The 72,089-nt window shown below is 34.8% G+C and overlaps 4 protein-coding genes, 3 long non-coding RNA genes and 1 pseudogene across 7 annotated transcripts in view; 2 read left to right on the forward strand and 6 right to left on the reverse strand.

Annotated features, from left to right (window-relative positions):
- The window catches only part of LOC140818512 (pyrroline-5-carboxylate reductase), a 2,608-nt gene extending 2,021 nt beyond the window's left edge, over nt 1–587 (forward strand). The window contains exons 6-7 of the mRNA XM_073178499.1: nt 1–48; nt 259–587. The exon at nt 1–48 is cut by the window's left edge and continues 58 nt beyond it. Of these exons, the coding sequence (XP_073034600.1) occupies nt 1–48; nt 259–447 (237 nt within the window). The 3' untranslated portion in view covers nt 448–587. The remainder of the gene's footprint in view (nt 49–258) is intronic.
- A 141-nt stretch (nt 588–728) lies between these two features.
- LOC140818763 (uncharacterized) lies at nt 729–4,831 on the reverse strand (annotated as a pseudogene).
- A 575-nt stretch (nt 4,832–5,406) lies between these two features.
- Nucleotides 5,407–7,948, reverse strand: LOC140818447 (protein OXIDATIVE STRESS 3 LIKE 1-like). The gene is made up of 2 exons (XM_073178401.1): nt 7,569–7,948; nt 5,407–6,060 (listed from the first exon to the last, which is right to left on the reverse strand). Exons 1-2 carry the CDS (start codon nt 7,877–7,879, stop codon nt 5,589–5,591), a joined length of 783 nt encoding a protein of 260 aa, XP_073034502.1. The 5' UTR covers nt 7,880–7,948; the 3' UTR covers nt 5,407–5,588.
- On the forward strand, nt 6,067–7,503 carry LOC140818448 (uncharacterized). The gene is made up of 2 exons (XR_012114984.1): nt 6,067–6,827; nt 6,958–7,503. It is a non-coding gene; the product is annotated as an uncharacterized lncRNA (long non-coding RNA).
- Nucleotides 7,949–36,760: 28,812 nt separating the features above from the next.
- LOC140818831 (uncharacterized) lies at nt 36,761–51,925 on the reverse strand. Its single transcript, XR_012115073.1, has 3 exons — nt 51,822–51,925; nt 51,255–51,483; nt 36,761–36,842 (listed from the first exon to the last, which is right to left on the reverse strand). It is a non-coding gene; the product is annotated as an uncharacterized lncRNA (long non-coding RNA).
- Nucleotides 42,945–44,793, reverse strand: LOC140818497 (uncharacterized). Its single transcript, XM_073178468.1, has 5 exons — nt 44,495–44,793; nt 44,258–44,387; nt 43,875–44,168; nt 43,643–43,744; nt 42,945–43,571 (listed from the first exon to the last, which is right to left on the reverse strand). Exons 1-5 carry the CDS (start codon nt 44,557–44,559, stop codon nt 42,963–42,965), a joined length of 1,200 nt encoding a protein of 399 aa, XP_073034569.1. The 5' UTR covers nt 44,560–44,793; the 3' UTR covers nt 42,945–42,962.
- An 11,663-nt stretch (nt 51,926–63,588) lies between the features above and the next one.
- Nucleotides 63,589–65,757, reverse strand: LOC140818833 (uncharacterized). Its single transcript, XR_012115074.1, has 3 exons — nt 65,587–65,757; nt 63,930–64,075; nt 63,589–63,835 (listed from the first exon to the last, which is right to left on the reverse strand). It is a non-coding gene; the product is annotated as an uncharacterized lncRNA (long non-coding RNA).
- A 6,182-nt stretch (nt 65,758–71,939) lies between these two features.
- Nucleotides 71,940–72,089, reverse strand: part of LOC140818296 (major pollen allergen Ole e 10-like) — a 624-nt gene continuing 474 nt past the window's right edge. Inside the window, exon 3 of the mRNA XM_073178220.1 lies at nt 71,940–72,053. Within this exon, the coding sequence (XP_073034321.1) occupies nt 72,028–72,053 (26 nt within the window). The 3' untranslated portion in view covers nt 71,940–72,027. The remainder of the gene's footprint in view (nt 72,054–72,089) is intronic.

Consider the following 72,089-nt stretch of genomic DNA (forward strand, 5'->3'; position numbering starts at 1 on the left):
GCTGCTGGCCTGCCTCGAGAACTGGCTCTTGGTCTAGCTTCACAAACTGTAAGCCATTGCATGCATAAAGTTTTTCCTAAACAATTCCACTCACTTACCATTTTAGTAACTAGAGATGCTTAGTTTTACACCTCTGCTTAAGAATGAATTAGCTATATATGAATTTAATTTTATTCACTTACTTTGAACTTTTGGTTTCCGTTTCTGTACTAGCAGTAAATATGTAGAATATGGTAAAGAACTATGTGCCTGTTGCAGGTTTTAGGAGCAGCGTCAATGGTAGCCAACGTGGGGAAGCATCCTGGTCAGTTGAAAGATGATGTTGCATCGCCTGGTGGCACAACCATAGCTGGTATTCACGAGTTGGAGAAGGCTGGTTTTCGTGGGATCCTGATGAATGCTGTTGTTGCTGCATCAAAGCGAAGCCGAGAACTTTCTCAGAGCTAGGCTTCTTGTTGACCTCTTCGCATATCAAAAAAGCTTTAGTTTGCATCATCTATCTCCCTCTCTCTTCATTAAGCAGATGGCAGTTCTGATTTCTGATATTTTCAAAAATACTAGTTCTATTAAGAAATATGAGTGTTGTTCGTCTTGGTCTCCTTTCGAATGTTGCTACATTTGTTATTTTTGAAACTCCAATTTAAAAAAAGATATCGATAATAATACAATTTTTCGGGACAAACCAAAACATGACTACTAAATGAGAGAACTATAGTCTAGTTGATAGGATATTCATCATGTGCAACGTTGTTGGATCCTCGAGGACATTTAGTAATTGTAGTAGATGATTTATAGGAAAACTAAGTTGACCATGCCAGCCGATGTAGTAAGTTTGGATGAAAGTTCAGACAAGGATAAAAATGGCAACGAGCAAAGCAACAACAATCCATGGAATCAGCTCCGCCATCCATGTTTATGCCTTGCTGTTCCAGTGTTTATCAATTTTCATCGTAACATCGTCGAAAAGATACACTGTCGGCTCCAAACGTGTCAATTTCTTGAAACACTTTAACACTTCCTCGTCATTGCCAAGGTTACCGAATAATATTCCCTTTTCTTTAAGCTCCTTCACATCTTTGGAGCTCTCTATCAATGTTTTCATGAAATTAATGTAGGATGTGATGGTGAAGTTGGCTCTGGTTCCTGGGGATGTTTCGAATGCTAATGCTACCATGTTCGCGAAGAATACTTTGTCATCAGAGCTGACAGACCAAATGTGTAGCTTAAGCTGTCCTTAGAAGGCATGAGATTCAAACCGGACATCTGCCAAACAGTTTGAACTTGGTTTGAAGTTTTTCCCTTTTCTTTCAGATCGTTCACACAACGAAACCCACTGTTAAGATTTCTGAAATTGTAGGAATCTTGGTTGTTTTTTTTTTGCTTTTCTTCCTTGACGAGTCTCCGGAGAATATCTTTTGGAAGGCTTCTAAAGGTGAAGAGGCTCTTCCTCTTTATCATCTTCCCGAGGAATTTTTTCAAGAATCTGGTCTTCCCCAAAGCTCACACTGCTAAAGTACTTGCAGACAAAGATTTCCCTTCATTTCCACCGAATATTGACTCGATCAAGAGCTTGATGACTGAATATGGGATTTGATCGTCGAGCATTTACATATCAGGATCCATTAAGGCACTTGCAGAAGCTCCAAGATGGCTCGTATGAAAGTTCATTTCCCTGTCCCCCGTGACTACCTTCATGTAACATATGAGTAAGCAAGAATCGCGAAGCATCATTATACAGAGCACCTCATCATCGTACAAATCTGTCGACACCACAATGTAGCAACTCCTGATTTCATGGATTTGCTCGAAAATCTAGCTGTAAAAGAATCCCTCATCTCTGCCACTGCCGGAAACAAACATATCAAGGGATTTCTGCTTGTCTTCCTCCACTTGTTGGAGAAGAGGTTTCCCATGGTGGCAAGGACCAAGTGAAATCACCATTGATTCGTACACAATGCTCCCTATGCTGCTGGTGGTGCTGCTGCAGCTTCAGTCGCAGTGATGGTGGTACTCTCTGAGTTGAATCAAATTGCTATTTGCATGATGATATATTTATATTTTTCGTGCGGCTCATTGTCATAATTTCACTCTTGGTTTATTATTATCCCTTTTAATTTGACTGTAAACCATGTATCTTCTAATTCTTTAATTATTGTTCGAACATGGAAGAACAGTTGTTTCTTTATTTGATATTCACTTTTTCATACATGAAACATTCCAAAAGCAAAAAAGGACCAATATTAATCAATAAACTAAGGCAATGTTTGAAATTAAAGATAAGATAACAATGTAGAGATAAATAATCTAATATAATTAAAAAGAAATATCAAATGATAATATACATATATTATTTGGTTTATTGATAAATAATAGTTTTTTTTTTTGTTTGGTTGATTAAATTTGAGATAAGATGATAAAATATCATTTTGTTTTTTTAATAATTAATAAAAATATCAATAACAATATTTAATAAGGGTAATATTATAATTTAAATTCAATAATTTGATTGATGTAAAATAAATAATTAGTAGATATATAAATGATATGACCAAGTAAACACGCTATTAGATAAGATAAATTATCGTTCGATTAATAATGTACAACTTCAAACGATGTCAAAATAAACCACATGTACTTTAGCTCTTCCTATTCACATATAATTTATTTTCTAGGGGGTGTAGGGGATGTGCATGATGAACAAGACAATTGTTACAATTAGATCTCGGGTTTTAAATCTTGATGTCGGATGAACTAAAAAGCTTCAGAACCTACTACACATTTTTCAAATATAGGTTTTATAGAATTTAGTATCAACTAGAAATGGTGTAAGGAGATGTGCATGGACAAGAAAATTGTTAAAATTATGTTTCGAACTCAAGACCTTATCCTATAATTAGAACATTGGTATCAGATAAGCTACTAATTATCGACACTTACTACACATTTTTCATATATAGTTTTGGCAAAAACTTGTGTGAAACGGTCTCGCAGATCGTATTTTGTGAGACGGATCTTTATTTGGGTCATCCATGAAAAAATATTACTTTTATGCTAAGAGTATTACTTTTTATAGTGTATATTGGTAGGGTTGACCCGTCTCACCGATTAGGATCCGTGAGACGGTCTCACATGAAACACACTCTATAGTTTTCATAGATTTTAGTACCAATGACTTTTATTACTAATTCACTAGAATAGAATGACAATTTTTAGTATTAAATTTTATCTATTTTCAACAAATTTGTTTTACAACATTTATGAATAATAAAAACATGGTTTTTCTCTTTCTAGTTTATCATACATAACATTCTAATATGTAAGTATATGTTGAGTTGAAAAACATAGGTGGGCTAGCTCTTTTAATGAATGTGGCAGAGGATTTATTATTTAAAAAAAAAAAACCATGGTTTGGGCCTAATCTTAATGGGCCCGGCCCCCTCATTTTTTCATTTTTCAATTGCAATGGTTGCCATCATCCTTGGACTCGAGTTGCTAGGAATTAATTTCATTTTATATCATCTTATTTCCTACTTAATTTTAGGCAAAATAATAATAATAATTGATTATACAATTTATAATCATATGGTTACCATCAAATTAATGTCAAATCTGAGCAATGAACCACGTATCCAACAGCCAGAATTAACGAGTTCAAAGAAGAAACATAAAATGAAATTGTGGGGGAAAAACATTTATCCTTATCTTTTTTAAGGTCATTGTTGGGTTGCAATAATTGTCTCTTCTTATATAGCAATCGAAACATGGTGTTTGAGCTGATATAAGGTTTAAAATATTTGAGTTGCATTTTTATAATCAGCTATAACTTTTGATAAAGCGACAAACGCCCAGTCTTATAATTGATATCATAGTCAATTTCATATGTCCGATTCGGATTGATTGCAAGAAGTGCAATTATTGGGTGAGAGATTATTGGGGAGCAATCATTATCCCGGCTGGTAAAGCAATCGAAAGTAGTGCTTGAACGACGATACAATTTAAAATATATGAGTTGCACAGTTATGACCAGTTATAACTATTGATAAAGCAGCAAGCGCTTATTACTACAATCATCACCGCACATTATACTAAATTTTAAAATTCATCATTGCTCGTTAAGTCTTCCAATGATAGTTCTCCTTTAAAAATGGTCTCCATTATATGAGTCGATCTTGTCCATACTTGCAATAAAAATTAATAATTATGACATAAAAATTAATATTTTTTAAGGGTTATATCGAAAATATATCTCACAAAATTGACATACGTAACGATCTCATAATAGTTTTTGTGATATATTTTCCAAAAGGTTGGCCAAAGATCAACCATTTTTTCACGATCGAGAATTTCAAAATATTAGCTAAATGATTTCATTTAGGTTTCTCATAAGTCGAAAAATCATGAGACGCACTAAAATCAATTTTCATTGGAGTTTCTCGGTAATGGAGTCGACGGTGTATATATATATATATATATATATTGGGGCGAACGACGGGAATTGAACCCGCGCATGGTGGATTCACAATCCACCGAAAATATTGTTAAAATACTTTTCCGCGAAGGTCTATATAACGTGATTTTACCCTTGTCCTTCAAAGATTTGGTTCGATCTATTTCTTTATTTCCCCATGAATCATATGTTTGTAACAATAGGGGCAGAATTTTATCAATTCTAATCGATTAGGGGTATTGTGCCGGTTCTTTTGAGTGTGCAATCTGATCCATTATCAGAGAGCAATCCTGAGCCTGCTAAATCATTCCTATATGCCATCTTTGACGATTAATCAAACAAAAAAGGCATGGTTACAGGAGATGGTTACAGGAGTTTATCCATCGCGTATATATATATATATATATATATATATATATATATATATATATATATATATATATATATATCAAATTAAACATGATAAATAGAATAATAAAATGTGAACTTAAATTAACTGTTAATGCTAATATTAGATACAATTAATTTTTCAATAATTATATCTATCGATGGAATTGCTTAAACATATTTTTTTTCATTAATTATGGAATTTGCATCAACAATTTTTTGAAAATTCTAAGTCATAAAACTCCTTTATATGCTAATACATTATTCATTTTTTTTTAAAATAAAGTACATTGCATCTTTATATTATAAAAATTCAAGCATATTTATCTCATCTGATAGAAGACTTTATGTCTGATTTTTTAAAGACTCGAGAACTAACGTGATGTTTTTTTCCTTTTTTAATAGACATGTCACGTGACTCGCACGTGATTCTGTCGAGTAGATATAGAAATGGTAATATTGACCAAGGAAAGGAAGAAAAAAATCACTTCATTCACATCCTTAAAAAAAAATAAAAAAATAAACTACTTTCACATGACTTCAGTCGGAATTCCAGTCAAACTAGGTACGTATAAAGAAAGAAATATGATAATATTATACGTGATTGAGATCCACGAGTTTAGCCCAATAAAAAAAGTTAAAGGTCTCCACCTCCGTGACCATCCATGATCATCATAATTTAGACCCATAGGGTGACACTGGAAATTAAGGAAAAGGGATTTACAGACTTGATTCATGTGCCATTAATATCGACTCATATTCCAGGGATGCTGATATTTTCTGAATCTTCAGCAGCAGCGCCACCTCGAAGATCAGCTAAGGACATGGACCGCCATGAACAAAACTTATCAGTAGGAGGTGTGGATGATAGTTCGTTAAATATAGCAATTCTTGAATGGGGTGGCAGAGGAGGAAGGCAGCAACCAGATGATGGTGAGTTAGAGTTAGACGTTTCGCCAGAACAACTCTCGGGGCAATTAGACGGTGCAGCAAGAGCTAACATACTCATAGAGTTGTTCGGTCTTTTCGATAGTCCTCCACGTCTGCTGCTCGAGAAGTTGCCGTGTTTCTTATCCCAGTAGTTATTATATGCCATCATGTTCTTGCGTTTCCTAGTGTATGCATCATCTGGTTTAGCAATATCATTAATAGAGGAGCAGGATGCGGCGTCGGAAAGAGAGGCAAAAGATATGGATTTACCACAATAGAACTTGGATATACCTCTCCTGAAATGGGTGACAAACCATAAGAAATTAATCTCACTAGAAAAAGGAAATGCAGAGATGGTGCACATCAACTAACATGCCAGTAAGATAACTTAGAGCATAGTTTATGCGGTTCATTTCAAGAGAACACAAAGGAAAAAATGCCATAGAAGCTAAACAAACAGTGACATTATGCAACCAAAAAGTAATAATCAGATTAACTGATTAAGGTCAAAAACAAACATAGCCAAACCAAAAAAGACAAGCAAAACTTAAGACATTTTGGAGAACAAAAAAACAGGTAGAGAGGTAGTTAAGCAGTTAATGCTGGTTGGACGGATTCAAAATTCAGACACCAGAGTTATTCTTTTAATCAACAAATTTCTGACATATACTTGGTATGAGAAACAAAAATTCCCATTCTCGCATTATTGACGCTACACATACATAGCAACTTGACAAGTTAGGAACGACTGGTCCTGGAATTGATAATTCCCAACAATCATTCTAGCACGCAGCCAAAATCATTATTCCCAATTAAGTGGCAATAATAATAACACCAATAATAACGATAAGATTACTTCAAGGGACAGAACCAGTGGGTGACAAAAGAGGCGGTTGCCTCCCCTCAACCGAAAAAAGAATCGAAACTTCAAGTGTAATTTTACTAAGAAAAAGTTTGCTCCCTTGTCTATTGTCTTTGCTCACTCCGAAAAGAGTTATGCGCCAAAGATTATTGCTAACAGCATAAATATATTATCTCAAGATATAATTTTTATGCATTCTCTGTAACTTTAAAGAAACTACAGAAATGAGTTTTTAATAAACCATAACTTCTGTATTGTATTTACATGGTTCGTAGAAAGTACTTATTAATTATTATTAATACTGCACCAGATCATTAGGATGTAGTATTAGTATATTAAGTATAACAATTAACAGATAATGATGTCCTGATCCCCAAATATAAATTAATCCACACATGAGAAGTGATATGAAACAGAGTAATTTACACTAGCAAATCAGCCATGTAATTCCATGATCTAAAGCAGCATGAAACACACAAATATGCCTCCAGCAGTTTCGTCATGAGAAGTAGAGAAAAAATCAGTCTATTCAAGTTCTCAATATTCATTGTAGTTCCAACACCATAAATTCATGAAAGAAAACTAAGATACTGGATCAAGTTGGAAAAAAAAAACTCAAATCAAACAACTTTGCAACTCCCACGAGATCTTTCAACGGAAATTTCAAGCCAATTTGTGGAACAAAGACAACGTTACGGTTCAGATTGATATGCCAGAATTCAATTTCAGTTACAAAGACAGCATAAGAGCAATTACCCACCACCATCTCTGATTCAATTCAACCTTACCGTAATTACCAATGATCAAAGCCCAAACCCACAAAAAATTCACCTCAAAGTAGAAAAAACACAATAATTCACCAAAAAAAAAGAGTAAACCACCACCAAAAAATTGAAAGAATTCACCAAATTCACCAGATAGGGGAAAACAAAAACAACTTACTTCACGGGCAAAACTTCTTCCAAAGCATCCAAACTAGCAAATGCCCCGACGTTGTACTCACTCTGCACCTCCTCCCCGTCCCCTCCGCCACCGGAAGACTCTTCGCTGTTCTTTCCTATTGATGAGATGGAGGAAGACGACTGAGAACCGTTCCGATCCTCCACCGCCACAAGCGCCTCCTTCCGATCGACGGCGGAGTATTCCAAGGCATCGTAAATCGAAGAAACGCAAGGCACATCGCCGTTAACAACCCCCGATCGCTCAAACCGATCGTTATCGCCCAGATTTTTCATCTCCGATGTTGTGGACATCGCTGTTTTGGATAAATTTGTGAACTTATAGAGAAATTGATTTCGGAAAGGCCTTATCTTTATCCAATGTTGACTAAAAAAAGGCAAAAATATATTTGGTATAAAACATAATTAGGGTAGGATTATGAATCAAATCTCAAACTTATCCTAATCTCCCTTTATTTTCTTTCCTTTTATTATTTTATTTTTGGATTTTTCTTCAACTACTAGATCCTCTAATTTTGTAATATAAAATGGAATTTATATTTAATAATTCGATTATACAACCGATCTTAAAACCCCTATTTGGCCAGTTTTATTATCGTAAATACATTGCTCACTTATGTTCGCAATGAATTCCAAAAAACTCATGTGAGACAGTCTCACGAGTCAATTTTGTGAAATATTATTATTTTTATGTCAAATATATTAATTTTTATAGTAAATATGAACATGATTGATCTGTCTCACGAATAAAGATCCGTGAGACCGTCTTTCACTGTAAATTTTATTATAGGGAAATTGATTATTCTAATATATTTCAAAGTCATAATTTTAAAAATAACCTTCTTTATTACACATTTTGCATTATGTCTTATTTAATTAAAAACAATCCTAAAATACCCTTTTCTATGAACACACATGTTCCATTTTCGTGATTCATTTGTTTAATTATCTATTATTTCTCTTTAGGGGTTGATTTAACATTTGTTCTGTTTTATTTATTTTATAATATATTAATTTTTTAATACTACTTACTTATATCAATAAACATATTTTAATAAAATTATGAATTGTTAGTGTGAATTAGTGCATACGAAACCACCAAGGTTGTAATATTTTAATTATGATTGTTGTTCATCTAAAATAATATAAACAAAATCACCAATCACCATGGTTATGAAACGTAAAATGTGAGTTTACACAAATATATGCAAAAAAATTGATGGTCTCAATTAAGTCTCTACTTTATTCTATGTTAACAGTTTACGAGTATGCACAACAAATCTTCAAAAAAAAAATGCATAAAAACGATACTCGAAAAAAGAATTATCTCAAATTATCAGTATTCCATGTCCAAATGCATGGAATTCATAAGATTATTCGAGAAATTGAGAAAATCAAATAAAGAGTTTGAGATAAAGAAATTGATGGTGAATACATTTTAACTGATGTGAGATATCTATGTAATTTGATATGATAAAAAGACTATTTAGGTAAATAAATTTAACTGAAGACTAAAATTGATTACAGTAACTGTGTGAAGTCTATTTAAGAAAATCTCATTTTTTTTATATGCTCTCCTACTAGTGTTTATGTAACAACCATAAACTATCTCAATCTTAAGCATGGTGCTCTTTCGTTACACGACGTTTTGTTGTTTAAACTCGTGGAAAAATAGCATTTGAAAAAATACAAGAAAATAGAGACGAAAAGTATAATTATTACCGTAAAATAATCATTTAATTTTTTTGGTATGGACGATTATGTATAATTGGACCAAGCGAATACAGAATTCATAAGTTGACCATGTTTTTTGGCATATCGTTAAAGATGAGTGATTAAAATAGTTTTAGCCAACAAACAGTGACCAACCTGATAATTATCCCTACAAATTCGAATCAATAGAAATTAAACTTTTTAAAATAATATTAATTAAAATTTGTGTGCAGGTTATGAAATTTAAGGAAAAGAATTAAGGAATTTAATTAAAACAGTTTATAAATAAATGTGGAAATAATTTATTTTCGTGTCAAATCAAAGACCAAAATGGAATATTGGCCATCCTTTTAAATAATTGGATCATTCAACCTAAATAAGATTATAGTTGTTATGAAAAACTTTGTAATTAAGGATTTAGTTTTTAAATTTCACAAGGTAAAGAATTTGATTGGATGATTAAAAAAATCTTTGATCTTTAAATAAGTTGTGGATTTAGATCGAAATTTAATTAGGCTAGGGAAAAAATATTTTAGAAAATGGCTGATGACAACTGTGTAAGGTTGGTCTCAAAGTTTTATATTCGTGAGACATATTAGTCTAATTTATATCCACAGTGAAAATAATATTTTTGACATAAAAAGAAAATTTTGCATAGATCGAATATAGTTGAATATTCGTCTCACAAAATTAATTATCTCACGTAGATATTCTTATATGAAATTTTATTAATGTGAATAAACTCTTTCTGATCTACGGGGAATCTGAAACTTTTGTCCCCGTTCGAATTTATTTTCGATTATATATTGATTTTAAAAAATTATTTCTAGGTGATTTTCACTATATGCTTATTGTTATTTCAATACCGAAATAAAATGTTAAATTTCGGATCAATTAAAGTTTTGGTGTTAAAAGAAATCTTAGCTGAATTTAGCTAAAATGAATCAACCAACTAAACTGAAATAACTAATTGGGTGTATTCAATGTAGGAGATTTATTGACTTTTGTAGATTTTAAAACTCTAGATGTATTCAATTAAGACTTTTACATATTCTATAGAAGTCTAGTGGTATTCAAAATAGACTTTCATAGAGTTTTAAAAAATCAAGTGGTATTCACATTGACTTTTAAAAACTCTATAAAAGTCTACATGTATTCAAATTTTCAATAGACTTTTAATAATTTCATGGAATTCATTAACATACAAACATTAAAGTCTAATGTACAACTATAAATTGTCAAAAATTGTATTTGTATGTATTTTTAAAACTTCTAACTCATACACAAGCTATTTATTTCTCTCTCTGTCGCTTCACATCACCTCTCTTCTTATCTTCTCTACTTTCATCTATCTCTATCACTCTCTCAAGTTTTTGAAGTGTATCTCTATATATATATTTTCATCTTTCTTTTTCAAATTTTTCATTTTTTGGCTGATTGTTCATTTAATAATTTTTTATTTTAATATTATATGAAATTTTGAATTTTAGAATTGATTTTGTGATTTTTAATTTATGATTTATACAAATTAATGTAATATTCAATAATAATAAAAGATGATCCAAAAAATGTCGTTTAATTCTTAATAATTGAATAGTCTCGCAACAACCATGATTTTTAAAATTCTTTTTAGCATTTATAATTAATATGTAAGCTATGATATTTTTATACAAAATTATATACACACAATGCTAAATAATATTCTTTTCACATGTATATTTTCAATTCAAAAACAATGTTATAGATTAATCAATTGATGTATTTTAAAAAATTTACAAACATGCATATATACATGTAAGGATTAAATGATTTAACTTTTAAATAAGTAAATTTATTTATTAATATAAATATTGAAAAATTATTTCAAACTGAATATGTTATATATGTCAATTAATTATTGGTTCAAAGAGATTAATAAAAAATAATATGTTATAATTAAGTACAAAATTTATAAAGTCCTATAAAAAAAATTTCACAAAAGTCTATAAAAATCTTGCAAAAAAGTCTACACGAATCTACATAAATCTGCTTATAAATCTTTGAGAATTCTGTAAAAATCAATAAAAATCTATCAAATCCATAAAAGTCTATCATTTAAAAAAGTCATCAAAACTCTGGATTGAATACACCCCAATAAGTCTTCAATCTAAATTGAATTAATTAGACTAGACTAAATTGACGCAAACTAAAATTTATCAAGTTTACCAAGTCTATCAGTCGAGAAAATTAATGTACATTCTCCAAGACATAGTTTACGTCTAGAAAAACTAAATTGATTATTGAATAAGTTTTTCCATACAAAACTAAATGAGCAAGTGTAACGATTGTAAAAGAATGTTGAAGTTGAGAAAAGACAAGCCAACAGACACTTTTTTTTTTAAACTTGAGACCCTTAGATACAGAGTCTATAAATAGAGAAGGAGTCGGTTTAGTAAAATTTTATGACCTCTACACAGATTCAAGCATTCAAGTACTTGAGCTAAACTCAAGCATTCGAGCACACTTTGAAAAGAATTGTACCGATCATTGAAAATATTTAAGAGCTAGGATATTGCAGTGTTACAATTTATTATATTTGACCATAATTTGTATACTGTTATTCATGCAATTGAGGTGTAGTAGGAGTTTCCGTTTTGACAGTGTTTAAGCCAAAATTGAACATGATTTTTGCAAATTGCTTGTAAGAATCAAAGCCTTCTAGTGTTTGTCTTCTCAAAGGAAAGGAGTGAAGTATAAGCTTGAGTTTTCCAAACATCCAGAATCAAACTTGTGTCTATTTACTATTGAGTTTATCGTTCAATTTACATAGTCAGTCCATTTTTTAACTGTTCTAATATGTAAGTTTGGTATCTTTTCGCACACATCTTTGTTAGCTGATTGACATCGATACTCGAGAATACATAGTTCAGTTGCTAAGGCACTGACCAATGCATACTATACTCAAAACTGATCAATTTTTAACAAGAAACATTGCCATAAACCATATGAGATCTGGCATGGCAAGCAACCTTGGTATCCTACTTCAAAAATTTTTGTCGCAAATATTTTATCCACAACAATGGTAAAAATCATTTGATTGCATTTGATGCTAAGTCACATGATGATATATTTCTTAGATATTTTTCAGTTAGAAAAGCGTATCGAGTATTTAACAAAAGAACTTTAAATGTTGAAAAAGCTGTGCATATTGTGTTTTATGAAACAATATCGACTGATCAACCTATTAATCTAATTGGAATTGAACAATTGATTTGAAAAAATCAGTCTGAAGGATGGAAGTGAAGATGAAGGTCATATCAACTAAAGAAAGTTTATGTCCTATCCTTCCTCTCTACACTGAGGGGCCGTCAAACGTCTGTTGCGCTACCTTAATGGTCTGCGTACCTATGGTATTTTTCTCTAACAACATCACTGTTAGGATCGAGAAAGAGTTAAGAGGGGGGGGGGAGGGGGTGAATGAACTCTTTCACATTTTCTTATCCAAAATGTATTTTCAACCGGTTTTGGGCGGTTTGAAAGATTCCTTTCTCAAACGGTCGAAAGAGGTGAACCACTAAAGTGTGCGGAAGACGGTTCACTTCATTTTGACAGATATTTCTTAAAGATTTGACAATCTAAACAACGAGAATATGAATAACAGATAACAGTTTGCACAAGATAAGAGACACAGTATTTTTATGGATGTTCGGAGATTGAATACTCCTACGTCACCCCTTCTTCCTTTGGTAGGAAGGATTCCACTAAAAGACTTTGATTTTACAAATCGTTTGTAACAGCCCAATCCAATCAGGACTTATTCAATTGCCTGTTTTGGAACTCCTAGTGATCACTTTTACACTTCTGGATTTTTAAGAACCCTCAGTTCACCAGACTTCCAAACTTTAATCAAATAACCACAGGTTATTGATAGAACAGCAGATTGTTTTGGTAGCACGAAAAGATCCTTAAATGATCAAATATGTGTCTGTGGAGCTGCGTGCAAAAGAGCGATAATGGAAAATGTAGACTGTGAAAGCGCTCAAAGATTTCTATGAAGGCAAGCTGATAAACTTTTTTCAATCGATGTTAGAGTTGTGTAGCTTGCTCTCGTTTAACTTGCATTCCTCCCAGATGATATAGCCGAACGATGTAACGGTCAAAAAGTACAGTTAACGTAAACCTGAGCTTCTGAATCAGATGAGTCACTTTCTCATTTATGAGCAATAAATGCTCGCATTTAATCTTCCTTTTGCTTATCATAACTTTGAAGCTCTTTACTTGAGGTTTACTCCTTTGGGCGACTGTGCATACTACAATAGGTTATGAAAACTGTCTTTGAACGTCTTTTCTAGGAAAGAGATATAAATGCACATCTTCCTTGGAATTGATGTGAGATCGTTGACTTCGAGAATTTGAATGCATACAACCAGTCAGAGAATGTCGTTTAGCAATAAGTAAGTCTCTTAAATGAAGCGGCTGAAATATAAAGAATAAGCGGTTGAAAATTAGCGGTTGAGAATTTCCAGCCGCGGTTGATTTCTAATTTGTCATACACCAAAATTTCATTTCTTAACAATTTCTCCCTTTTTGGTGATGATAAAACTGAGCCAAAATTCTGTTAGCCAAATCAGAGACAATATTGCTATTTCTTAGGTTCCTTTTTCTTTAGAGCGGCCAGTTCCTTTTGAATAAGCTTTTCTTGCTCTCTTTCCCCTTTTTTGACATCACCATTTACCAGAAAGTCCATAATTTCTGTAAGTTGAGCTCCTTGGGCATCCATTCTTTGTTCAATACGAGTGATTTGGGATGAAAGACCAAGGCACATATTAACATTAGTCGTTTGAATTGTGGAAACCTTTGAAGTGATGGCAGCAAAATCCTTAGATATACTGCTTTTGATAGTCTGTAGATCCTCTTTAAGATCAAATTGTTTGCGGTTTAGAGCGAGGATAGACTGATCCATATTGACAAGTCGGGTTAGCAGATCCTGATGGAAGTTTGCTTTGACAACTTCTTCTTCTTCAGTTGCGAAAATTTCTTTGTCTTCAGGTGCTTTGGGATCATCAAGAGGTTTGCCCTTGAAAGCAATTAATTTAGATGAGGTTGCTTTGGCAGATGAAGGCGAGAGGTCAATGGCAAGGGGGTCATCCGCGATACTCTCAATAAATTTATCAATGTCGTCAGTTGATACAAAAGATGCTGACTCAATGAGCTTGGATTCCTCTGGTTTGTCAATTTGATTATTGGCAGAGGAAGGTTTTGAGGAGATGTTTAGCTCTGCTTTCTGAATGTCTGTCGAAGAAGCTGAGGGCTGCTTTTGAAGTTCCATTGGAGCAACAACCTGAAGAGGATCTGGTGAAGATACAATAGAGTCCTGATATGGTTGAGCAGCATCAAAGTCAGATAGAAATTGTTCTGATTCATCGACTGAAAGAGCTGAAACTTTGATTGACTCAACAGAGGGCTGAGAGGCAATTGAAATATCTAGACCGCATTGTTGTTCGGGAAAGGAAGAGTCTTCTTTCAGAAGTGTTTCAGATGGTGTAGGAACCGGGTCTTCATGAGTTGGTTAATTTGTTTCAACAATAGCCTTGGGTGATGCAGATTTATCATGTGTATCAGATAAAACATCTTGACAAGTGGGAGAGGCTAGCTGTTGTTCTGACCGTTGAGTGTCCTGAATAAGATTTAGCTCCAGCTGAGCTGTTGGCAAAATGCCTGGTGAAGTGAGTTTGGAACTAGTGCAAGGTTGTGACGAAGAAGCCTTCTGAGAGGCAATTGGTGGAACTGGTTCTGTGCTGAAGTCATCATGAATATCCATCAAAGAGTCAAACTTATTCTGATTTGCACTAGCTGGAAGATTGAGCGTATTTCGCATGAAAGCGACTGAGGTAGCAAGAGACAGAGCATCCATTTCAAGTTGAGATATGACTGCAGAGTCATCTTGAGCTGTAGGACTAGATGGATCAAAATTTCTCCTTTTTAACTGGATGATGATTCGAAGAGTGCTTTCTTTCATTTGAATTGCTATGAAATCACGTCTTTGAAGAGCGGTTGGAATGTCTGTTGTTTCTGCCCATTCCAAAATGGACCGTTCAAGCTTGGCAGCTGTCTTTATTTTCCCCGTTTCGATGAGTGAATCAAAAGAGACAGCAGTGCGATATTTTACCCATTTATCAAACTTCTTGATTTTGGACTCAACAGCTTCAAAAACACGCTGACTTGTGAGAACGATGGCCGTATGAACTGCATGGTTTTGCGGAGGATTGGTACTCATAACCTGTTTGCCTTTGTCTGATGAAAGAATAATCGGAACTCCTGAATAAGATGATTGGATATCCTTTTCTGTAATCTGAATACCTTTTAACTTTGAAACCGAGACTGATGGGATAGGTGCAGGAATAAGTGGTGCAGAGATATGCTTGATCAGCTTAATCTTCGTTGCTTTGGCAGGAGCGGTTCGTTCCTTTTTGAACACTTGTGAAACCGGAATGTCATCCTTAGTTTCTTCATCAGAACTGGATTTCAGAACCAGCTTTCTTTTTGTTTCCTTGGGAGTGGAGGCAATCGCTTTCTTTTGTTTCACAAATTCAACCCAGTTTCTGTTTTGACTTGGACGAATTCTTCATCCGTCCGTTTGTTTTTCGAAATGAATTTGTCAACCGATACCCATGAGAACAGCTTGGTTTTACCAACTTCAATCATCTCAACTGGTTGAGCACCGGCAAAAATTAGCATGTGGCAAATTGGAACTGCAAATCCTTGAGATTGGTTGTCTTTCTTTATCATGGCCACCAGAATGTTGAAAAGGATATCAGACCAGTTGATTCCTAGTTTAGAGGAGATGGTTGCCATAACAAGAAATTTTTCCAGAGTAATTTTATCATAAGCACCAGCTTTAGCAAGAATTCCTTTAGCCACAATATCAGCTAACAGTCGATATTCAATCTTTAGATCTCGCTTTTGGAAAGTTGGATGAGAGATAGGAGAGGCAGTGAGTGAGAAGGTTTGACGCCAGATATCAATATTACCATCTGGTAGTGTAGAGAAGTCAGTGACTCCTGCCGTAGGTAACTTAAACAATTCAGCAAACACCTTCTGGGTGAAAGTAAAGTGTTTGTCCTGAACAGAACAGAGAATTTCTCCATTTTTCATGTGAGCAGATTCAAAGAACTCTTTCAGTAATATTTCAGAGTATGAGTACCGACAGCCCAGAAAAGTTCGAAGCCCAGATTCTTCAATTGTACGGAACATGGCCTTCATTGGTTTGTTGGGCATAGAGGAGACAGATGGAAAGTTGATAGCCACTGTATTCTGTGAAATGGATGAAGCCATTTGATGATTCTTGAAAGGATTCTGTAAACTGGTTCCTGTATAGTAAGCTGCGATGAAGTGGCAAGAAGAACAATGAGGTGAGTAAGGGTATGTATGTCCGGTTCAAGGACGTACTAACAGGTCCACGTGGAGGACTGTTGGTGGAGAATTTTAAAAGAATATTTGAAATTTTTGGACGGCGGCAAAATGAGTGTTTTTCAAATTTCAAGGAGATAACCGTCACTTCATATAGGGGAAGTCGAAAAAAAAATCTTGGGTGTGGTTTACGAAAATGACGTGGATTAATTATGTCCACATAATATGAACCGGATCATTGATTTTATTAGGTGGAACCGGTTACAGAAAATGATAATCATTCTTAACCATGTTCTCCCTAAACACGTGCATGAATGAGAGTGAGCCGTCGGTTGCATATGATAAAACTCTTCACATTTCCCACCAGAGTCATGATGACATAAGCCCTTGACGCTTGATTTTCATATATAAATATCAGCCAAGATGTTAACACTATACTTCAAGTTAAAAAATATGGATAGAGATAGCAGTCCAGACTTGGCTGAGGAGTTCATGAAGGATGCCGTGGCTTCAAGGAAGAAGATTATTATGGACAGAGTGCATGAGAAGCCGCTGGCCATTTGGGAAAAAGTTCAAAGATTACAGTCCGTTCTTGAGAGCGGAGAGGCTCTTTCCTCCAGAGATAAGGCGGCATTAAAAAGATATAGGCGACGGCTTCGCGTCGCTGATAACGCTGGAGTCTTTTCTGATGACGGTGTTTATCTTCTTATGCTGCTTAAGGAGAAGAGAGCTCTGAGAAAAGTAGCCATCTCAGAGGAGTTCTCACGTATTGCCGTAGGAGGGATGACTGGATGGTTAGCCCTTTGGAGGTTGTACGTAGATAAGGAGATTAGGAGTGTTCGTCTCCGCCTTTGTTGATGTACTAATCTCTCCTTGCTAATGATATACTATTTTATTTTACTTACAGATGCTTGTCTTGTTCTTTTGTTTTCTGCAAACTTAACCTGAACATTCACAATAAATAAACACATCATGATAAATCAATTAAACCAAGCATATTGCGAAAATGGGAGAACTTAGCCTCGGGTAATGGTTTTGTAAAAATATCAGCCGTTTGTTGATCAGTATGAACATATTCAAGCCGTATATCTTTCTTCATCACATGCTCTCGAATGAAGTGGTGTCGGATATCGATATGTTTTGTCCGAGAGTGCATGACAGGGTTGTATGCTTATAGCTATTGCACTTGTGTTGTCGCAAAATATAGGAGATTCAGCCGCTTGGATTCCATAGTCTTTTAACTGTTGCTGAATCCATAACATTTGAGCACAACAGCTTCCAGCTGCTAAATATTCTGCTTCAGCGGTTGATGTAGCGATAGACGTTTGCTTCTTGCTGGCCCATGAAATAAGTCTTTCCCCTAAAAATTGGCATGAACCGCTTGTGCTTTTTCGATCAATTTTGCATCCTGCATAATCCGCATCTGAGTAACCTACAAGGTTAAAACTTGAATCTTTGGGATACCAAAGACCCACATTTGCGGTTCCTTTCAAATATTTGAGTATGCGTTTAAAGGCAATAAAATGAGATTGCATGGGATTAGCTTGAAACCGTGCACATAGGCATACAGCAAACATAATGTCCGGTCGACTTGCGGTTAGATATAGTAGAGACCCGATTAGTCCTCTGTACATTTTTGTATCCACCGAAATTCCCCCTTAGCCTTTATCCAATTTGATTGATGAACTCATTGGAGTGCTGGCCGGAGAGCAATTTTCCATGCCGAATTTCTTTAACATATCTCGAGTATATTTGGCTTGATTAATGAAGATACTATTTTCAGACTGCTTGACTTGCAGTCCTAAAAAATAGTTTAATTCGCCCATCATACTCATTTCAAATTGTTCCTGCATCATCTTTAAAAATCTTTCACACAGCTTAGTATTAGTTGATCCAAAAATAATATCATCTACATATATCTGAACAAAAAGTAAATGATCATTCTTGGAGAATGTAAATAAGGTTTTATCGATTGTACCAATAGAAAATCCATGATCGAGCAGAAATTTGGTTAGTGTATCATACCATGCTCTTGGGGCTTGTTTCAGTCCGTATAAAGCTTTATCCAATTTGTAAACATAATCAGGAAAGATGTGATTAACAAAACCGGGTGGTTGTTCTACATAAACTTCCTCATTTAACATACCATTCAGAAAGGTAGATTTAACATCCATTTGATATACTTTGAAATTTTTAAATGCTGCAAACGCTAGAAATATTCTAATGGCTTCTAATCTAGCAACCGGGGCAAAAGATTCATCAAAGTCTATTCCTTCCTCCTGTCTATATCCTTGAGCCACTAGACGAGCCTTATTTCTTATGATTAAACCACTTTCATTCATTTTGTTTCTATAAACCCATCTAGTTCCAATTATATTAGCATCATTAGGTCGAGATACGAAGTGCCATACTCTGTTTCTTTCAAACTGATTAAGTTCTTCTTGCATGGCCTCTATCCAGTTTGTATCTAGAAAATCATCATCAATTTTCTTGGGTTCAATTTGAGAAACGAAAGCAGCCTGCAAAAATTCACTTATCATTTGATTTCTAGTTCTAAGAGGAGCAGTAGGGTTACCAATGACCAGCTCGAGTGGGTGATCCTTTTTCCACCGGAGACATGGTCCATATTGATCTTCCTCGGTTGGTTGAATGATGTCATTTTCTTGTTCTGTTACCTCTTCTGCCAGTGGTGTGTTTTGCGGTTGATAGTTGTTCTCTGGATCATTCGTTTGTTGACAGTTTTCTTGACCGGTTGGATTTTCTTTAGAAATTGTTTCACCTGTTCTTCGTATGTCTATTTCATCGTCATCATTGCTAGCTTCAAGGTTAGCAGCTTCAAAATTATTTATCAGATCATGCATGTTGCTGTTGCTATTGTCATGACATATAGATGATTCATCGAATACAACATGTATGGATTCTTCGACAGTGAGAGATTTTTGATTATATACTCTATATGCTTTACTTACTGCTGAGTATCCCAGAAAGATGCCGTTTTCAGCCTTTACATCAAATGCAGTGAGATGTATTTTGCCATTTATGTGAATAAAATACTTACAGCCAAAGATGCGAAAATACCCCACTTCTGGCACTTTGCCGGTCCATATTTCATATGGAGTCTTTTCATGATTTTTATTAATCATAGATCGATTCTGAGTAAAACAGGCTGTGTTAATGGCTTCAGCCCAAAATATTTGCGAGATACCGGATTCAGCCAGCATGGTTCTAGCTGCTTCTTTCAGTGTGCGGTTTCTTCTTTCTGCTACTCCATTTTGTTGAGGCGATCTTGCAGCTGATAGCTCGTGTTTAATCCCATGATCTTCAAGGTAGGATGCTAGATATTTGTTCAGAAATTCAGTTCCTCTATCACTTCTGATTCTGTTGATGTTTTCACTTTTTTCATTGTGAAGTCTCTTGAGCAGCTTGATTAGATGATCGGCAGTTTGATCTTTGGAGCCAAGGAATAGTACCCATGTAAATCTAGAATAGTCATCAATAACGACCAGAGTGTATTTCTTTCCCCCTAAGCTCATCACCGGGATTTGTCCAAATAGATCCATGTGAAGAAGGTCTAGACATCTAGTTGAAGAGTTTCTTCCTTTGCTTTTGAAAGTTGATCGAACCTGTTTTCCAAGCTGACAAGCATTGCATACTTTATCTTTGGCAAAATCAACGTTAGGCAGTCCAGATACTAGCTTAAGCTTACTAATGGTAGCAATGGATTTGAAATTTAGATGATTTAGCCTTTTATGCCATAGCCAATTTTTATTTCCATTTAAAGCAACGAAACAGGTAGATGCATTTAAGTTTTGATCATTCCATTATACTCTATATGTATTTTGACTTCGATAACCAGTCAACACAGTAGAACCTGCATTAGTTTTAACCATGCATTTTTCTTTATGAAATTCAACCGTGTACCCATTGTCACAAAGTTGACTTATACTAATCAGATTGTAACATAAGTTTTCTACTAGAAGAATATCTTTGATGATGATTTTGCCATGAGTAATCTTACCCTTACCCATAGCTTTACCTTTAGAGTTGTCACCGAAGGTAATTGTTGGTCCTTTGAGATCTACAATTTCTAACAAGAGATCTTTATTTCCTGTCATATGTCTTGAGCATCCACTGTCTAAGAACCATGATGACTTTTCTATGTTTTTCTTCTTTAGTTCCTGAGAATGAAAGATTGGTACCCCTTTTTATTTGGGTCCAGGGTTAATTAGACCCTTGGGAATCCACACTTGAATTATCCTTGCGGATTTTTTGTGATGTGTTCCAGGGTAATCATGATCGAAAGCATACTCTGGTGATGAATGCAGTATATGTTGTTTGGGCCTTTGATTATCATCATTCAATCTATACCTCTTTTGAACTGGTCGGCAATTGTAGTAATTGTTAGGTCTGATTCTTGAGTGATATCTGGTTGACCCTTCGTATCTGGTTGGATTTGGCCTGGGTTTGCGCCAATATTGTTTGGATTTATTACTCTGAACATAACTGTGGGGACCCGACGCTAATCATCTTTTTAATCATGATTGAGACTAATTAATCAATTATAATAAACAGGGTCTAAATTTTTTTTTTTAAAATGCGGAAGGTAATGGAATCAAACTCCTATACATATCAGTATAAAAGTATAAATCTGATACAATACACAAACATACACACTCAGGTTCAACAACTACTATCAAGTGTTTAAACCCTAGTTCTAGTCCAAGTCCGGTATCACCACTCTAATCTCGATCTGTCTTCACCTCTGTGACCCTGTGCCTGTCCCACATGTTGTCATGCACACATACAAACAAGACAACAGCCGGATAACTCCGGTGAGATATAAATATCCCAGTATAAACAATGTATTAAATGCAATCATATAAAACATATATAAAAGCATAAACAAACATCAAAACATGTATCTAATCTGACTACATGAATCAATGACTCGTGATCTACTCTTATCTTATCTCAAATCTAGGGATCCCAATCTAATTTAGACTTTGGTATATTGTATCGAGTGTCTACATTAAACGTCGATCTACATTTAAGCGCGTCGATACACCATGAGTCTAGAGTCTTATCGGTTCTGAATGAAGACTCGGCTGTTCTGCCCTAGCTAGGCTGTTCTGCCCTAGACACGGACTCTGACTCTGTTCTAAGTCAATACATTAACAAATCAATCTGATAATCTGCAAATATCAATGCAATAAAATAAAGTATGTGATTTAGGAAAACTCAAGTCAAACCTAACTCGAGTTGTGCAATCCCGAATCAACATTTATTTATACCTTTCTTGTTGTCGCTCTGATACAATCGAAGTCTCGATTCAACGTCTGTCAATACTCAATCTGGCAATGACAATACCAATATTCTGTATCAATATTCAAATCAAATCACAACACCTCTGTTTTATCAAATTCTGGCGGTACAACAGTACAATCTGACTACACCGGTACTACTATATCAGTATATACCAATTCCAATAATTTACAATCAACCACCGTACAAATCTGACATCATATCTCAGTCAATTTCATTCTAAAATTCATAACAATTCCAGATGATATCCGTTTCTTAATCTGACTTCGATTCTACGCGGTCTAACATGTCAAGAACAACATATATGACGTGTATTCAGTTCTAACAACATCATAATTTCAAAACATGTCAAAACGTAGTAAAACTTACGTCCAGTAGTAGCCTGCGTTGCTAGGAGCACGGTACCGAAGTTGGATTTAAAATCTAACGGACGGATTGAAATAAAAAGGCGTAAGGATTTTTCACAAAACTTCCTCGACCCTTTTCTTTTCCTCTGAATCATTTCGTTTCTGTATATACATATATATATCCAAACTTTGCATGTCAATGGAACGTGGCACTTTTCTCACAATTTGGTCGGCGCTCGGGCGGTTGGAATCTACCGCTCGGGCGCGGCCCTCACTGCCCGAAAAATTTCGAAATGCACCTTTGGCGCTCGGGCGGTCAAAATCTACCGCCCGGGCGCCAAACTTTCTGCCCGCGACGTGAATTACAGCAACATTGGCGCTCGGGTGGTTGTTTTCTACCGCTCGGGCGCCGCTAGTTCTGTCCCGACATTATGTAATTCATAAGTTTGGCTTAATTCGATCTCGTAATGGCCCGGCTATAACCACATTACGTCATAATTAATAATCTCATATTAATATACTCGAAATCTCGGGCATTACAATAACCCAAACCACATTGCCTCCCATTATTCTCAAGATTTATATTTTGAATGCCTTGAACTTTAGGCTCATCATGTTCATATACCGAGCTAGATCTGACAAATTTAATTGATCTTAAACTGTCTTTTTCTAGCAACGGTTGAGTTGAAGCTTCTGAGGTATTGCAATCATTTATGCCGTAACCTAACCCGGTTCTATCTCTGGCTGGTTTCTGCATTTCATGTATCTTATCAAGAGAAGCAGAGGACTTGTTCCACATGTTGATGGTACTTAATAACCGTTTGTTTTCTTTTAATGTAGCATGGAACACTCTTCGTAAATCATCATTCTCAGCTGCTATCAGACTTAGCTTGACTTTCAAACTTTCAACCTCTTTGTGCTGCGAACAGCTGGAGAGAGTTAATTTGTTTTTCAAGTCTTTCTTTTCTGCATCAGCTTCATTGAATTTCATATATAGTCCTTTGAACTCATTTACCATGTCGTAAAGTGCTGTGACAAGATCTTCTCGTGTAAATTCTTCAGAATTAAAATCAAATACCATTTCATCAGTGGCTTCTTGATCTTCCTTGGCCATAAGACATTCGACTCTTTCGTATTCACTTTCACTCGAAGATTCTTCAGAAGAGGACTTTTCTGACTCTGTTTCAGCCCATTTGCCTTTGTCTTCTTCTGCGACTAAAACTTTCTGATTCTTTTTCTTGATGAATTTCTTGTCGTTTTTGAATCGTCTTCTATTCTCCTGTTTCTTTTCATCCTTCTTTGGCTTATTGCATTCTGCAATAAAATGTCCCTTCTTTCCACAGTTAAAACAACCTTGACCATCCTCAGTATGGTCCTTTTTAAAATAAGGTTTATTCATTTGAGATTGATTTTTGCGCATAAATTTACCAAATTTTTTAACAAACAGAGACATGGCTTCATTGCTTAGTTGCTCAACCGATTTCTTACTTGTGGACTCTTCGACCGGAAGAGTCACTGTAGCCGCTGCCAAGGCCTTTGTTTGTTGGGTTGTGGGCGGCTCTTCTTCGGTTCGTATCCCGAGCTCAAATTCATATGCTTTAAGATCAGCAAATAGATCATGGAGTTCCAGTTTGTTTAGATCTTTGGATTCTCGCATGGCTATAGTTTTCACATCCCATTCTCTGGGAAGAGCTCTCATGACCTTTAAAGCAATTTCTATGTTGGAGTACTCTTTTCCAAGTGAGGTGAGTTCGATGATAATACTGCTGAATCGCTCATCAAATTCTGCAAGAGTTTCTCCTGGCTTCATCTTTGCATTGTCGAATTTTTGAATAGCCACTGTCAGTTTGTTTTCTTTGGTCTGATCATTTCCTTCGCACAATTGAGTGAGTTTTTCCCATATTTCTTTTGCAGTGGTGCAGGTCTTGATTTTGGCGAACATGTTCTTATCCAGAGTCTTATAGAGAATATCTTTTGCAACGTTGTCTAAGTTTGCTTTCTTTTTATCTTCAGCGGTCCATTCAGATCTGTGCTTCTCTATCATTTGAGGAGCACCTTCAGTTACACCAACAGCTGTGTTTGCTTTCATTATCTTCATTGGTCCATCAGTAATTACAAACCACATATCGTCATCCTGTGCTGCTAGATGTGCCTGCATGCGAATTTTCCAATCATCATAGTCTTCTTTGGAGAACATAGGGATTTTATTGAAAGATGCCATATGATTCAAGAGATATCAATGTTTGAGAAGATCCTGCTCTGATACCAATTGTTAGGATCGAGAAAGAGTTAAGAGGGGGGGGGGGGTGAATGAACTCTTTCACATTTTCTTATCCAAAATGTATTTTCAACCGTTTTTGGGCGGTTTGAAAGATTCCTTTCTCAAACGGTCGAAAGAGGTGAACCACTAAAGTGTGCGGAAGACGGTTCACTTCATTTTGACAGATATTTCTTAAAGATTTGACAATCTAAACAACGAGAATATGAATAACAGATAACAGTTTGCACAAGATAAGAGACACAGTATTTTTATGGATGTTCGGAGATTGAATACTCCTACGTCACCCCTTCTTCCTTTGGTAGGAAGGATTCCACTAAAAGACTTTGATTTTACAAATCGTTTGTAACAGCCCAATCCAATCAGGACTTATTCAATTGCCTGTTTTGGAACTCCTAGTGATCACTTTTACACTTCTGGATTTTTAAGAACCCTCAGTTCACCAGACTTCCAAACTTTAATCAAATAACCACAGGTTATTGATAGAACAGCAGATTGTTTTGGTAGCACGAAAAGATCCTTAAATGATCAAATATGTGTCTGTGGAGCTGCGTGCAAAAGAGCGATAATGGAAAATGTAGACTGTGAAAGCGCTCAAAGATTTCTATGAAGGCAAGCTGATAAACTTTTTTCAATCGATGTTAGAGTTGTGTAGCTTGCTCTCGTTTAACTTGCATTCCTCCCAGATGATATAGCCGAACGATGTAACGGTCAAAAAGTACAGTTAACGTAAACCTGAGCTTCTGAATCAGATGAGTCACTTTCTCATTTATGAGCAATAAATGCTCGCATTTAATCTTCCTTTTGCTTATCATAACTTTGAAGCTCTTTACTTGAGGTTTACTCCTTTGGGCGACTGTGCATACTACAATAGGTTATGAAAACTGTCTTTGAACGTCCTTTCTAGGAAAGAGATATCAATGCACATCTTCCTTGGAATTGATGTGAGATCGTTGACTTCGAGAATTTGAATGCATACAACCGGTCAGAGAATGTCGTTTAGCAATAAGTAAGTCTCTTAAATGAAGCGGCTGAAATATAAAGAATAAGCGGTTGAAAATTAGCGGTTGAGAATTTCCAGCCGCGGTTGATTTCTAATTTGTCATACACCAAAATTTCATTTCTTAACAATCACTTCCCTTCCATACATGCCTACTGTGATTCGGATTTGGCTGGTGATGTCGATGATCACACTTCAAATGGTGCATATACTGTGACAACATTGGTACTGCTTATTTATGTGCAAATCATGTGTTCTATTCTCGCATGAAACACATTGCTCTAGATTATCATTTTGTTTGTGAGTTGGTTCAGAGTAATAAAGGTTGTTTATCTGATATCTCGTCCTCTGACTAGCTAGCTGATGCTTTGACAAAGCCCCTCCCTAGTTTGCATCTTCCTCTATTATATATTCCAAGATTGGTATATCTACGAGCTCACCATCTTGAGGGGGCCTATTGGAATATATCTTCTATCTTATATTGTGCATTATCTTTTGTATATTTTATATATTATGTTTCCTTTATCTCGTGTAATTCCTTATGGCATAGTTTGGTACATGAGATTAGGGATGTCAATAGGTCCAGGTTTTACCCAGACCCGCAATGGACCCGCGTGTATGGGGTGGGTTTGGGCATACTAAATGGGTTATGGGGTGGGTTTTAGTTTTATTAATTTTCATTTTTTAGTAGCTCACCTCAACCATAACGATCTTAGTTATTCCTATGTCAATTGTTGCATTTGTATCTGCTTTTAGCAATAGTGGAAGAATAGTTGGTCCTCATCTTATTAGAATTAAATATTGCCTACTCGCTGATTTTTTATATTGATCTATTTTAAATTATGTTATGACTTATTTTTGGGGATGTCAAGATTTTTTTGGAGAGCTAGTAATTATTTTTTATGTAATTATTTATGTCGTGAAAATAATTTGTTTGTTATTATTAAGTGTGGTCGAAGACATGAATTAATTTTTCACAATGTTATATTTAGAGGCTTGTCTGTTTCATAATTCAGTCATGTGAGAAGAAATATTATTTTTTTATTTTAAAAAAAATCGGGTCTCACGGGTCTTACGGGTCTACCCGGCCCCGTTTCGTATTCGAGGTGGGGTGAGTCCGAAGAATATTTAACCAGGGGTGGGGCGGGTAATGGGTCAAAGTTTTTTGCATGGGGAGGGTCTTGGGTTTAGCCAAACCCGCCTCATACCCGCCCCATTGACATCTCTACATGGGATAAGGGAGGGATTGATAAATAATCCTCCTTATCCCATGTTTGGTACCTTTTTAAAAATCCTATGATATTTGATAAATTAATTTTTAAAAGGATAAAATGTCACTTCTATTGAGTGTGATAATTTTAATTTAATGATAAAATACACTACAAATGACTTAATTACCCTCAATTTATAAATGATTTTTATAAATCTATACTAGTAGGTAGAAATTAAAATCAAATAAATATTTTTATTTATTTTTATGTATTATATAATATGATAAATATATAAATGAATTCGAGATAATTATATAAATAATTCTTATAAATCTCAATAAAATTATTAGTATCAATCGATTAACCTTAAAAATTGATATTTGACTTGAATCACAAAATCAAGGGCTCAATTATCATATCATATAATATATAAAATTAGGTAAAAATAAATAAATCATGCAAGCACTATCGATGCATGAACAGATAAAAAATATGAACTCAAGCAACAACTTTAAAAAAATAAAATTTATTATGATAAAGTTAATTTTGTCATTACAATCTAATATATAAATTTAATCACTCTTATTAAAATCATATCAAACATTAAATATAATATCCTACATCTTATTTATCCTTAACTTATCCTTATATTATTTATCACCTATTTATCCTATCATGTATACCAAAGTCCAAACTATATGTCTTATGTTTATATCTTGTATATAAACATGTCTTTTATTCATTCTTTGATATATATGAAATTTATATTATCATTAGTTTCTACAGTATTTACAACATAAAAAAAATTTGTATTCAAATCTGGTAAAGGAGTAAAAGTGAATCAATCACGAATGAGTCATCCAAAGACCCAATTTTTCATTAATTTCAAAATTTTCAAACACGTAATCCATAGAATACACAACAACAGCACAAACATCACAATATTTTATCCTTATTTTAAAGTAAGTGATTAAATTCTTTTTAGTTGTTATTATTATAAGAACCAAAATTTTTATTATGTTTTTATTGTTGTAGGATTGCATTGGGGCTATTGACGACACTCATATTCCAGCAACAGTGTTTGGGCATGATATTAACAGTTATTGTAATTGTCATAGGACAATTTCTCAAAATTTTTTAGCAGCTTGTAACTTTGATTTACAATTCATTTATGTGCTCAGTGGGTGGGAGTGATCTGCCCATGATTCAAACATATTGACATATGCTTTAGCAGGAAATAACGGGCTTAAAGTGCCACAAGGTATGTTTTTTGTTTTATATGCTACTTATTTAAAAATTTTGTAATTTCCAAGATCATATGTGTTATCCATTGATTACTTGATTCTACAAATAAGTTGAACCAGAGAATGAATTTTCACAACCTTCATCATAACAAGTTTACGAAGATAACAACTCTGATCAAATATTTGACACTCAGGAACAACAACGAGCATATGCAAATGCATGGAGGGATACTATAGCAAATCAAATGTGGCGTGACATTCATCATATTTAAAACAACGAACCTTAGTTTTTTTTTCATAACACTGCCTAAAATTTATTAAATTTCATACTGTTTTGATTAGTTATTTATCTAATATCGATATAAAAATTTGTGATATATATATATATATAATTTTTTATATATCTAACTAATTGGGCCCCGCCTTTGTTATGGATTGGACAGAAGATCACACGTAACATTGCTATATCTTAAAATTTACATCATTATTCTTCGGAATATATATTGATAAATTTTTGACTTTGGATCCTTATTTTTCAGAATCATTAACAGATGTTATATCTTAAATTAATATTAGTCAAGAATGTTGATATATGTTAGATTTTAGACAATATTCTTTGAAATATTAAAAGATCTGATATCTGAAATCTCATATTACAAACTTGGTTAGGTTAATTAAATAAATTCAACTTGTATTACTTCAAAAGAATCAATATAATTAAACTAAAAGTCGGTCGGTTTTTTTTCCCTATTTTCCCCTTCATATTTAAAGTCTCAGTTTAATTAAAGAACATTGTTATGGCAAAAACACAAGAATTAATGAAAATAACCCTTTCCCAATATAATTTCATCGAAAATAAGAAATACAATAAGTAGTGATTATTCTTGCTGCCCACACTCTTCTTCATGTACCTTATGGGTAATGGCAACCTCCATAAGCTGCAAAACATCAACATAAGTAATGATAATAATACTGAAAAAATGGAGAAAGAAATGTAAATTTGTTTTACATGGATCTTGTGCAACTATAACACCAAGTCCTCTCGAACAATGGGCGTCCTGACGGCGATATACGAGATTGAGAACGAATGATGCATGGTTACGCAATGTGTTGGGATAATAGCACTGGGAAAATGAAGCAATCGGGGAACAATTTACGATAACTCCACATGCGCTATCTAGAAATGCTTGCAAATAATAGTCCTGGGCAGTGGAGGCCGCCACACACCATGTCTTTGGCTGAAAATAAAAATTTATATTATATTAATCATTAGGATTATCAATACTTGAACCGATGTTAGAACTCCCCATACGATTTTTTTAAGTTTCTAATTCTATAACTCTTCTATGCGATTTCACGACGCATCTGTAAATCTGATATACCATTAAATGGTATATATATAGGAAGAAAGAAATAAAATCGCAAAATGATGCAAAAATCACGGGGTAAGATCGTAATAGCAACTTACTGATCCTTGAGCATTACATTTCCATGTAGCGACTGCAAAAAAGATGGAGACAATTAGAAGCAATGAGATTTTTTTCTTTGCCATTGTTCTTCCCGATATGCGAAGTTGTGTAAAGGTTGTTGCAAGTTTTTTGGCTTTAAATAGATGGGAAATTAATAGCATAAATCTTTGTTAGGAATATATAATCCAGATGATGATTATTTCTCTTTTTTTTACCTAATATCGAACGAGATTACAGAATCTCATGCGAGACCCGAATTTAACAACCACAATATTTTACCAGATTACAAACTTTACTAAATAAATTAAGGTAAAGTATATGATTTCAATCGAATAGGAATTAATTAAACAAATTGTGTGTTACATGGAATGATCCAAGGTCAAAGATTTGTCAACATATATTTCCGAAAAATATTGATATAATTTTATTTTATATCAATATTTTATCTAAGATATAATATTTGTAAATATTTCCAAAAAATATTGATTCAATATGAATATTTATCACTATTCATGACAATATTTTTATTTGAGCTGCTGCACTCACCCGCAAGTGGTTTCTCCGTAATCACGCCTGCTAACCTTCAGAAAATTTGGATCAAGATCCTCTGTTGTGGGTTCCCCAACAAAAGGTGATGTGCAATATTAAAAAAAGAACTTATTTTTTTTAAAAAATTAATATTTTTTATTTTAAATATGTGATTAATAATCCAATTTAAAGTTATAATTTTATTTTTTGTTACAAATATATATTGTGAGGGTAAAAATGACGTTTCTCTTATTATTTTTTCTTTTATAATTTTTTCGACTCTTTTTTTATAAATTTTTTAACAAAAATTTAATTTTTTTGTTACAAATATGTGATTCCGAACGAACAAGAAAAAACGACGGTACACAGCAGAAGGTGCTATGCACTATCAAAAAAATTTTATTTTTTTAAAAAATTGGTATTTTTATATTTTAATTATTTCAAAATCAAAATTATATTTTTTATATTAAAATATATGATTAATAATTCAATTTAAAGTTACAATTTTATTTTTGGTTACAAATATATATTGTGAGGGTAAAATGATGTCTCTCTTATTACTTTTTTTTAAAATAATTTTTTCAACTCTTTTTTTAGAAAAATGTTAACAAAAATTAATTTTTTGTTATAAATATGTGATTCAGAACGAAAAAAAAAACAACGATACATTCAATTTTTTTAATATTATATTTAAAATTATAGTTCTGTTGGGCCAAAATATTTAAAGATGAAAGTTCAATTTAATTACAAGCCCAATTAAATTATATAAGCCCGATTAAATTATATAGACTCATCAAAAGTAGCAGATCTGCTGACTCCCCACAGAGAATCAAATCGAAAATAGGAAAAACTCCGGTAAAGTTTCTACAAAATAAGTCCCCCGGACAAAAACATAAATGACTATTCCCAACTAATGCATGCCAATCAACTAAACAAAACAAAATTCACGGAAATAAAGCACGAAGTTGCTCCCACTTGGCCAAACACTTTGACTGAGTATTCTCGGCCCCCTGAAGCTTTCTGGTCTAGAGTTGGTAATCATCCTTAAAGCTTAGAAGCTGCAGACCGATAGCTTGTGAATTTCTCCTATTGCCCAACAGAGTAGCCTCCAAAGTCTCCGCTTCATCCAGCAAGGCAACCATTCTGGATCGGCGCCTCTAGATCTCTTCCTCCAGTCTCTTAACCTCAGCCTCTTCCGCATCATAACTGGACTGGCCGTTGCGGCAACAATTTGCTCACGAAGCACCTTGTCATGCTTGTCTAGATCCTCTTTCTTCTCACGCTTACTTTGGAAGATGTGTGATGAGATATCATATCGGCACTAGTGGCAAAGGTTGCGTCCGACTGCGAGAATATGGTCGAAATACCATCAAGTATGTCAAACTCCGAAGCAGCAAATTCTGGAGAAGTCTTGAGAATAGAGATGGATGAAAGAATCAATAATTGTTGGGACTCCCCGAGATGGTGCAAGCCAAGGCAAAGAAAGTTTCGAACCGCCATCTTGGCATGAGCGAGAGCCTCTATGGATGGGGTTCATATCTCGAGATAAGAAGTCACAGAAGAAACGTTGTCTGGGAAGCTCAGATCAACCTAGCTCTCTGGATCGCCGATAAGTCTGAGTCGCGCTCTCCGAGATGTAAGATCTTGTCGAGTAAACAAAGTCGAAGTCAGGCATGACAAGTATTCAAAACATTCAGTACAGAGAAACGGGCTAAATTAATTAACATGGAGAGAGTAGCCACAGCAGGTAGGGAAGTAGGAGGATTTGAGTCGAACCAGGTAGTAGATGAGAACTCCCGCAAGACAAATGCGTCATGATCAGCTAAAAAAATCATTTTTTTTTGTTTCTCAGAAACACCAGGGTCATCGGTAAGTTTGACACCAGAGGTCTCAGTGTGAGAAGATCCATCTCCAGGTATAACAGAGCCAAGATCCATCTCAAAAGCTTCATCACTGTCAGAATCTTTGGCACTGGAATCCTTGGGACTCAATTGCTTGGAGACCAGGGGGTGAATCACCCTCGAAAAAGACAACCGGATCGTGAAGAATATTGCTGAGCCGAGTGATCAGTCTAGTCGAGCGGCGAGTCAGGTATTGCCGACCCACGGTCTTAGGCCTAGGGGCAGATTTTCCTGTCAGGACAACTTTAGGAACAACCTTTGTCTTCGAGAGTTGAGATTTTAGTGACGCAATGACCGAATCATGTTTAAGTTTTAGACCCCCATGGGTGTCTACTTTTGCGAGTTTGGCAGCGACAGAAGTGTCCTCATCTGAGATCAGATCTCGCTTGCGATTACCTGCAAGAAATACCAAAATAATATTGAAATGATAGATACTGGGTCAAAAGTAAGGCAAAAATGTCGTCGGGAGAGCAACCATGGACATCAGGAAAAACTCCAACCCAGAGAGGCTGTGTCAGACAAGAGACACTGGGTCGCAACGGCAGATTGAGTGACTCAAGCTTCAGATGCTGCAGGTAGTTCATCAACTCAGGGGCTGAGAGGGTCGAACAGCTCCCCATCAACGACATGATACGCAGCATGGTTGGGGGACCGACGAGGAAGTCTATCATACTTGGGAAATAGGAGAAAGCCCATAAAAAAAATTTGGAAATAGGATCGTGATGGACACATTGATTCAAACCACGATATACGGACCCCAAAAACATGACTGCAAAATTATAAACTCGACCGGTACTAAGAGAGCACGCTAATTGGTAGATACTCAGAAGAATGATTGCTAGACGAGGGGCAAAATATGCAGTGGCAGACCAGCACCCAAAAAACATGGTGTGCTCAACTTCATAAGGAATACCGGAATGCGAGGACCACTCTTTGAACAACCCTATAAGAAGGGTAGCAATAGCGAGTATGGGTGTAGTGCCCAAATTCAGTACACGTATAACCCATGCATTCATTTAATTATTAAAGCATTTATTTAATTTTAAAACGAGTCTTAATAGTGCATGATTTATTTAAATGCATTATTTTAAATTGTTTATGTTTTTGCGATGCACGTTAAAATGTTTTTCGAGTTTCATGTTTTAGGCGATTACTCGGGGCGGGATCGAGGAAAAGAGACCGGTGACGATTTTGGCGATTTTAAATGTGGTATTTTATTTTAAGTTGAGGTTGGGGCATTTTTAAATAATTATTAAGTTTAGCATTTTAAATCCTAACTTATTTATTTAGTGGATTTAAAAGTTTAAAACTTTTAAAATTAGCACTTTTGTGGATTCTATTTTATTAAAGGAGAATGTTATAAAATTAGTGTGTATTTTATTTCAATTAAGGAAATTGAGTGAGTTAGTGTTTGATTAATTTTTAATTAGTGGTTAATTTATTATTAAGCAAATTATTTCCCTAAATTCACCACTAACTCACGCACACACATACTTTTACACACACTAATTACCGATCACACACACACACACACACACACACACTTCACTACGCAAGTTTTATATTTTGAGAATAGAAAACCTAGGGTCTTCTTCCCTAGTGCAGCCGCCCACCCCTCTGCATAATTTCCAGCAATATTTCGTTGAGTTTATTTCAAGAGTATCGAGCCACGTTCGTCCCGGATCAAGCCTCGCTCTGTTCCCGCATCGGTATCGTCGTTTCGGTATTTTTGAATATCAAAAGGCACATATAATCTTTCTTTTGCTGCATCGATCATGTCATATTATGTGTTGCGTTGTTTTATGCGCAAAATATGTGTGACGTTCGTCGTTTGAGCGGAAAATGGTTTGGATCAATTTTGAAATAATTTTAGATCTGAAAACTCGTTTTTGCTGTCATTTTTAAATACTTCGATTTTTCGGTCGTGATTCTGAGAAAACTTTCAACGCAAAAATTGTAGAACTTTTTGATACCTTCGATTTGACAGTAAAATCAAAATATTTGGATAAAAATTAAGTGAGTTATGGCGTTTTTCTGGGGACTGCTCAAACTGCGTTTTTCAGAAAATCATGTATTGATGTGTCTTTGAAGTTTTACTGTTGCAGGCTTCGTTGGGAATCGACGGGTGATTGTTGCTGCATTTAGGTATGCTTAGTATGATGTTGGGTTGCTATTTGATATGTCGTTTAGTGTCGATAGGCACTCGAGTACATTAGAAGTCGTAGAAAACGTTTTGGTGTCAATTATCACGTTTTTGAATTGTATGTGTCGTAGAGTGAACATCGCTGCTTCGAGTGTTGTACGAATTTGGATTTGGTGTTATGACATGCTAGGATGGGTCTCGGGGTATCACTTCATGGTCCGTACAATCGAGTCTAGAATGATATTTTGTATATTTTATATATTATATTATGTTTCCTTTATCTCGTGTAATTCCTTATATGTCTTTGATTTATATCTTGTATATAAACATGTCTTGTATTCATTCTTTGATACATATGAAATTTATATTATCTCATTAATTTCTACAGTATTTACAACATAATAAAAAATTTATATTCAAATCTTATAAAGGAGTAAAAGTGAATCAATCACGATTGAGTAATCCAAAGACCCAATTTTTCAATAATTTCAAAATTTTCAAAAACGTAATCAATAGAATACACAACAGCACAAACGTCACACGTAAATATTCCATATATTCAAATTATTTATATTCCAAGTTATCGATGAGCACGTACCGACGTACCTTAATATCAAGCAAGTTCATTCTATGCATTTGTATGTTGAATAACCTACAGTTTAACTGAATAATGTCTCGTTGATAATCAATTCAAAATTTTATGTCACTAGATTAATTATGCCACAATTCTTTGTTGATCAAAAATTTCAATTTGAATAATTCCTATTATCGATAAATCATAATTATTCCCAAATTTGTCGAAAAAATATTCATAAAGAAAAATTACCCCAACGAGATCAATTCCTAGTTTATTCATTGTTGTATGCAAATTTCGCTGTGGGCTCGTTTTCTTCGAGTTTTAGGCTATTATTTTGAATCATTCTTCACCTACACATACTGATTTTTCCATCAAAAGGATTCTTTCAAATACAAATTTGTATGCATCTGTATTGTTCTATTGATTGTTCACGTTTACTCAAAAGTTTTAAAAAACAAGAGTCCTATATAGGATTTTTTATTAAATATATTATTTAACCCCAAATGGGAAAATATATACATTTGGTTCGGCGGTTGAGTCTCTCAATAATTTTGACTAAACTCAGTTCGATTCTCATGCACCGCATTTTTATTAAAATTTCTAGCAATAGGACCGAACCGAACAGTTATATAATCGATTTTATTTCCGAATAACTGAACCTACCAAAAATATTCATAGAAATCGAATTAATCATATCGGTTATTTCATCGATCGAAATAACCGATATTTTTTTTAAAAATACGAATTTAACAAAAAAAGAAAAAAGAAAACAATGCAGAGCTCATAAATAACAAGAAACATTGAACAAAATATATGAATAACAAATAAAATATTGAAGATAAAATCATTGGATCATGAATAGATATATAAGGATAACTGATTTAAGGATCAAGGAAACAACTACAGACCATTTTAGCCCCACAAGACAATTCAATAAAATGATTTCTGAAGCACTAGCTACAATTTCTGTATCAACCGAGTATTAAGCTAAAAACATTTTTTTTAAAGAAAGCAAATGTCCGATTCAATCTGTATCCAACCAATAACGACAAATATGGGTTTTGTAGTCAAGACCCAAGAAATTAACTTGCAAATAAAAAATAACACTATAACTCCAATCAAATTCAAACAATACAAAACATGATACAACCAAACTTAAACGATACAGACTTGAATATATTACACAATCACCAAAACTTAAACATGACGACTATCTTTAAGGAACTATAGTCTCTCATCCTCAAATCTTGACAATCAAAGCAGACGAACAACACATAACATTGCCTGCCAACAGTAAACGATCGTCAATCTTTGTTTCTATTTTTGTTCACAAGTCATAGCACTTCAAATATTAAACTAATACACAAAACAAACCTTCACACTTTGGAGGAATCTTCAAGCTTGGTGTACAATATTCTTCCACTCATAATAAAAATACATGACAAAATATATCATTGATAATTCTCATTAACGTAATTCATTTATGATTATCCACCGGTTTTGTTAAGGAAGACGAGTCCCACCTAAGTTTTGCTATCTCTAAAAAAGAAATTATGATATACGAGTAAAATAAATTAGAATTTATAGCAATAAAGAAAATCTAAATAATTGGCCATGCCTTTTGTTATGGATTGGACAGAAGATCACACGTCCACGTAATATTGATATATCCTAAATTTTACATCATTATTCTTCAGAATATATATAGATAAATCTTTGACTTTGGATCCTTATTTTTCAGAATCATTAACAGATGTTACATCTTAAATTAATATTTTTCAAGAATGTTGATATATGTTAGATTTTAGACAATATTCTTTGAAATATTAAAAGATCTGATATCTGAAATCTCATATCACAAATTTGGTTAGGTTAATAAAATAAATTCAACTTGTATTACTTCAAAAGAATCAATATAAAACTAAAAGTCGGTCGGGTTTTTCCCTATTTTCCCCTTCATATTCAAAGTCTCAGTTTAATTAAAGAATGTTGTTATGGCAAAAACGCAAGAGTTCATGAAAATAACCATTTCCCAATATAATTTCATCGAAAATCAGAAACACAGTAAGTAGTGATTATTCTTGCTGCCCACACTCTTCTTCATGTACGTTATGGGTAATGGCAACCTCCATAAGCTGCAAAACATCAACATAATTAATGATAATAATATTGAAAAAATGGAGAAAGAAATGAAAATTTGTTTACATGGATCTTGTCTAACTATAACACCGAGTCCTCTCAAACAATGGCCGTCCCGACGGCGATATAAGAGATTGAGAACGAATGATGCATGGTTACGCAGTGTGTTGGGATAATAGCACTGGGAAAATGAAACAATCGGGGAACAATTTACGATATTTCCACATGCGACATCTATAATTGATTGCAAATAATAGTCCTGGGTAGTGGAGGCCGCCACACACCATGTCTTTGGCTGAAAATAAAAATTTATATTATATTAATTATTAGGATTATCAATAATTTAAACAGTATATAGCAAAAAAAAAAATAGAACTGATGTTTAAAAAATGACAGAAAATCATTTATTGAACTGATATATTAATATTTAGGATTGTCATTAATTGAACCGATGTTAGAACTCCCCATACGATTTTTTTAAGTTTCTAATTCTTTAACTCTTCTGTGCAATATCACGACGATATATCATTAATTGAACCGGTATATATATAGGAAGAAAGAAATAAAATCGCAAAATGATGCAAAAATCACGGGGTAAGATCATATATTCTATAATTTTAATGAAATAAATCTTTATCAAACAATAGCAACTTACTGGTCCTTGAGCATTACATTTCCATGTAGCGACTGCAAAAAAGAATGAAACAATTAGAAGCAATGAGATTTTTTTCTTTGCCATTGTTCTTCCAGATATGCTTAAGTTGTGTAAAGGTATTGCAAGTTTTTTGGCTTTAAATATATGGGAAATTAATGGCATAAATCTTTGTTAGGAAAATATAATCCCGATGATAATTATATAGATTTTCTTTTTTTTACCTAATATTGAATGAGATTACAGAATCTCATGCGAGACACAAGGTCAATGAAGAGAAATATAATTTCTTAATTTGAATGATTTCTCTAATAATATCTTTTCCTTGTTGATATTATTTTATATAATATTTAATAAGATTTGCCTTTCTAGATAATGAGAGGATTATGCAAATATTATCATAATATGGTATCAATGTGTAAAAAAGAGTTTGTGTAAAGGCCCGAAAATCCTTACTTGAAAAATTGCGGGAAATTTAAAAATTTTCTTTTAAATAATTAAAAGTCTCATTCATAGACAAACTGACAAAAATGTTAAATGATTAAAATAGCAGCGGAAGTAAATATTTGCAAAGTAACAATTTAAAATAATTCAACAAGCGATAAAAAGTTTGAGCAATAAAAAAAAAATAAAGTTTGCAAATGCTGAAACTGAGGTCCTCGGGTGCCACTACTGTCGACCCAAGCTAGCTCACTGGTCCCCGCCCTCGGTCCCAACATCATCAGTACCTACAACAATCAAGTCTAGTGAGTCTAAAGACTGAACATGCATATATCGTAAATAGCAAGTAAATACTACAGTAAAATTTGCATGGGATAAAATATCATGTTCTGAGCAATTATAATACGTGCATAACTGAACTGAAAATCATAGTGAAAATGTTTGCTCCTTGGAGCCCTGTACTAAAATAGCATGTAATAATTTTCTGGTGAGATTATGGTCTATGCAAGTGGTCCCTGAACTGAATTGACCGGTAACTGGCGACCGGGCCTGTAACTGGCGACAGGACTTAGTAATGTACGTCTGATCAGACCACTGCCACAGTACTGGGTGAAACAACTGAACTGACCGGTAACTGGCGACCGGGCCTGTAACTGGCGACAGGACTTAGTAATGCTCTCATAACCGGTAACTGACGACCGGACCGGTAACTGGCAACCGGATTTAATCATGATAGTAAAGTGACCTCAAGCCATATCGCATAAATCTCAAAATGAATATTTTGCACGTAATATAATTAACCAACCTAATTAAATATGAACAATTTCGATCTTCTTGCATTAAAATCATGTACTTGCGATATTTAAAAATACCTATATGACTTGATTGAAGAGTGAAAGAAGGTATAAACATGCCTTGGTTTGTTTTGACTGAAAACAAACAAAATAACGACGCGGCGCGGCGGAGACGGAGTGCTCTTCTCTTCTTCACTTAATTCCTTTAAATTAAGCATGCACCATAATTATTATAATAGCGTAAAAATCGTAAACGTGATGCATGAACATTTAAAAATATTATGATTCGTGCTCAGGGCGCTGCTAGGACAAAAATCTCGTCCCGGGTGCAAAATTACCATTTTGCCCCTGGAAACCCAAAAATTACCATTTTACCCCTGGACCTCTAAAATTGACCCAAAGCTTACAAAACTCCTTAAAATGTTCCAAAACATTTTTATAAGTATTCCTAGACATCAATTCGAGTCCAAAAAAACCAAACTTAACCGACTCATTATAAAAACTTGGACCGGGGTCGGTTAACCCGAATCGACTCGAAATTTAATCAAAAATTCCCCAACTTTTTACCATCTCTTAAAAATAATAAAATGCTCCTAAAACTCTAACATTAGACCCCTTAGGATCACGGCTAAAATTCCAGGATTGGCAAAAATCCTACGGTCCTCTCTCAATCACCCCTCCCTCGGCACTTCTTCCTCAAAACTCACACCACTCGCAATCACCCTACGCACTAGCCATGAACTGACCTCCTCGTGACCACCTTGAGACCCAACCTGACACACTAGGCACACGGCTCAGACCCCATGCAGACTGTGCAAAGCCCACGGCTGCTATACACTAAGGAGTACCGCCGCGATCAACACCTTAACAACACTCGGTTCGTGCTTGGGGCTGTTCCAGCAGGTGCTTAGCCTTCCTTGGACCTGTCTCAGACCCATCAGGGTCTGGTACGTGGCACGATCGAGCCCTTGCACTGCCAGTTAGCCCCTTGCACACAAACCATCTCAAAACCGATCCAAAATGGAACACCCTACTCAAGCTACACCAAGTTCCGACCAGAACCGACTCCAGCCCTATTCCCTTCCATACTATGACATGTCTCGGCCCCTCACACCAGCACCTACAGTCCCTTCGCACAACAACAAGAAACCGTGAGAGTTGAAGCATAAATATACGATATACACATGAAATCCAAAAATCTCACACACACACGGTTGGTTCGGGAAATCTCATGCAAGACACAAACATTTCAGAGATAATTCACGTGAATGATGCAGCGAGAATGTTACAGAACGTGCCTTAAGATGGTTGGAGTGCAAGGATGAAGGGAAGGAACCCGAGTGAATTTTCTTTGTATAAACAAGCTCAAGATCGAGCCTTCAGCTGGAGATTTTCTCTGAAACCGAGGGGAGGGGCGAGTTCTGAATGAGGTGTCGGCTAATGACTTTAGGTTTAGGGTTAATTGGATGCTTAGGTGTTAATTATATAGACAAACTATAAGTTAATGGGCCTAGTTTGTTTAATTTAAATATTAAAAAGATGATTAAGCCCTATCAACTCAAAAGTAGGCCCATTAAGCTCGAACCCACTCCCGAAAAATATATCGAGTTGCAAAGATTTTAAAAATATTAGCCGAACCATGAAAAATATTTTTTTTATGTCAAACATATTATTTTTTATTGTAGATATGAGTCGGGTTGACCCACCTCACGTATATAATATCTTATATATGTTAATCAGTTGGTTCGGTTCGGTTCAATTTGACACAATGTGATTTCAGTTTCTTGGTTTTCGATTTTATCAAATTCAAAACATCGGTTTGATTTATTTTATACAAAAATGGTTAGATTATTTCTATTTCATTTATTCAGTTTGGATAATTATTTAAATTAGTAATTAAATACTAATATAAAATTTTAGATATTATTTTTTAAGTTACTTTTTTAAAAAAACATTTAAATCTAAAAGCGAAATGAATTTAAAAAATATTAATCAACTAAAAATTCACAAACTTATACTTAATTCACTAAAAATTATTTTATAATATATATAATCTATATAAAAATAAAAAAAATTATTAACTTAAAATTTTGGATACTTTTTATCTGTTCGGTTTTGACACATAATCTGAAATCTAATAATTTAAATTTCATTTTTAGCATTTGTATCCCAACTCAGATCTTTTACATTCCTTCGCATTGGTTGAAAAATAAAAGCTATTTGGCGACGCACAAAAGCCAATGAGTCGCGTTGCGAAAGGACACTCCACCCGTTAGCGACGTTGCGTGTATGATGCGTCGCGAAATGTACGTACTGATGAAATAACTTTCCATCAAATACATTCAGCAACTCTTGCTACACGTCGTGAAATGATTTACCAATTTTGCGACGCTCTCAGATTATCTTTCTGCGACGCTTCAGCTGAGTCATGTTGCCAAAAGACCCAGAAAGTTGGTGGGGGAAATTTCCCGCTACGTATCAGCGACATTGAATGTGCTCTATGTCGTCGAATGCTTACATTTCGTGACGCGTTAGCTTTGTCTTGTCGTCAAATAAACCAAAATGAAGGTGGGAAAATGAAAGCACACGATTCGCTATTTCAGCGACGCTAAGCATATCATGCGTCGCCAAATGGTAGCATAAGACGACGTTCAAAATGAGGTGCGTCGCGATAGATCATATTTCTTGTAGTGGCAAATCATGTGTTCTATTCTCGCATGAAGCATATTGCTCTGGATTATCATTTTTTTCTTGAGTTGGTTCAGAGTAACAAAGGTTGTTTATCTGATATCTCGTCCTCTGACCAGCTGGCTGAGTCTTCCTCTATTATATTCCAAGATTGGTATATCTACGAGCTCACCATCTTGAGGGGGCCTATTGGAATATATCTTCTATCTTATATTGTGCATTATATTTTGTATATTTTATATATAATATTTCCTTTATCTCGTGTAATTCCTTATATGTCTTAGATTTATATCTTGTATATAAACATGTCTTGTATTCATTCTTTGATACATATGAAATTTATATTATCTCATTAGTTTCTACAGTATTTACAACATAATAAAAAATTTATATTCAAATCTGATAAAGGAGTAAAAGTGAATCAATCACGATTGAGTAATCCAAAGACCCAATTTTTCAATAATTTCAAAATTTTCGAACACGTAATCAATAGAATACACAACGGCACAAATGTCACACGTAAATATTCCATATATTCGAATTATTTATATTCCAAGTTATCGATGAGCACGTACCGACGTACCTTAATATCAAGCAAGTTCATTCTATGCATTTGTAGGTTGAATAACCTACAGTTTAACTGAATAATGTCTCGTTGATAATCAATTCAAAATTTTATGTCACTAGCTTAATTATGCCACGATTCTTTGTTAATCTAAAATTTCAATTTGAATAATTACCATTATCGATAAATCATATTTATTCCCAAATTTGTCGAAAAAATATTCATAAAGAAAAATTACCCCAACGAGATCAATTCCTAGTTTATTCATTGTTGTATGCAAATCTCGCTGTGGGCTCGTTTTCTTCGAGTTTTAGGCTATTATTTTGAATCATTCTTCACCTACACATACTGATGTACATCAAAAAACCAAAGCAATTTGCGACGGGTTTTTCCGTCGCTAAACCGTCGCGAATTGGTCAAAGAGACGGTTCTAGCGACGTGCCGTTGAGCCGTGACCTTTTGCGTCGTCGCCTCACCCAAGCGACGCGACACAGTAACCGTGACAATTTGGCGACCGTCTGTAGGATGAAGTCCGTCTCCAGTATAGCGACGGTCAAAATAACACCGACGCTAACTGTAGCGACGGTAATTTCAACAACGTCGCTATATTTAGCGACGACTATGCTTCTAACCGTCGCTAAATATAGTGACGATGGTGAAATTACCGTCGCTTCACTTAGCGACTGTTAATTAAAAACAGTCGCTTTAATTTGAGACGGTATTTTCACAACCGTCGCCAGTTAAAGCGACGGTTTTTTCAATAACCGTCGCGAATTGTAGCGACGGTTAGAATTGTTCCGTCGCTATTCACCATTCCGTTTTTTTTTTTAAAAATAAAAATATATTAAAACAATTGTACTGTATAATTAGTAAAAAAATTAACAACAAATTTGAAAAATATAATCATATTAGTAAATAACATTTCCAAACTAGTGTTTGATACAAATATTCACCAAAAAAATGTAAACAAACGTCACTACGGTGACGGTGACTGAGTCTCATCGTCGTCGTAGTCGTCGCCGTCCTCTTCGTCCTCATCCTCGTCCTCGTCCCCGTACCCTTGCGTCGGAGGAATATAACTCTGTGAAAATCTGTGAATACGGGATGAAGAACCAACTGCTGCCCCACGAGATCGACCTCTGTGAGAAGTGCCTGGTCCAGACAGCGTGCGACCTGATGTATGCGCGGTAGCTCCCTGTGACATGCCTGCAACTAGGAGTCGGACATGCTCCTCTAGTGACGTCATGCGATCTCTCAGCATGACGTTCTCCGCCTCTGTAGCCCGCATCCTCTCGCAAAGCTCATCGTTACGACGTAACGATGAGTCCAGAATCTGGCGCATGTCCGCCTCGCGCTGGGACTCAGACGACGGACCGACATCCGATGACCTACCACGTCGACCCGGAGCCATCTCATCGGGATAGAAGGTGCTGGCCATGGACCCACACCCATACATCCTCCCCTTCTTCTTCCCCCCAACCACAGTCTTGAACATGCTGTTTACCGACTGTGGGCTGGGGACAACAGGCTCCGATCCATCCTCACCAGAATTTAGTGACTGAGCCAAAGATCGCTCCATGTTCTCCTGTGATGTTGATAAAAATGGATTATTTTTAGTGAAACGTTAATGAGAACAACGAAATTTAATAAACTTACGTGGATCAGGCGGGATCGCGTGTCAACGAAAGATCCGTCTACATGTCGATGTGTGTGTACGTACAGCTCCCACGACGTAGGATCTCTGCCATATCGTGCTCGCTGAAATAAATTTAATAATTGTAAAACATTATAATTTAAAAGTGTAAACAAATATATATATATATATATATATTATATATATATATATATGTTAAAGTACAATTGAAAACTATTAAACTAGAAGAAATACCAGATCATGTCCGTGAGCGCTGTATGTCTTCGCACCTGCAATGTGCTTCGACGTCCCTGTACCTACCCCTGCAGGCTCGCTGTTCCTGTTCGCCTTGTTCTTGGCAGCTCTGTCCTGCCAATCCTGTTGCTGCCAAGCAGTAGTCCAAGCAGCCCATCTCTCAGGCGTGACCGTCTGTGGAGGCTGGCCCCTGCTCCTCCAACGATAAATGGTCCGACGGTATAGGATGGCACTGTTACGTAACCACAGGTCTCGTACCTGAGTATCAATATCCGCTGCCCATCTATACCTCAACTGCAATATGGAATATTTAAGTAATTTAATAGGTTAATAAAAATTTAAACATGTTATTGGAAAAATTGATTGTTTTAATAAGGACTTACACAAAACCTCTCCCAGTAAAACTGTCGCTGCTCAGGTGTCACATGTCTCCACGACCAGCCTGGATCACAGGTCTGCATTGCGAACTGTCTCGATATGTATCTCGAGACACTTTTATGATGTTGCTCAAATCTAAAACCAATAATACATGTTATTGTAATCGTTTTCGTAAAAATATTAAATAAGTAGAACAGAATTTTGTTAAACAATTACTTTACGATTAAAAAAAAAGTACTTACATCCCATCCTTGATAGTAAGCTGAATCCTGTGATCAGGCGGTGGAGGAGGCGGTTCTCCAGACATATTATGTAAGCTGCAAAAACAAAAATTTTTTTATTATAAATATGTCAACAATAACACAAAATTCACCACTTAAGAACATATTTCCCACACTACGATACATCCAACTTCTATTTCATGTGTTATACCTTGAAGACTACAAGTGCTTAAATATTTATATTTAATTAAATTAACTTATCAAAAACTATACTCACGTGCTTGAAGATATGCAGATCCACGTAAGTATCAAAAACCACACAACGAAATAATATTACGCTAAAATTAAAGTTACAACTAAAATTATTTACGTAAATTAACTAAGTATCCACACTTCTATCATAAAATTTAAGTTACAACTACAAAAAATCATGCACAACATAGTAATAATATTACGCTAAACTTGCTAAATAACATGCATAAATTTCATGTAACGTTGGAAGATGAAACATTTAATAAAGAACACGCGATAAAAATCTGACGTGTTTGAAGATATGCAGATCCACGTAACGTTGGAAGATGAAACGAAGCAGATAATCTACAAAATGAAAACGGAAAGATGTTAGTACAAATAGAAAAAACGAAACTGCAAGCCCAAAGAAAAATTGCCTGGCCTTGTGTGATTTTTCCATCAAAAGGATACTGTCAAATACAAATTTAATACATCAAATTGCCTGGCCTTGTGTGATTTTTCCATCAAAAGGATACTTTCAAATACAAATTTGTATGCATCTGTCTTGTTCTATTGATTGTTCACGTTTACTCAAAAGTTCTAAAAAACAAGATTCCTATATAGAATTTTTTATATTAAATATATTATTTAACCCCAAATGGGAAAATATATACATTTGGTTCGGCGGTTGAGTCTCTCAATAATTTTGACTAAACTCAGTTCGATTCTCATGCCCTACATTTTTATTAAAATTTTCAGCAATAGGGAGGGTGTGCAATCTCTCTATTTGGTTAGTAACCGAACCGAACAGTTATATAATCGATTTTATTTCCGAATAACTGAACCGACCGAAACATTCGTAGAAATCGAATTAATCATACTGGTTATTTCGGTTATCGATCGAAATAACTGATATCTTTTAAAAAAAGTACGAATTTTAACAAAAAAGAAAACAATGCAGAGCTCATAAATAACAAGAAACATTGAACAAAATATATCAATAACAAATAAAATATTGAAGATAAAATCATTGGATCAATAGATATATAAGGATCAAGGAAACAACTACAGACCATTTTAGCCCCACAAGACAATTCAATAAAATGATTTCTGAAGCACTAGCTACAATTTCTGTATCAACCGAGTATTAAGCTAAAAACATTTTTTTTAAAGAAAGCAAATGTCCGATTCAATCTGTATCCAACCAATAACGACAAATATGGGTTTTGTAGTCAAGACCCAAGAAATTAACTTGCAAATAAAAAATAACACTATAACTCCAATCAAATTCAAACAATACAAAACATGATACAACCAAACTTAAACGATACAGACTTGAATATATTACACAATCACCAAAACTTAAACATGACGACTATCTTTAAGGAACTATAGTCTCTCATCCTCAAATCTTGACAATCAAAGCAGACGAACAACACATAACATTGCCTGCCAACAGTAAACGATCGTCAATCTTTGTTTCTATTTTTGTTCACAAGTCATAGCACTTCAAATATTAAACTAATACACAAAACAAACCTTCACACTTTGGAGGAATCTTCAAGCTTGGTGTACAATATTCTTCCACTCATAATAAAAATACATGACAAAATATATCATTGATAATTCTCATTAACGTAATTCATTTATGATTATCCACCGGTTTTGTTAAGGAAGACGAGTCCCACCTAAGTTTTGCTATCTCTAAAAAAGAAATTATGATATACGAGTAAAATAAATTAGAATTTATAGCAATAAAGAAAATCTAACTATAAAATTTTTATAAGAAAACTTACGATCTTCTAGGTTTTCCATATCCTCCAAAGTCTCTTCAACATTGATTGGAATTGGGCATGAACGAAGCCAATCTTGTGTGCAAATAAGACTTTCCACTATCTTAGGAGTCAATGAACTCCAAAAACAATCAAGTACTCGGCCACCTGTACTAAAAGTAGATTCTGAAGCAACAATTGATACTTGAATAGCAACACATCACGAGCAACTTCAGAAAGTATGAGAAATTTATGACAATTTTGCTTCCACCATTCCAAAATATTCAGAATACTACTCAACCATCTCATTCAGATATTTTTCCAATTCTAAAATATTACCATCACCAAAACTCTGTGCCTTTTGTTTTTTGTACTTCACAAGAATTGATTGTCTTTTTAAATCAGTTTTACTTGCACTATTTTGTTCAGCGTCTATTATTTGTTGAACAGATAACACTTTTGTTTTGCAACTTTGAGGCTCCATCTTCTCTTTGTAATTTTTATACAAAGAAAGCAAAGTTTCTTTTATTGCCTTTCCTATTCTTAACCCATTTAATCTCCATTTCTATCAACATTAATTCAACAAAATCCAATTCGTGTCTTGGATCAAACACCATCGCAACATAGAGCAAATTATTCATTTTCTCGGGATCTCCCCAGTAGTACTTGTCAAATTTTCTTGCCACTCCTTCGATATTGTGTGAATGAAACTAATCTCATGTGCAAAAGTATTGGATGTGACATACAATGAACCTGAAAATTTCAGAGTTAGTTCATAAAATATTTGCAATAAAGCAGCAAAAGTCCTAACATTTTCCTAATCGGCAATAGTCGGCTTCCCATCAATAGTTCTCATTTCTTTATTAGGTTTATCATCTGCATCAAATACCACTTCTCCATCATGATTCACAACACCAACTCATTTTGTGAGTTGAAGATCCAATTTAAACATAGATCTTGTTCATCAAATCTTTTTAAAGCCCTTTCAAATTGATAATCTTTTTTCGTAAAGTCCAATTTTATCAATAAAATGAGCTGTCAGACACATATAATTGATCTTTTGAATCGATGTCCATGTATCTGTGGTCAAACAAATTCTTTGTGATGAATTTTTCAAGAAGCTTTTTAAACTCTCTCTCAACTTCATATAAATAAACAATATCACATGCAACTGTCCATTTTGAAGAGATTCTAAACTTTGGACATGTTATATAGCCATAAATAGTTTAAATCCATCCCTTTCTACAAATTGGAAAGGGAGTTCTTCAACCACAATCATTTAACCAAAACTTTCCTACATACTTCTCGATCAAATTTCCAAGTAGTTAAACATGCCTCACCGTCTTATGCTTTTTCTACACGAATTCATATGAGCCCTCGAACTCGCAGTTCCATTTTTATATGGATCACAATAAAATTCCTTCTCGCAATACTTGCATTTAGCTTTAGTTTCATTTTCAGAATTGGAAAATTTTGTGAAAGGCTCCCATACCTCACTTCTTGGTTTCATTGCTTTTCGTTTGGTTTCCTTAACTTTAGAATTTGCACATATTTATGTTCCATTTGAAGGTTGTGGAGTGGAACAACTATCGTCAATATCCATAATAGATATGTCTTCTTTCCTTGACATATAAAAGTAAATCATACAATTTTCATAAAAATGCATACGAAAAATATTTCTTGTGAATAATTCAAAATTTAAAATAAAGCAGATATAGGAAAACTATATATATCATTTATCAAATTTCAAATAAATTATCAAAAACAGAAATTGAATCATTGTACTATAGCTTAGTTGCTAACTTCAGCTTATAAATACACTATTTCAAAATAATCTCCCTTAAAGTTTTTCCCACTACAAAAAAACGGGCAGCATAGCGACGGTTTTAATAAAACCGTCGCTAAAATAGCGACGTTTTTTAATTAACCGTCGCTATATAGCGATGGTTTGTAATAGACCGTTACTTGTTTAAAATAGCGACGGTTGTTCGAATAACGGTCGCTAAAATAGCGACGGTTTTAAATGAACCGTCGCCATTTAGCGACCGGTTTTCACAAACCGTCGCTCATATTGCGACTGTTTCCAAAAACCGTCGTTTTTTGAGGCAACGGTCTTTTTACCCGTCGCCATTAATAAAAATGGAGACGGTTTTACGAAACAGTCGCAATATTATAACGACGGTTCAAGTCAAACGGTCGCTTTAAAATAGCGACGGTTTGGAGTAAATGGTCGCTAAATAGAATAAGCAACGGTTTTTAAAAACATAGTCGCTATTATAACGACGGTTTCTTAACACCCGTCGTCATAATTGCGACGGGTTTAAGACAACCGTCGCCGATCTAGTTCGGCGACGGTTTTGAAATAACCGTCGCCGATCTAGTTCGGCGACGGTTTTCAAAAAACCGTCGCTATATGACGACGGTGAATTCATAACAGTCGCTATATAGCGACGGTTTTATTCATATCCGTCGCTATATTGCGACTATTCCAAAAAAAAACCGTCGCTATGTTTGTATATAATCAGCCCTTCCCGAACATTTCTTACACGATTTCATTTGTGTTTCGTTTTTTTTTCGAACTCTATCAATTTTTTTCTCTGTTTCGATTTTTTTATTGCGTACTTAACATTTTTTCGTATTTATGTTGTAGATTTGATTGTCGATGCGATCTTCCAACGCTACGTGAGAGCTGCAAATCTTCGCACAAATCAGGTTTTAATTTACTATATATAAATACCGTTGTTTATATATTAATTTACTATAAATAGTCGCTATTATATATTCGCACAAATCTTCACACAAATCTTCGCAGAATTCTTCGCAGAATCTTCGCACAAATCTTCGCAACCCGTTTTTTTTTTATTTTTGCGATAAATCCCGCCGCTTTTTAAGCGGCGGGATTTTTTAAAAAACTTCCGAACAAAATAGCGACGGTTTTTAGAAGACCGTCGCTTCGGATAGCGATGGTCTTTTTATTTTATCTGTCGCTTCATATAGCGACGGTGTTTAATGTCCGTCGCTTATATTGGCGACGGTGTTTAGAATAACCGTCGCTAATATTGGCGACGGCCTTCATCCTACAGACGGTCGCCAAATAGTCACGGTTATTGTGTGCGCGTCGCTTGGGGGAGGCGACGAGCCAAAAGGTCACGCTTAAGCGGCACGTCGCTAAAACCGTCGCTTTGACCATGTAGCGACGGTTTTAGCGACGGATAAGACCGTCGCTAATCGCCTTGGTTTTTTGTAGTGTCCCATGTCTCTCGTGAAATTGGCAACATCTAGGTAATTGAAAATAGCTCTTTTACCAACTTCAGAAAATAAATAACTCTCCATTCAGATCTTCACTGATTATACATAAGCCACAACTACTAATATAAAATGAAAAAAATCACATATCTTCACTTTTATTTAGAACATTTGTAAAATATAATAAAAATATTCATCCATCGTCACAATTAAATAACTTTTACATAATAATACATATATTTTTATGAATTTCAGAAAATAATAAATATTTTTCTAAATAGTCCAAAAGCTATTGAAAGGAAAATCGGTTAGCATATCATTCATGCGCAAGATTTTCACATGGCGGTCGTCTGCTCCGAAAACAATCAGATGGCGGTTGTCTACTCTGGAAACAATAAGAGGGAGATTATGGAAGGAAGCCCAGATCGCCACTCTATCATGGCCTTCCAAGTTGAAAATTGCAGACAATCTCGCGCAAACGGCAGAAATAAAATGGTGTTAGGGCTTAGGTCAAATGTTAGGCTAGACAAATTATATTGGGTTGACAAGTTTGGTCCATGTATGAAAAATTAAACTTCTTTATAATGTATTTTTAATGTCCATATACAATTTAAATTAATATATTTATTAAATCGATTAATTTAGTTTAACCAAATTTTTCAAATTAAAACTGAAACCGAACCTAGTTAATCGAATTAACTGATTGTTTAAAATTTCAAAATCGAACTTCAGAATTATCCGAATCGAATTTTTGAGTTAATTTGGTTCGGTCGGTTAATTAAGTTTAATCGAAATTTTGCACACCCATACTTAGCAATATTATTTAAATATTTACCTTCATCTAAAAGGAGTAAAAAAATAAAATAAAATAAGCAAAAATAAATTAATAATAATGTAAAAATATTTAATAATAGACAATACTAATTATGATTTTTTCTAACATTATTATTTATTTTTTATTAGCAATTTACTTTTTAAAAATATTTTTATGTATTAAATATTTTTGCTTTATTATTATCATTAATTTTTTTCAATATTATTATTCTTAATTAAGTTTTATTACTAATTATATTATTAATTCATAATGTTTTCATTTGTTTATTTCAAAAGCAAAAAATATCTACAAAATGATAAATTATCAAGTGGAGGAAGTAAATGTTTAAAATAATGGTCTTTTGATGGTAATCCTTCCATATTTTTTTTCCTATTTTTTTTTTATTTTTACAGTATTTTAAATTTCAAAATATATTCTCCCATAAAACCCGATATTAAATTTAGGAAAAAAAATAAACTCATCCAAAAATATTTTATTAATTTGCTTGAGTATTTTTGTCAATATATATAATTGTTTGTGAAATTAAATATAATTTCATCGAAAATCAGAAACACAATAAGTAATGATTATTATTGCTGCCCACACTCTTCTTCATGTACGTTATGGATAATGGCAACCTTCATAAGCTGCAAAACATCAACATAAGTAATGATAATAATACTGAAAAAATGGAGAAAGAAATGAAAATTTGTTTTACATGGATCTTGTGTAACTATAACACCAATTCCTTCAAAACAATTGGCGGCCTGACGACGATATAAGAGATTGAGAACGAATGATGCATGGTTACGCACTGTGTTGGGATAATAGCACTGGGAAAATAAAGCAATCGGGGAACAATTTACGAGAACTCCACATGTGGTATCCATAATTGATTGCAAATTATAGTTCGGGACAGTGGAGTCCGCCACACACCATGTCTTTGCCTGAAAATAAAAATTTATATTATATTAATTATTAGGATTATCAATAATTGAAATGGTATATAGCAAAAAAAAAAAAACAATTAGAACTGATGCTTAGAAAATGACAGAAAATCATTTATTGAATCGATATATTAATTTTTGGATTATCATTAATTGAACCGATATTTTTTAATTGATTATTAGCTGTGCGATTTCAGGACGCATCTGTCAATCTGATATATTGTTAATTGAACCGGTATATATATAAGAAGAAAGAAATAAAATCGCAAAAATCACATGGTAATATCATATTCAATAAGTTTAATGAAATAAATCTTTATCAAACAATAGCAACTTACTGATCCTTGAGCATTACATTTCCATGTAGCGACTGCAAGAAAGATTGAAAAAATTAGAAGCAATGAGATTTTTTTATTTGCCATTGTTCTTCTGGATATGCCAATTAAGTTGTGTAAAGTTATTGCAAGTTTTTTGGCTTTAAATATATGGGAAATTCATGGCATAAATCTTTGTTAGGAAAATATAATCCCGATGATAATTATATAGATTTTCTTTTTTTACCTAATATTGAATGAGATTCCAGAATCTCATGCGAGACACAAGGTCAAAGATTTGTCAATGAAGAGAAATATAAATTCTTAATTTGAATGATTTCTCTAATAATATATTTTCCTTGTTGATTTGATTTTATATAATATTTAATAAGAATTGCCTTTCTAGATGCTTATGAAAGATGGTATGAATCATCGTATGAATAAGAGTCGGTACAATAATGGAATTCCAAGTGCTTGTGTATAATTGGGAGTGCACAATGTTTGTTGTTCAAATTATTTTTATCTTTTAGATTTTTCACTGAGGAAATGTGGTGCAATTAACCCGGAACACATGCATACTCACGGTTTTTTTACATGAGAGATAACAGATTATTTTATATTACACTTGGAATGTAAGGTCCAAAATTAAGACAACGTAATCCAACTACATGCGAATCTAGGAAATTATGAAAATTGAGTAATTAACCGATTTTAGTTGCTAATTAATTATGTGACATACTTGTTTATATGCTAAATTAGATTTTTATTGTCATAATGCATAAAATTGTATTTTTAGGAATATTCAAGTGACGATCGAGGAACGGGGACCGAGGGCTGAAAAAATGTAAAATGTTTTTAAATGATTATTTTTTTATGGTCGATTCTTTTTAGTATTTTTGAAATAAGGGTTTTGAGGTGATTTTATATGTCGGGACGAAATTTTTATCGGTGTTGGATTTTCAACTAAAATATGAGCATTTAAGCAGTCTGACTATTTAATTCACGAACTTATTTTTATCAAAACCATTTTATGATTTATTTAATTCCTATTTAGTACTAGTGGGCTTAATAGGCCTTAAGTCTATTTAATGAATTATTTAGTATTTAAAGTACACTAAAACCCTAAGCTCGAAAAGAAAACTCACGCCTCACAACTTGTGAAACTCGAAACTCCTCCCTCGGCGCAGCAAACTTCTCGGCCTTGGGAAGCAGCTTTTTCTTCAAAAATTTAAAGGAATCTAGCCTTGGTTCTCTCCGTTCTTCGTCGTCATCGGTATTTCGTGCGTACATAACGCAAAGGCACGCCTAAATCTTCTTTTTTTTTCATCCATTATATCATATTATCGATTTTACTAACGTAAGCATGAAGAACTTGAAGTTTTTTTTAGAATTTTCGGATTTCTCATGTACATGCTATGAACTAATGATTTTATATATACCAATTCATGCCTTGTATGTGTTTAGAGACTGCCATGATGTTAGGCCGTGACCAGGGAGGTTTGTACATGTTTAAAAACAACACACACATGCTTAGACTACCGAATAATCGAAGGGAAAACGAAAATTTCTTGCATCGGTTGCCGTCACGGGTTGGGCGATCGGGTTCACGTTTTAGGGTGAGGCTTGACCTTGGCTTGGGCCAGGACATAGCCAAAGGTTGTCATGAGTCAGGGTGAGAGTCCTAGCCATGCTAGGACTCGAACCGAGGGCTCGGGAAAGAGCCCTAGCATGGCTAGGACTCCACCCGAGAACCCTGCACAGGTTGGTGCAGGGTTTGCGCTACTTCCAGGAGATGGGGGCTCGATTCATGGGGCACGGGCTGGGCTAGGGTGTCTCACTAGGGTCCGAAGAAGGTGCTCTAAAGGGTGGCTTGGGTGCTGGGGCGTCGGCTAGGCCCATAGGCGTGTAAAACATAAAGTCCTCACATACTCAAACTCTCGGCCAGTTTGTGCAGTGAGTTAAGGGCTTCGTTTTTGGCTTTGGGTGAGGGTTTCCGATGGTTTAAGGGTCCAGTAGGCTAAGTTAGGATGTTGGTCAAGTTTTGGATCAACATGGTTTGAGATTAACTCGTGAAAATTAAAAGATGGCTCGGGGTCGAAGTTTAGATGCCAAATAGGGTTTTAAAAAGAAGAAAAATTGGAAAACAGCTCACGGGGATTGAGTCATGGTCCATAAGGACCAAAATAATATAAAAAGACTAAATTTAAAATTTAGGAATTTTATATTAAAGTTTGGTATTTTCGGGATTAAAACACCGTTAAAACAATTAAGAAAAGATAATTGAGAAAGTCTAATTTTTAAGCCAAATAAAATTACAAAAAAACTCATGTAAGCTTAAATAATTATTTGGGACATGTTAGAGTCATGAAATAAGAAAAGAGTCGAAAACGTAAAATGTCACGTCCAGGGGTAAAACTGTCTTTTTACACCTAGAAATTTGTAAAGGTCATGACAGTGCCCTAAATGTTGTTTTAATGATATTATGATTATTTTTAAATGTTTATGAAATTTTCATGATTTATTTATGATTTAATTTAAATGTCCATGAAATTTATGATTAAAAGTTGACATTTAAAATACATGGTGCATGCTTGGTTTCAAAAGAAAGTATATTTATGCATGATTTTATAAAGTGATGAAAACACTGATGAAAGTGAAGTAATTGTGACTATGAGGATATGAGGATATGATAGAGAATAGGCCAAGGCTCAGTTGACGACCTTGTGTTGCTGATGTCCCCGTCGCCAGTACTGTGGTTTCATGTAGATGGTACCATCGACTTTTGAGGATTGAGGAAAGTCACAACTAACGATCTGAAATCAATAAAAGAAAAGATAATGTTTACGATCATTAAAAAAAGGGTTTATGTCATGTTATGATTGAGGAAAAGGTAAAGATGAGGTCCATGTTATGCATATCATGAAAACGTTATTTTACGTAAAAGTATTTTCACTGTTGCATGTGGTTTTATATGTATTATTTGTTACAAAGATTTGGTGTGTTGAGTCTTTAGACTCACTAGGTGTGATGGATGCAGGTGAGGTTGAGGGAGGTCTTGACGCATGAGATGACTGGACTGAAGGTGCACACAACCCGAGGACCATCGCTACATTTTCCACATTATGCATTATGATTTAAGTTAAAGATTTTTAAGATTATTTATTTATGCTTTTGAGAGATTTTTGAGAGGTTTAGTATGGGCTTTACCTTTCATATTATTGTTGTTTAGGTTTGGTAAAACAGTAGACGATTTTACTTTACGACTATTTCACTCGAATTTTTAAATGCTAGTTGGTTGAGGTTTTATTTTAAAGGGCAAAATATTTTTTAAAAATATTTTCGTGTGTCATTTATGTTGGCCGAAATATTTGAGAAAAAAAATTTTCTAACACTTTTAAGGCAATAAAAAGGGCTGACGTTTCAGTTGGTACTAGAGCAAAAGTCATGTAAAGGGTTGTGCCACCGTCAGTGCCGGAAGATCAGTCGTCAAGCCTCAAAGTTGTAAGTTTTACATGCTTTATATGATTCAGTGTGTTATTACCTGCTTGACGTTATGAATATCATGATTATGCTACATGACTATTAGCTTTTTGAGTATTTCTGCTATGCATGCTTAAATTGCTAATTAAGTTAAGATATGTCACATGATTAGAGAACTTAGATTTAAATGCATGTTGGTTACGTTAGAATTTGGAAAACGTTCAGATATAATGCCTCCTAGACGTGCGTCCGTTCAAGAGAATCAAGCCGAGAACAGTGTTAATCGTCGAGGAAATACTCAAGGGAATGGACCTCCACCACCACCACCACCGGGGGATGCTGCTACCCGTGCTCTTGAGGGGATGGCACGTCTATTCGAGCAGCAGTTACATCAACAGCAATTGCAGCAGCAGCAGCTACAGATACAGTTGTAGCAGTTACAGCAGCAGCAGGCACAGCAGACACCTAGGCCACCACAGGACATCTATGATCAGTTCCGGAGGCTAGGGCCAAAGAAATTTTCAGGCACCACTGATCCATTTGCTGCTGAGAGCTGGATACGTTCTCTTGAGGTACACTTCCGTTATCTGAATAAGGGAGATGCTGACCGTGTGAGGTGTACCACTTACCTGCTTAGGGATGATGCTTCACTATGGTGGGAAGGGGTCGAGCATGGTGTTAATCTCGCTACTATCATTTGGCCTCAATTCAAGGAGATTTTCTATGAGAAGTACTTTAATGCGGATGTCAGGCCGACTAAAGAGAGAGTTTATGAGCCTCTGTCAGGGAGACTTTTCTGTTGCCGATTTTGTGAAGAAATTCGATAGAGGTTTCCACTTTGTACCCATTATTGCTAGAGATCCTGCAGAAAATCTTAGGCACTTTATGGATGGTCTACGCCTTTCTGTACGCAACAATGTCATGATGATGCATCCATTAGATTATGCTACTTCCACTACTTGTGCCTTCAAGTCTGAGCAAGCTTTGAGGGATATTGATTTTGAAATTCAGCGTAAAAGGCAAAAACACTATAATAACAGTCAGCCAAACAAGAAGCAGAATACGGGTCCACCTAGACCTCAAGGGCCTCAAAAACCCCCAGGTCAAAACAAGAAGCAAGGGCAGCAGAGGGCACATAATCAAGGAGCACCACCGCCTGCTGAAAGGCAACCCTGCAAAGAATGTAATCGCCCGCATCTTGGCAAGTGTGAATGGGGGACCTACAAGTGTTTCTACTGCAAGGAGAATGGGCACAAATATGCTGATTGCCCAAAGAGAAAGACACCTACTGTAGGACGAGCTTATGTTATGAATGCCGAGGAAGCTGAGGAAGAGGCAGACACTACACTCATCGGGTAACCTATTCATTTAACATTTTTATATTGCTTATTTCTGCATGAAATGTTAAATTGGTTATTAGAATTGATTTGGGTCAAGTTTCAACCTAGAATGAATTAGGTTGCATGTTCTACCTAGTTGGATTTAAGTGATGATTTTAGAAACCATAGAAAAATGATTTGAATTTTTGTGCCTTATTTTATGTGAAGGATGCTATGATTTCAAATAAAAAGTTTTAGGGCCAAAATTAAAGAAAATCATTAAGGAAAATTCGAATTATTGGGGGTTAAATTACAATTTTCAAAAATTTAAGGGACTTAAATGCAATAATTCGAAAATTATGGGTCAATAATGCAAATTTAAAAGATTGAGGGACTAAAGTGCAATTTATTCAAGAAATGTTTAAGTTCAACGCGAAATCTTTATAAAACTTTGGGAATTAATGATAGCAAATCCTTAAGCTTCAACACGAAAAGATTTAAAAGACATCTTCACCGCAGGGAGGATCATCATTCTTGGTGTAGCTACATATGCTTTGCTAGATTCAGGAGCTACACATTCTTTCATATCAGAAACCTTCATCAAAAGGCTGAATATTATTCCTCAAGATATGGGTTTGGGTTTCAGAGTTACTATTCCTTCCGGAGATCAAATGCTCACGACTAAGATTGTCAAGAATCTGGAGCTTCGTTTATTCAAAGATGTAGTCCGGGCAGATCTTATTGCGCTTCCTATGCCCGAATTTGATATTATACTTGGGATGGACTGGTTATCAGTGAATGGAGCTTTGATTGATTTTCGTCAGCGAGCAGTGTCTATTAAACCACCTGGTGGTAAATCTTTTGTCTTTGAGGCGGCGAGAAACAAGCAAATGCCGCATATTATCTTTTGTCTATGTGCGAGGAATCTTATTAAGCGTGGATGCCAAGCTTATCTAGCATGTGTCACTACTACCCATGCACCTATCAGTCAGAAATTACAAGATGTTGAGGTTGTGAGAGATTTTCCTAGCGTATTTCCCGAGGACGTTTCTGGCATTCCACCCGATCGTGAAGTGGAATTCTCTATTGATCTTATGCGGGGCACTGTTCCTATATCTAAAGCACCTTATCGTCTAGCACCCACTGAAATGAAAAAATTAAAAAATCAAATACAAGACTTGTTAGACAAGGGTTTCATTCGCCCTAGTTACTCTCCATGGGGCGCACCGGTATTATTTGTGGAAAAGAAAGATGGTAGTATGCGTTTTTGCATCGATTATCGGGAGCTTAATCGGGTTACTATAAAAAATAAGTATCCACTGCCAAGAATTGAAGATTTGTTTGATCAGTTGCAAGGAGCATCGATATTTTCTAAGATCGATCTGCGATCTTGATACCATCAATTGAAAGTCAAGGAGCCTGATGTCCACAAGACAGCGTTTCGCACGAGATATGGGCACTACGAGTTTATGGTCATGCCACTCGGGTTGACCAACGCGCCAGCGATTTTCATGGATCTCATGAATCACGTATTTCAGCCGTATCTGGATCAGTTTATTATCGTCTTCATTGGTGACATATTGATCTATTCCAAGAGCAGAGAGGAGCATAGTCGCTATTTGAGGACAACACTGCAAGTACTGCAAGATAGAAAGCTTTATGCAAATTTCAGTAAGTGCGAGTTTTGGCTTGATAGAGTGGCATTCTTAGGCCACAGCATTTCCAGTAGTGGAGTGGAAGTTTATCCAAGTAAAGTGGAAGCAATGAAAGAGTGGCCAGAACCGAAAAGCGTCACCGAGATTCGTAGTTTCTTGGGACTAGCTGGCTATTATCGCAAGTTCATTCAGGGGTTCTCCTCTATAGCGGTACCCATGACCGCCTTGACAAAGAAAAATGCAAAATTTATTTGGGGACCCGGGTGTCAAGACAGTTTTGACAAGTTGAAGCAAGCCTTGATTTCAGCACCAGTGTTATCTATGCCGTCAGGGCAAGGGGAGTATTGTCTATATACCGACGCTTCTAAGCTTGGTTTGGGCGCAGTTCTTATGCAAAACGACCGGGTTATCGCCTATGCATCAAGACAGTTAAAAATTCATGAAAAGAACTACCCTACTCATGATCTTGAGCTTGCAGCAGTAGTCTTCGCACTAAAAATTTGGAGACACTACCTTTATGGGGAGAAGTGCAAAATATTCACCGATCATAAAAGTCTGAAATACTTCTTCACCCAAAAGGAGTTGAATATGAGACAGCGCAGATGTCTTGAATTAGTAAAGGACTATGATTGTGACATTAGCTACCACCCAAGAAAAGCTAATGTAGTGGCAGATGCGTTGAGTAGAAAAGCAGTCGTTATCACTCATTAATCACTCCAAAGACCATTGCAGTCCGAGATACAACGGTTTGAGCTTGCAGTATATGCTAGGGGCGAGGCCCCTAATCTTGCCACATTATCAGTCCAGTCAATATTGAGAGATAAAATCCGAGATGGACAGTCTACTGATGAGAAGTTGCAAAAGTGGATAGCAAGAGATGAAGCAAAGGGCCAGAATTTATATTCAGTGGTGGATGGTTTAGTCCGTTATCGAGACCGTCTATGGGTTCCTAGTGACGATTCTTTGAGAGATCTTATTATGAAGGAAGCCCATGACACACCATATTCCATTCATCCGGGCAGTACAAAGATGTATAGAGATTTGCAGTTGTTATATTGGTGGCCAGACATGAAGAGAGACATTTTGAGATACGTATCCGATTGTTTGACTTGTCAGCAAGTCAAAGCGGAGCATCAAAGACCAGCGGGAAAATTGAAGTCATTTCCTATTCCCGAGTGGAAATGGAAAAATATCACCATGGACTTTGTTGTGGGATTGCCTAAGACTGTTAAGGGATTGAACGCCATTTGGGTGATAGTTGATCGTCTTACGAAATCAGCGCATTTTATACCTATTAAGACGACATTCACCATGGTTCAGTATGCAGAGTTATATATTCGGGAGATAGTTCTTCTGCATGGGATACCAGTGTCTATTGTTTCTGACAAAGACCCGCGATTTACTTCATATTTTTGGAAGAGTTTGCATGCAGCGATGGGGACCAAATTATTATTTAGTACATCATCCCATCCTCAAACCGATGGTCAGTCAGAAAGAGTTATACAGATTTTGGAAGATCTACTGCGAGCATTTGTTATTGATTTCCAAGGCAGTTGGGAACCAAAGTTATCTCTAGTAGAGTTCACCTACAATAACAGTTTCCAATCATCAATCGGGATGGCTCCTTTTGAGGCACTCTATGGAAGGAAGTGTAGATCTCCTATTCATTGGGAGGAGGTTGGGGAAAGAAGGGATATTGGTTCAGATGTGATTGAAGAGACAGCAGAGCTTGTAGTCAAAATTCGTGATAGAATGAAGACTGCACAAAGCCGACAAAAGAGTTATGCGAACAAGAGGCGAAGGGACTTAGAGTTTGCAGTGGGCGACCATGTATTTGTGAAAATAGCACCTATGAAGGGTGTGATGTGCTTTGGCAAGAAAGGCAAGCTTAGTCCAAGATTTATAGGCCCGTTAGAGATTTTGAAAATGATTGGGACACTAGCTTATAGAGTGGCATTGCCACCCACACTTTCTGGAGTTCACAATGTGTTCCACATTTCGATGCTGCGAAAGTACATGTCTAATCCATCACATGTGCTTAATTATGAACCTCTCCAACTAACTCCAAATATGACATATGAAGAAAGACCTGTCCAGATTTTGGCAAGACAAGAAAGACGATGGCAAACAAAGTCATTCCAATGGTCAAGGTCAAGTGGCTGAATCACTCGGAAGAGGCAGCTACTTGGGAAACCGAGAGAGACTTGAAGAGTCGCTATCCAGATCTATTCGGTAAGTTCTAAATTTCGAGGACAAAATTCAATTTAAGGGGGGGAGGATATGTAAGGTCCAAAATTAAGACAACGTAATCCAACTGCATGAGAATCTAAAAAATTATGAAAATTGAGTAATTAACCGATTTTAGTTGCTAATTAATTATGTGACATACTTGTTTATATGCTAAATTAGATTTTTATTGTCATCATGCATAAAATTGTATTTTTAGGAATATTCAAGTGACGATCGAGGAACGGGGACCGAGGGCTGAAAAATGTAAAATACTTTTAAATGATTATTTTTTTATGGTCGATGCTTTTTAGTATTTTTGAAATAAGGGTTTTGAGGTGATTATATATGTCGGGACGAAATTTTTATCGGTGTTGGATTTTCAACTAAAATATGAGCATTTAAGCAGTCCGGCTATTTAATTCATGAACTTATTTTTATCAAAACCATTTTATGATTTATTTAAATCCTATTTAGTACTAGTGGGCTTAATTAGGGGCTTAATAGGTCTTAAGTCTATTTAATGAATTAATTAGTATTTAAAGTACAATAAAACTCTAAGTTCGAAAAGAAAACTCGCGCCTCACAAATTGTGAAACTCGAAACTCCTCCCTCGGCGCAGCAAACTCTCGGCCTTGGGAAGCAGCTTTTTCTTCGAAACTTTAAGAGAAGCTAGCCTTGGTTCTCTCCGTTCTTCGTCGTCATCGGTATTTAGTGCGTACATAACGCAAAGGCACGCCTAAATCTTCCTTTTTTCATTCATCATATCATATTATCGATTTAACTAACGTAAGCATGAAGAACTTGAAGTTTTTTTTAGAATTTTTGGATTTCTCATGTACATGCTATGAACTAATGATTTTATATAGCAATTCATGCCTTGTATGTGTTTAGGGACTGCCATGATGTTAGGCCGTGACCAGGGAGGTTTGTACATGTTTAAAAACAACACACACACACGCTTAGACTACCGAATAATCGAAGGGAAAATGAAAATTTCTTGCATCGGTTGCTGTCACGGGTTGGGTGATCGGGTTCACGTTTTAGGGTGAGGCTTGACCTTGGCTTGTGCCAGGACATAGCCAGAGGTTGTCATGAGTCAGGGTGAGAGTCTTAGCCATGCTAGGACTCGAACCGAGGGCTCGGGAAAGAGTCCTAGCATGGCTAGGACTCCACCCGAGAACCCTGCATAGGTTGGTGCAGGGTTTGCGCTAATTCCAGGCGATGGGGGTCCAGTAGGCTAAGTTAGGATGTTGGTCAAGTTTTGGATCAACATGGTTCGGGATTAACTCGTGAAAATTAAAAGATGGCTCGGGGTCGAAGTTTAGGTGCCAAATAGGGTTTTAAAAAGAAGAAAAATTGGAAAACGGCTCACGGGGGTCGAGTCATGGTCCATAAGGGCCAAAATAATATAAAAGACTAAATTTAAAATTTAAGAATTTTATATTAAAGTTTTGTATTTTTCGGGATTAAAACACCGTTAAAACAATTAAGAAAAGATAATTGAGAAAGTATAAGTTTTAAGCCAAATAAAAATACGAAAAAACTCATGTAAGCTTAAATAATTATTTGGGACATGTTAGAGTCATGAAATCAAGAAAAGAGTCGAAAAATTAAAATGTCACGTCCAGGGGTAAAACGGTCTTTTTACACCTAGAAACTTGTAAAGGTCATGGCAGTGCCCTAAATGCTGTTTTAATGATATTATGATTATTTTTAAATGTTTATGAAATGTTCATGATTTATTTATGATTTAATTTAAATGTCCATGAAATTTATGATTAAAAGTTGACATTTAAAATACATGGTGCATGATTGGTTTCAAAAGAAAGTATATTTATGCATGATTTTATAAAGTGATGAAAACACTGATGAAAGTGAAGTAATTGTGACTATGAGGATATGAGGATATGATAGAGGATAGGCCAAGGCTCAGTTGACGACCTTTTGTCGCTGATGTCCTCGCCGCCCAGTGGCCAGTACTGTGGTTTCATGTAGATGGTATCATCGACTTTTGAGCATTGAGGAAAGTCACAATTAACGATCTGAAATCAATAAAAGTAAAAAAAATGTTTACGATCATTAAAAAAAGGGTTTATGTCATGTTATGGTTGAGGAAAAGGTAAAGATGAGGTCCATGTTATGCATATCATGAAAACGTTATTTTACTTAAAAGTATTTTCACTATTGGATGTGGTTTTATATGTATTATTTGTTACAAAGATTTGGTGTGTTGAGTCTTTAGACTCACTAGGTGTGATGGATGCAGGTGAGGTTGAGGGAGGTCTTGACGCATGAGATGACTGGACTGAAGGTGCACACAACCCGAGGACCAGCGCTACATTTTTCGCATTATGCTTTATGATTTAAGTTTAAGATTTTTAAGATTATTTATTTATGCTTTTGAGAGATTTTTGAGAGGTTTAGTATGGCTTTACCTTTCAAATTATTGCTGTTTAGGTTTGGTAAAACAGTAGACGATTTTACTTTACGACTATTTCACTCGAATTTTTAAATGCTAGGTGGTTGAGGTTTTATTTTAAAGGGCAAAATATTTTATAAAAATATTTTTGTGCGTCATTTATGTTGGCGGAAATATTTGAAAAAAAAAAATTCTAGCACTATTAAGACAATAAAAAGGGCTGACGTTTCATGTAATATTTCTCTTCATATAATAATTGTCGAATATTAGATCTTGGATTATCAATATAGATAGATATATATATATATATATATATATATATATCTATATATATATATACCAAATTCCATAAAACTATGAAAAATGATTTCTGAAGCACTACCTACACTTTCTGTATCAACCGAGTATTAAGCTAAAAACATTTTTTTTAAGATAGCAAATGTCCGATTCAATCTGTATCCAACCAATAACGACAAATATGGGTTTTGTAGTCAAGACCTAAGAAACTTGCAAATAAAAAATAACACAATATAACTCCAATCAAATACAAACAATACAAAACATGATACAACCAAACTTAAAGATATTACAATCACCAAAACTTAAACATGATCATCTTTAAGGAACTATAGTCTCTCATCCTCAAATCTTGACAATCAAAGCAGACGAAGACATAACATAGCCTGCCAACGGTAAACGATTGTCAATCTTTCTTTCTATTTTTGTTCACAAGTCATAGCACTTCAAATATTAAACTAATACACAAAACAGGCCTTCACACTTTGGAGGAATATTCAAGCTTGGTGTACAATCTTCCAATCATAATAAAAATACATGACGAAATATATCATTGATCATTCTCATTAACGTAATTCATTAATGAATTATCCACCGGTGTTGTTGAGGAAGACGAGTCCAACCTAAGTTTTGCTATCTCTGAAAAAGAAATTATGACATACAAGTTAAATAAATTAGAAGCTTATAGCAATAAAGAAAATCTAACTATAACATTTTTATAAAAAAAACTTACGATCTTCTAGGTCTTCCATATCCTCCAAAGTCTCTTCAACGTTGATTGGAATTGGGCATGAACGAAGCCCAATCTTGTGTGCAAATAAGACTTTTCCACTATCTTAGGAGTCAATGAACTCCAAAAACAATCAAGTACTCAACCACCTGTACTAATAGCAGATTCTGTTGTTGATACTTGAATAGCCAACACATCGTGAGCAACTTCAGAAAGTATGGGAAATCTATGACAATTTTGCTTCCACTATTCCAATATATAAAAATATTCAGAATACTCCTCAACCATCTCATTTAGATATTTTTCCAATTCTAAAATATTACCATCACCAAAACTTTGTGCCTTTTGTTTTTTGTACTTCACAAGAATTGATTATCTTTTTAAATCTGTTTGACTTGCACTATTTTGTTCACCGTCTATTACTTGTTGAACATATAACACTTTTGATTTGCAAATTTGAGGCTCCATCTTCTCTCTGTAATTTTTATACAAAGAAAGCAAAGTTTCTTTTACTGCCTTTCCTATTCTTACACCCATTTAATCTCAATTTCTATCAACATTAATTCAACAAAATCCAATTTGTGTCTTGGATCAAGCACCACCGCAACATAGAGCAAATTATTCATTTTCTCGGGATCTCCCTAGTACTTGTCAAATTTTCTTGCCACTCCTTTGATATTGTGTGAATGAAACTAATCTCATGTGCAAAAGTATTGGATGTGACATACAATGAACCTGAAACTTTCAGAGTTAGTTCATAAAATATTTGCAATAAAGCAGCAAAAGTCCTAACATTTCCCAATCGGCAATAGTCGGCCTCCCATCGAAAGTTCTCATTTCTTTATTAGGTTTATCATTTGCATCGAATACCACTTCTCAGTCATCATTCACAACACCAACCCATTTTGTGAGTTGAAGATCCAATTTAAAACATAGATCTTGTTCATCAAATCTTTTGAAAGCCCTTTCAAATTGATAATATTTTTTCGTAAAGTCCAATATTAACAATAAAGTGAGCTGTCAGACACATATAATTGATATTTTTAATCGATGTCCATGTATCTGTGGTCAAAAAAATTCTGTGATGAATTTTTCAAGAAGCTTTTTAAACTCTCTCTCAACTTCATATAAATAAACAATATCACCGAGCTCGGGGCCTGACATTAAAAATTTAAAATAAAGCAGATATAGGAAAACTATATATATCATTTATCAAATTTCAAATAAATTATCAAAAACAGAAATTGAATCATTGTACTATAGCTTAGTTGCTAACTTCAGCTTATAAATACACTATTTCCAACTAATCTCCCTTAACATTTTTTCCCATGTCTCTCGTGAAATTGGCAACATCTAGGTAAATGAAAATAGCCCTTTCACCAACTTCAAAAAATAAATAACTCTCCATTCAGATCTTCACTGATTATACATAAGCCCACAACTACTAAAATGAAAAAAATCACATATCTTCACCTTTATTTAGAACCTTTTGTAAAATATAATAAAAAAAATATTCATCCATCGTCACAATTAAATAACTTTTACATAATAATACATATTTTTTTATGAATTTCAGAAAATAATAAATATTTTTCTAAATAGTCCAAAAGCTATTGAAAGGAAAATCGGTTAGCATATCATTCATGCGCAAGATTTTCACCTGGCGGTCGTCTCTCCGAAAACAATCAGATGGCAGTTGTCTACTCTGGAAACAATCAGAGGGAGAGTATGGAAGGAAGCCCAGATCGCCTCTCTATCATGGCCTTCCAAGTTGAAAATTGCAGACAATCTCGCGAAAACGGCATAAATAAAATGGTGTTAGGGCTTAGGTAAAATGTTAGGCTAGACAAATTATATTGGGTTGACAAGTTTGGTCAATGTATGAAAAATTAAACTTCTTTATAATGTATTTTTAATGTCCATATACAATTTAAATTAATATATTTATTAAATCGATTAATTTAGTTTAACCGATTTTTTCAAATTAAAACTGAAACCGAACCTAGTTAATCGAATTAACCGATTGTGTAAAATTTCAAAATCGAACTTCAGAATTATCCGAATTGAATTTTCGAATTAATTTGGTTCGGTTGGTTAATTAAGTTTAATCGAAATTTTGCACACTCATACTTAGCAATATTATTTAAATATTTCCCTCCATTTAAAAGGATTAAAAAAATAAAATAAAATTAGCAAAAAAAATTAATAATAATGTAAAAATATTTAATGATAGACAATACTAATTATGATTTTTTTGTAACATTATTATTTATTTTTTATTAGCAATTTACTTTTAAAAAATATTTTTATGTATTAAATATTTTTACTTTATTTTATCATCATTAATTTTTTTCAATATTATTATTCTTAATTAAGTTTTTATTACTAATTATATTATTAATTCATAATGTTTTCATTTGTTTATTTCAAAAGAAAAAAATATCTACAAAATGATAAATTATCAAGTGGGGGAAATAAATGTTTAAAATAATGGTCTTTTGATGGTAATCCTTCCATTTTTTTTCTTATTTTGTTTTTATTTTTACAGTATTTTAAATTTCAAAATATGTTCTCGCATAAAACCCGATGTTAAATTTAGGAAACAAAATAAACTCATCAAAAAATATTTTATTAACTAGCTAATTGAGTATTTTTGTCAATTTATGTGAAATATGTCAAAAAAAACATAATAATTTGCAATACATGTGGTACTTGGCTTTTAAAAAACTTGAGGGTTTAACAATATATTAATATTTCATGGGAGGTTTTACGCTGGCTAAAAGTTTCACAGGTTATTATCTCAAATTGTATTTGATAGTACATCTATTTAGAAACTTTTGGTTTTGTTTTTTTCATAATATACTAATATTAACTTTTTTTTTCAACTTTCATTGTCGTTTCAATACATTTCTTTTATTTTGATGCAGATTATTTTAAAATATTAAAACTAACGATTGATTTTGGAGTTCACGTCAGTTTGAATAGTTATGTAACGAACCGTACTTTCTACTACTTAAAATTTGCGGAAGAATTAAAAAATTTTCTTAAATATAAACATTCATACGGTCGTCACTCAACATTCATAGAATAATATTTGAAATCAATGTCACCAACTAAAATTTGCTAAAATAAAAGTCGTCTCAAAATATCTCACATCCAAACATCATACTAATCATACCTAGACGCAGAAACAATCACCCGTCGATCCCCAACGAAGCCTGCAACAAAAACTTCAAGAACACAATTTTCGTCAAAGTCGCAGTTTGCGCAGTCCCACGAAAAACGCCATAACTCACTCAATTTTCATCTAAAAATCTCGAATTATATATCAAATCGAAGGCGTCAAAAAGTTCTACAATTTTCTAGTTAAACGTTTTCTCAAAATCCCGACAGAAAAATCGCAGTTTTCATCAGAACAGTAAGTTACGAGATTTTAGATCTAAAAAGTGGTTCAAATGCATTCAAACCATTTTCCGCTCAAACGACGAACGTCACACATGGATTTTCACGCATAAAATAACACGACGCATACTATGACAAGATCGATGCAGAAAGAACATATTATACGTGCCTTTTGATAATAAACGTTACCGAACCGGCGATATCGAAGCGGAGAAGGATGCGAGGTTGATCTGGGACGACGGTGGCTCGATTTTCTTTGAAAGAAACCAACGAAAATTTGCTGAAATTTTCTAGAGGAGGGGGCGGCTGCTATGGGGAGAAGAACCCTAGAGTTTGTTCTCTCTCAAAATAATAAAAAATCTGATTTTTAGAACTTGTGTGTGTTGTGTGTGTTTTAGTGTGTGTAAAAACGTGTAAGTGTGTGTGAGTGTGTGTAACGTGTGTGTGTGTTTTAATTAGGAGAAACTCTAGCTAAATAAACTATTTAAAATACTAATAAAAAGTTAACACACACTAATTTAATCAAACTTTACAATTAAAATGATTACACACCAATTTTAAAAGTTTCAAACTCTTAAATCTCTAAATACATAATAATACTTTAAAATATTAAAACTTGATAACTTAATAAATTTCCCCATCCTCAACTTAAAATGAAATACCACATTTTAAATTTCCAAAATCGTCACCGGTCTCTTCCTCGACCCCGCCTCGAGTAATCGCCTGAAACATGAAACTCGAAAACATTTTAACGTGCATCTCATAAACGTAAATAATTAAAATAATGCATTTAAATAAATTATGCATGACTAACTCCTTTAAAATAATTTAAATGCTTTAATAATCTAAATAAATGCAAGGGTTTTACGTGTACGAAATTGGGCTGTACAAGTTAGAAGTTATATTTTTATTGTTTTTCACACAAGTTTGTACTTGTAGCACTTGTAGCACCTGACACGTCAACTACTCAAAATACTGCGCAAAATATTATGTTTAATCGTTCCGCAGGTTTCTTTAATAGGAAGAATCGACTGTGCAATAAATGTTGTGAGGATTATGTGATAGAAGATTTGTAATCAAATTCGAAACATTACATTATTTATAATCAGGCCATAGCTAATAGAAATTTCGTAATATATTGTCATGCATATAAAAACGGTCATAATATAAAACTATCATAATTTCAAAAATATATCGACTCTTATAATTTCAAGAACAAATCAACTAATTATGCAAAGATTCATCACATTATCTGATCTATTTAATCCCATCAAAACAATTTGGATGAATCAGAATTCGGGTCAGAAAATCAAATATCAATGTGCCAGCAGAGATAACGAGGATTTTGGAAACGCTGAACAAAGCGCAGTCACGGAAATGGAGGTGGCGCTGGGACTAAAGCATCTCTTCCACCTTGCTTGCTGCAAACCTGGCAACAGAAATCACTTACTCAGTTCAAAGTTACGCCCTTTCTTCGTCCTCCGTTGCTACTCATCGGAGTCTTCTCCGCCGCCATTCCTGGTGGTCGCAGCCGTAGACAGTCCTCTTTAGCTTCTCTCACTTCCACCTCCGACAGAGATGCCATTCATATCAAAAAGGCTTTTTTTAAAAAAAAGATTACATTTTGCGTCCCAAGTCGTAGCAATTTTGATTTTGAGTATTTATGTGTGGCTTTAGCATTGTTTGTCGCTGCTTGAAACTTTAAGAAATACAGAAAATTTGTAAAAGAGGGTCGTCCTTCAGCCTGTGGCTTGCAAAATTATAGGTTCTTTGCAGGCCACAAAGTGATTACAAAAACGATAACGGTTGTAGGGGAAGTGGGAATGAGAGGTGACAGAGATTGATAATGATGAATATCAAAATGACAGCATCACACTTATCCGAGCACTGACAACACATTCATTACAACTCGTGGAGGAAAAAAGCTACCAAAATTACTGAATGGTCTAATTGAATAGCAAGAATCAAATAGCATTCATGCATGGTGCCTATAAGAAAATCAATTTCTCATTCTCCACATATGTCATCACCATGCTTCAAGCCATAGGAATCTACCAAGCTCCAACAGCTAAAATCATCCTAGTTTAAAAACTTCATACTGAATTAATTTCGCAATCAAATATCAATTTTGTTCCTAGTAGAACTGAAATAAAGGAAACTCCTTCTCGAATCCATTAGAACACAACAACAACTGAGTTTTCAGCGATATCCAAGTAACCGATGCACACAAAAAGTAAACCTCATCCATAACAATAGTAAATCATTGTATTCAACCAGAAATACTCGAGGGAGAAGAATCCTATCCTACGACAGCCGTCTCCTGCGCCTCACAGACAACTCGACCACCGCGGCCAAGAGGTTTCGAGGTGAAATTCGGCGACGTCGAAGAGCGAGCCGACTGGATCTGGAGACCTCCGAATTCATAGAACAGGAGACGGCTATGAATGGATGAGGAGTTGTTTCGGTTCGTTCATTGTTCTTAATTAAAAGGATCACGTGCGTCACGCATGTCCGTTTCAGCTATTGGATTGGGCCTAATTAGGCCCCGCCTTTTGTTATGGATTGGACAGAAGATCATTATGTAATATTGATATATCCTAAATTTTACATCATTATTCTTCGAAATATATATTGATAAATCTTTGACTTTGGATCCTTATTTTCAGAATCATCAACAGATGTTATATCTTAAATTAATATTATTAAAGAATGTTGATATATGTTAAATTTTTGACAATATTCTTTGAAATATTTAAAGATCTGATATCTGAAATCTCATATCACAAATTTTGTTAGGTTAATAAAATAAATTCAATTTGTAACGTCCCAGATTCGACGACTGTCCTCACTGTATCAAGACGAGTCTTTCCAGCGTGCTTATATCCTCACTCACACGCATCCTGGGAAACTTCCCAGGTGGTCACCCATCCCAAAATTGCCCCAAGTCAAGCACGCTTAATTTTGGAGTTCTTATGTGATGAGCTACCGAAAAGAAGATGCACCTTCGTAATATGAGTAGTACAAATCAAATCTTTTAAGCCCTCTTCAACTGTGCAGTCCATTACATTGAACAGTCTCGGATCCCTCTCATTCCGGTATGGGATCGGTTCATTCATGTCCCCTTCACCTAGAAGCCTGCCAGGAGCCGCTCATTGTCCGTGCAACTGATGGCACCGGCGATCACCCCCCGCCCTCTTCGGCCCCGGGCCTCACATGCCCACTAAAATGTCACGCCCCGAGACCGGGGTTAGTCGACACCGGCGTTATTCAACAATCACATAATTGCTAAACAACAAGCCTCGTAGTACAGTATAAACCAAAACCAGTTTATATCATAAATACCATAAAAATGGAGTCGTCATTACAATAGTAACTCTGAAAAATATAAACATCTGCGGAAGCGTTTTTAACTTGAATTAAAACTCACAAGAACATATTCTTAATAAAAATTCTTCATGCGTCCATTATCGGTCCAAAAACTGGTGTCTTATTCTTCTTTCCCTATTTCTTCTTCTGATTTATCTGGGGATGGTAGAGTAAGGGGTGAGTATTTTAGAAAATACTCAGCAAGTGGGGGCCGTTCGAGTACAATAAAAAACAACATGCAATTTTCGAAATATACATACCATGCAAACATAATTTATACCACGTGCGCATCATTAACCCGACACTGAGATTCATCTACTTTCAATGGTTTACTGATATCAGTCCCTAATTTTTACTCCTCTAAGGGGACGAGGCCGTATAGCAGTTATCTCCCCCACCGCGTCAGGGTACGTATGGTTGGGATTCCCACCCATATCAAGTTGAATTCTCACAGTGTCAAAACATTTATTCATGCAAAATATCGTAACCAGAAGGGGTAGAAGAAGAATTGTACTCGCCCGAATTTTTATAAAACCGAAAATATATGCATCGAAATTCAATAATTTAAAACAATCCCACTTACCTTGAATTCTTGATGAAAAAACGTGAAAAAGACTAAGATTGCTTGCACAGGAATTTTCGAAAATTCCTCTTCGACGGCTGGACTGCGGCAGCGCTTCGCTGTGCTCAAAATTCCTAAGAAGACTAGAGGCACAAATCTCGAAATTTTGAGTGATATGAGGTGTGATTTTCGAGTCTACAGGGCCCTCCTATTTATAGGGGTTGGCTGCTATCGTGATCAAGAGTTTTAGTGCGTTTAAATTCTGAATCAAATCTCATCTCAAATCTTAGACATTTATCAGCTTATTTTTTTTTCGAAATTCCTTAATAAATCCTTAGATTGATAACCCAAAAATTATCTCTTATATTCTGACTGATTTAATATTCAAGATTACACCATCTTAGCATAATCAATTTTTTAATTTGATATGATCATGATACTACGAAATCTCGGGTTTTACACAACTTGTATGAATTACTTCAAAAGAATCAATATAAAACCAAAAAGTTGGTGGGTTTTTTTTCTCCCTATTTTCCCCTTCATATTCAAAGCCTCAGTTTAATTAAAGAATGTTGTTATGGCAAAAACACAAGAGTTCATGAAAATAACCCTTTCCCATATATATATATATATATATATATATATATATATATATGTGTGTGTGTGTGTGTGTGTGTGTGTGTGTGAAATTAAATATAATTTCATCGAAAATCAGAAACACAATAAGTAGTGATTATTCTTGCTGCCCATGCACACTCTTCTTCATTTACGTTATGGGTAATGGCAACCTCCATAAGCTGCAAATTAAACATCAACATAAGTAATGATAATAA

This window comes from Primulina eburnea, chromosome 17 (assembly GCF_022965805.1).
Source record: "Primulina eburnea isolate SZY01 chromosome 17, ASM2296580v1, whole genome shotgun sequence".
Classification (NCBI taxonomy): domain Eukaryota; kingdom Viridiplantae; phylum Streptophyta; class Magnoliopsida; order Lamiales; family Gesneriaceae; genus Primulina; species Primulina eburnea.

Excerpts from the sequence above, each read along its gene's own strand:
- LOC140818447 (XM_073178401.1), bottom strand. The coding sequence starts at position 7,879 with ATGTCCACAACATCGGAGATGAAAAATCTGGGCGATAACGATCGGTTT. Across the intron at positions 6,061-7,568 it reads GAAGAAGTTTTGCCCGTGAA|GAGAGGTATATCCAAGTTCT; the intron begins GTAAGTTGTTTT and ends CACCCATTTCAG.
- LOC140818497 (XM_073178468.1), bottom strand. The coding sequence starts at position 44,559 with ATGTCTGGAGAACCGCCTCCTCCACCGCCTGATCACAGGATTCAGCTT. Across the intron at positions 44,388-44,494 it reads CTTACTATCAAGGATGGGAT|ATTTGAGCAACATCATAAAA; the intron begins GTAAGTACTTTT and ends TATTGGTTTTAG. Across the intron at positions 44,169-44,257 it reads TTTACTGGGAGAGGTTTTGT|TTGAGGTATAGATGGGCAGC; the intron begins GTAAGTCCTTAT and ends TCCATATTGCAG.